General features: G+C 40.9%; 1 pseudogene; it reads right to left on the bottom strand.

The window, feature by feature from the left end:
* Positions 1–19,367: 19,367 nt before the first annotated feature.
* On the bottom strand, positions 19,368–71,651 carry LOC147419676 (uncharacterized; annotated as a pseudogene).
* Between the last annotated feature and the right edge of the window lie 438 nt (positions 71,652–72,089).

Below are 72,089 nucleotides of genomic sequence, written 5' to 3'. Positions count from 1 at the left end.
ATTCCCTGGATGTGGACATACAAAGCAGTACCAGATTGGGATACAAATCAGCTAAAGCTATCACCTAAAGGCGGGCAACTCATTGTTCCAATTGCACCAAGCAAGAAGGAATGTAAAGGAAGCAATTAGAAAATCAAACCATGAAGTAATCAATCTTCTCCATCCCCTTGACAAGCAAATGCTACATGTAGCATGCAAGGACTCAAGAAAATTTGGGCACCAAAAGCACAGCTTAAGGATAAGCCGATTCAAATCTGGGTGTTTAAGACTTCACTGACAAAACAAAAGAAGGTTCCAAGGGTAAAAACACAAAGACAAGCATCTCCAAGCAAGGAACCTAAATTGAAATTGGTTTGGAAGAAAAAGAAGCACTTATCTTCTCCACAAACCATAAAACCAATCAAGCAATGGCGAGTTAAGTCTCAAAAGACTCCACCACACCATTCAGCAACAAGCAGACCAAGGTACTAATGGCGAAAAAAAGATTGACAACAGTCAAGTGTGCTACCAACAACTCCAGCAATCAGCATGCTAAAGCATCCCGATGGTACAATCAAACAGACAGCACACAAGCTACAAGATTTTCTCTTTGGAAGACAACCTGGACATCAGAAACCCTTGAGTTAATTACTCAAGACCCAGCTCTTGCACAGCATAAAGATTTAAATTGCATTGATCTTCAAAGCATGGTAGAGCCAACCATGGCTATGCATATACATGATTGTTCAACCCATGTACACAATCGTCCCGAAGTACGTCATCTAGGAGGGGTGAAAGGGCACTAAGTACTAAGTAATTAAGGGCAATGTTTGAAGATGGAGGAAAACGTTCGATGCTAACGTGTGATCTTTTGCAAAATTACGTAATAATTCCCTTACAATTCATCATTAAGGAAAAATTCACTGATAACATCTTCTCGATGACTGTAAATAGTGTATAGTATATCAGAAAATCATCAAAAAATAGTCCTTTTGGGATATTTTTCATTATTTTTATTGATAATGAGACTTAAAAATGAAATCCAACAAAAAACAATAAAGCTATGTTTTTCAATGGGTTTTCTTAATTATTGGATTTTCACTTTACTTTTTTAGAGCATTTTGTTATTTTCCTCGATTTTTTCAATAAACAGGTCAAAAATTAATAATAAATAGCAAGGAAGCTCATATGGAAAAACGAAAGACATGAAAGTGATAAAAAAGACAAGGCGGACAAGCACAAAAATTTTCCACAAGCATACCTTGCACAAAGAGTCGAAGAAGTATATAAAAAAAGAAGATGGAAGCGGGAAGCCTAAATTAGGCGGCCAGACCTACTTTTGCAAAATTCTTGCAGAATGAGCTACAGGAATCCGATCAAGGAAATTTTTGGTTCTAACATAGATTTCACAGCCTAGTAGGACTAACAAAGGAATCTGGGGAAAATTGGTTCGGGAAGGCCGGGTATAGATATCCAAGATAGGCTAAAACCACCTCATTTCCACTTGTGGCCTTTGCAAAGAGAGCTTTTCGACCTCTTTCACGCATCTTTTTTGGAGTCTACAGTTGCCCATTTTTAGCGTTGTCTCACACGAGACATGAGGGGTAAGAAGTCTTTGCAAACCAAATTGAAAACATTTCTTGATCCAAGTCACCTCATATCACACACACAAGGTTTATACAATGCCTAGAGCCAATTTGTACCAAAAAATGTTGATTTTGGTAGAAAAGTTATTAATCACGATTATTTACTTTCTAGCCAAAATGGGAAAATTTTGTTATTTTGCCATCATACATCCAAAGTACATGATGTGTTAAACTCACCAGCCAAGTTTGAACCAATTTGGAGCTCAAAAATCTCCAATTTCTATTATATCTACTGTTTTAGAGACCTAAAGCCAAAATCTGGTACCATTTTTACCATATGCATCCAAATGAGCCTATATTTCACTCTGAGTATGTATTTGGTATATACTTCAAGCGTGTGATGCCAAGTTTGCAAAATGATGAAAAAAATACTCAGCTGTAAATAATCACGATTATTAACTTTGGTTGCAAATTTTTTTTTGGACTTTACAATTTTGTTCCTTGCATGTTTTTATGCATCTATGCTTGTTCAAAAATTGATTTGAAGCAAATTGGACCAACATTGTCAGCATTTCAGACTAAAGGGCATTTCAGAGAAAAATCCGACAAATTTGCTTTGACACTCTATTCACTGAACAGGATCCATGCAAGCAGCAGAGAGGGCCAAGAAGAAGCTCAACCGGAAAGAAAAGTTGCAGGAGCTGCCCCCAAACCAACATGGACAGATTCAGTCAAAGCCGCCAGGGCAGCATATCTTTCAAAAGAATAACTAGAAGAGCATCACACCACAGTGTTCATCGGTAGATTCAAGAGTGAGGAGGGACATCAGGTAGAGTTGAAACTCCTACCGAAAGAAGTATATGATGTTGCCATGAAGCCTGAGACCAAAGAAGCCAACCACCGCAAGCTAGGACTCAGAGACTTTTATGAACAGGAGCCGTGTGGGGTGTATTTCCAAAAATCTTACGAGCTTTTATCCATGATTAAAGAAGATGGAACTACCCAAATTTTTGACCCGCAGGGGAATAAAGTCGAAGTGGTAATAACCAAAGAAATAGTGGAAGAAGCACTCAAACTGCCCATAGAAGGAATGACGATGAGGGCAAAGGACAGGAAAATGGCAGGTACTTTCACCAAAGAAACCACCACAGCCAACTTTGTAGATCTAATTCACAAGCAGGTGGAAGAGCAAGCCAGGTTATACCACCAACATTTCCACTTCTTGGCTAAAAGGCCACCAAGGTATACCACGCCCAAATCATGCGATTGCCACCACTTTTACACAAGTCCTCAAGTCAACAACTAGGCAACTGGTGGACCAGGTGCAATATGTCTTGACCACTCTGAAAGGTACAAAGAAAGAAGGAAAGATCACTTACCTGGGTGCACAAGAGGTATTGACAAGGATTACATACCATGCCATCGGCATGGCCGACAACCTACCACCTGCCCCAAACCAAAACACTTGGATACTGTCAGCACAACCATCTCCTTGAGCTACAAGATCAGCCAAAAGATCTTACAAATCTACTGAAGAGTCGGTTGAAAGCTCGCCAGAAAGGAACAACAGTGAGAGCTCAGATAATGAGGAAAAGAGAGCACGAAGAGAGGAGATGAAGAGAAAGCCTTGGCCGCACACCAAGAAGAGCCCGTGCAAAAGCAAACCTGTTTTGAAAGAGAAAAACACACCTACCAACGCAGTCGACAAGCACAAGGAAAGGACCCAAAAAAATGGGTGCCTAGTGGACTTAAGGGACCAAGGACAAAGCATCACACCAGGAAAGAGGCTGAAAAATTAATAGGATCTTTGGAAAAAATGTATCAAGAAGCAGAAGCCTTGAAGTTGAAAGAAGATCAAGAAGAGGCAAGGAAAGCAAAAGAGGCAGCAGACCAGAGACAAGCCAAGGAAACGACAAGGAAAGCGGCACAACACGACCAAGGTCACGAGTCTCCTCGACCCACTTCACCACCTACGGAACAGCAAGAAAACCCTATTCCAAGGCCACCACCATCACCAGCAAAGAAATTCACAGAGGCTGAGCTCAGCAAAGAGACATAATTTGAATCAAAAGAAGCAGAAGAATCTGAACAAGAGGCTACTGCTACACAAGAGCAACAAAAAGAGAAAGAAGCTGCTCTTGAACAAGAGAAAGCAGCCAAAGCTACACAAGAGCCTGAACAACAAAAGGCAGGCGAATCTGCACAACAGAAAACAAGTACTACACAAGAGGACACAACAAAATCCAAGCCAACACCTTCTACCTCAACACAGCATGAAACGGCCGAGGCACAACCCTCTACCTCCACGGAAAAAGAACAACCATAGCCTCAAGGGCAAGAACAACCGGTTGCCACAACGCAACCGTGAGAGACACAAGAAATTGCCGAGACATCTAGGCAATTATCAAGATAGGAAGACTGGCAATTGAATGACGAATTAATCATGCAAGTCAACAAATATGCAAGGCAAATGCAAGATACAACGGAAAGACTCCGATCAACAGCACTTAGCCACAGCACAAAGGCGAAAGAACTAGAGATGGTGATTGACGCACTCCAAGGAGAGTTAGAAGACAGATTGAACGTCATCACCGATTTTCAACAGCACTTAGCCACAGCACAAAGGCGAAAGAACTAGAGATGGTGATTGATGCTCTCCAAGGAGAGTTAGAAGACAGATTGAATGTCATCACCGATATTTAGAGAGAAGTGTAAGAAATGAAAGCTGAAGCTAAAAAATATCAGCTAGCAAGAGATAGACAGCAGAAGGAGATGGAAGAGTTAGGTGACCTACTTACAAAATTGTCAGATGCTTGCAAAGCAAAAGATGAACTGACAAAAGTTACAAACAAACTTCTAACGACAACCCTGTCAGCTCAGAAGATTCAAGTGCAGTTGGATGTCGCGAATGCTTCTTTACAATATTCAGAACAAAGAATAAATGATCAGGCAATTTTCTTGCGACAAATACGAGAGAATCCAGTCGTAGCCTCAATCAAAGGGACATATGAAGTCTACACAGCATTGGAGAAAAAGAACAAGGACCTCGAGTTGGAACTAAAGTTAGAGCAATCTCAACACAGGGACTTGGCTTTGATGCGGGTCCAAAGAGAAGAAGAGTTGTTAAAGGAAATAGCTGAGCTTAAAAGAGTTAACCAGCTGTTGAGAGAAGGAAAGTCAAAAATGCAAGAAGAGGCAGGTACTTCGGAGCAGTCGCAAATAGAAATACCCTCAATGTCGTTTGCTCAACTGGAGACACAGTCCACAGTAGAGCTGAGTGGTAAAGAAGAGTTTCAGGTAAAAATTACAGATGAAGACACAGTGCCCATGGTCCAGCTCTCAAAGGTTGAAGTAGATGCACTGAAATAAAAGATTACACAAGAGGTGGATGAGTAGTGGAAGGCAGCAATGGATTGGGAGGTGAGAGTTATTCACTTCGTCAATGTTACACAACTCACTCCCAATCAAATCAATGCACAATGGCACCAACAGTCCTTTCCATATCCTCTGATAAAAGTGGAGTTACTCCGAGTCAAGAGCGGCTCTACAAAGACATGCAAGTAGAAAGTGCAGATCAAGACCACCCCAAGTGGAGGCTGAGCTCGTTGAACAAGAATCCAAGGTATTTGATTCTGTTCACAAGAGCACATGCAGTGCTACAAAAAGATCCCACTTTCTGTCCTGTACCAAGAGTAAGGACTTGGCAAGCGCATGAGGCACTAACGAAGAAGTGGCCAACTTGGTTGAACTACCCAAGATTGCCAGCTTTAGAAAAGGGACAGGCCACAGAGGAGTCATGTCATTCTAACGGGCGCCATGTCATTCTTCAAGAGTCTACTTGATCTATCCTATGCAATGTTATATAAAATCTGCACAATGTTGCTCACTTGCGTCAAAGTATTTCACGAGCCAGAGCAAGCAGGTGCCCCTTGGATGTCATTCCTCAAGGGTAATAAAGGTTTGTGCTATGCTCTGAGTGGTCAACCTTTCGAAGAAGTCCTCTATGGATTTTACTCTAGATGCATGTTTCTACCTTCACACAATATGCTGACATTTGAGGAAGCATTCTACACGGGATTATTTACTTGGCGAACAAAGATATTTTCACCAGTGATTAGCAAACTAACCTCAAGGTTTGTAGGCTACCTAGCAGTGGAGCTGAAGAACAGAGTAACAATGCAGTTTCTGCAAGTGCCAGATAAAGAAAGGAAAATCAGATACGAAAAGGCACTGTATGCACTTAAAGGTCACCTTGCCAACTACCAGCCCAAAGACTACTTCTGCCCATAAAGCTGTGTCAAGGGACGACACAGGCGAGGAGGGGGGGAATGTTAGCAGCAAGCTAACATGGATACTATTTTTTAGAGTTCTCATTGTAAAATAGTTATTATTTTGATAAATCGAGAATACTGTAGCTCCTATTTTCTTGGATAAACTATGTAATTAATGAACCGGGGCTACAAGCTTCCAGATTGTATCAGCCTGTCATTACCCATCTTGGTGAAACTCCTAGATTATTAGTTTTGACCACCAAAAACCTTGGCTAAGGTATAAAAGCCAATTTTTGTAAGCTATTATCAAGTTTTGGATAATGAAATACACATCATGAGCTAATGGCGCTCACTCCTCTCCTTATCGTGCTTCCTACTCCCTCCCCGGTTGTCACATTGTAGCCGCATTTGTTGCATTACAACCGCAGGTAAGAGCTCTACGCATTGATGTAATTCGTAGCTTTTGGCATCGCGGACCCACGGCCTAATTTCATCATAACTAGGAATTTACGCTTTCAAATAAAAAACTAAGCATATGTAGGGTATTGGGGCATCATTGCTAAGCATTTAGATGCATTCAGGGTCGAAAACGACTAGGTCAAAAATCCACTCCTGTTAATAATCGCGATTTTGGAACTTGACCTAAAGTGGGGTTTGAGACTATAAGCGTGTGTGCTTAGGTCTTATAAACATGTCCTAGAAGTTTCAATACATTTGGATGTCATTTGATGCTGTAACGGATGTGATTTGTTTGCTGATGAGCGATTGGCTTTTGGTGATTTCAGTCACTTGAATGTAGCTTGAGTTAGATGCAAGTTGTTAGTTGTTTTCCAAGAGATTGACAACCTCTTGTAGCCTCTATGCACTAGTTGAGTCAGCGTCGTCCCATGGATTCACAATTTAATCGTGGTTCTCGCTAATACTGCAATAAGATAGGATGGTGAGGTTAGACATGTGTCCCACAAGGACCGGCATATCCATACATCACAATCTTTTGCGATGTTAAGTCATTACTCCTTGGTTTCCAGTAGTGGATTGCTTCCTTGATTGGAACATCCTCAAGAAAGTGCATTGTAGTTTGAGGTATGAAGTCACCACCAAAGACGTCTTGCTCGCTTACATGCGAGATGGTCACATAGACTACTTTGTGCTCCACTTGTACCATGTGGTGGGGCTAGATCAGTTCTTGGGTCTATGCATCTTTTCATACTTCCATAATAAAAAAATTGTTCTAGACATTGCTTTGTTGTATGTATAACTCTATCTATGTTTGGATCAACATATCGCCATGAGGGAGACAGAATTTGTGATTGTGTGACTACATTGCCCCTTTTTTTCATGATTTAAATGTTTCTGTCACCATATACATGTGGTAGTGATGTGTGTGAACACACTAGGACCGTTGGGGCATTTTTTCCCTCTTTAAAAGGTTTTTTCCCCTGAGCATTGTATATACACCCATCACTCTAGGGCTATCTATCTTTCTATAGCATACTAAGTAACACACTCTCTATTGTGTCCTTGAGATTCCTTCGTCTTCTCCAAGCTGCGTGAATTTCTCTGCAACCCTAATTCCAACAATTGGTATCAGAGCAGGTTACATCCTCTCGGGCTTAGTCACCAGCTGCTCCAGCAAACACCTGCTCACTTTCTCTGATTACAGTGAGGTTTGGTGAGCGTTCGCAGGTCAACAAATATTCCGAGAAAGCTCATAGAGCTTGGTCTGCTCAAATTTTTTATTTGGGCTCATTTTGGCCTCCGTTTCCACTACAGGCAGGTCTGTACAGGCAATCTCATCATTTTGTGCAAAATTTCTATCAGTGTTTTCTGCATAACAGGTGCCTTATAGTCTTCCACGGTTTGTGCTATATAGCACGTATTGTTCCCGCTCCGTTTCTCCTATTTTCGGGCAATTTTCACATCAGGTCCAACATTTACCATGGCTGACAACAACAACAACACAGATGTGTTCAAGATGTTTTTTGCTGAGGAAAGGTTGGATGGGGACAATTACCCTATGTGGACTTATATGATGCAACACGTTCTTGTGTCGAAGGGCGTTTGGAATATTGTGCAAGGCATTGATGTATGTCCTGGTTCTGAGGATGTAGGCGATGTTGAGGATGTTGCAGGTCTTGCTGCAAGGATTGCTGATGTTAGAGTTGTTTTGCCTACGGCGGAACAAGCTCGTTGGGATGTAAAGGATGCGCAGGCTCATGCATTGATTGTGTTGTCTGTGAAGCGCACCATTGTTCCTCACATTGGTTCAGCAAAATCTACAACACAGGCTTGGGATATTTTGGCTGGTCTTTATGCAAGTCGCAATGAGGCTAAAATTGCTTTGCTGCGTAAAGAGCTAGAGTTGAAGATTATGCATGAGGAAGATAATATGGACAATTTCCTTGCTAGTGTCAAGGATATCAATGAGCAACTTATTTCTGCAAGTGAAGTCATTTCAGAAAGTTCCCTTGTGCAGACTGTTCTTGATGCCTTACTAGATTCTTACCAGACTTTTGCTAGTACTTGGAGACTTATGACCCAAGGAAGTCCAGAAGTTGTCAAGTTTGATGCATTATGCACATTCCTGTTGTAGGAGTCCCTTTCCAGAAAAAACAGGACTAGACAGTGTGCAGTTGAACATGCTTTTATTGCTTCTCAAAGAAAGGGTGGTAACAGCAATGCAACCACTTCTTATGGTTCTACTGCGAGTGGCAAAAATATTGTTCCTAATGCTTCTGCTGGTAGAAATTCGTTTGGAAACTCTGGTGATAAGGGCAAAAAGAAGATGTGTTGCCATTATTGTAAAGCAAATGATCACTTGATCAAGCAGTGTCCTAAGTTGAAGGCCAAAGAGGCTAAGAAGAAAGAGGGTGGTTCCACTGCAAATGCTGGTTCCACTACAAATGCAGCCATTGTTGAGTCTTCTATGAAAGGAGACTGTGATGCTGATGTCGATGCAGAATGGGATTTTAGCGCAGAGTGCACTTACAATCCTGTTGTTTATGATGCATACTTGTCAGTTTTGCAGATTCACATGTGTGGTATTTCGACAGTGGTGCTACAAAGCACATTACCTCACATCATGAATTGTTTACCTCTCTCGGGTCTGTCCCTCATGGGAATTCATTCATTTGTGCCAACAATGCCTCTTATCCGGTTCAGGGAGTTGGAAAGATTGTGCTTACTGCTGCAAATGGCAGTTCCTTCACACTTGTTGATGCACTTTATGTACCTGGGATCAAGAAGAATCTTTTGTCTGTATCCGCACTTGCTAGACTTGGAATTGTAGTACAGATGACAGTTCATGATGTACAGATGTACAATTCATGATCTCAGTTTTGGTGATGAAATTGTTGCATCTGGCCTTTTGTGCCGTGGGCTGTATAAGCTCACTTTGTATGAAAAGTGTGGAAATTTTTTTGCAAATGCTGTTGTAGATTCAAGGGCTATTTCAGATGCAAAACTTTGGCATGCACGTTTTGGTTTGCCAATTTGCTGCATTTGCAAAAATCTGATATGGTCGCTTCTTTGCCGCCTCTTGAAGCACCTGTCAAACATGTTTGTGAAGACTGTATTTTGGGTAAGATGCAACGTTTTAACTTTCCAAAGGATAGTTCAGTTCAGGCCACATGCAGGTTGCAGCTTGTTCATAGTGATGTTTGTGGGCCCATGCAAACTCCGTCCTTGGGCAATTACCTTTACTTCGTGACTTTCATTGATGATCACTCCAAGGATGCATGGGTATTTCCGCTTAAAGCAAAGTCCGAAGTTTGTCTCTGCTTCAAACAATTTTTGGATATGGCTGAAAATTTCTCGAAATGTACTATGGGCACCCTCCGTTCCGATCGAGGGGGGGAGTATATGTCTCACGAATTTAATGCTTTTCTGGCTAGTCGTGGGATAAAACACCAATGTACAGTGCCTTATACACCTCAACAAAATGGTGTTGCTGAGAGAAAAAGCAGGTCACTGATGAAAATGGCACGATGTATGGTCAAAGTTCAAGCTTTGCCGCATTCTTGCTGGCTTGAGGTCATCATGTGTGCCACTTATGTACTTAACAGGTGTCCTACAAAAGCTTTGTAGTCTATTACTCCATATGAAGCATGGCATGATAGAAACCCTTCTATTGAGCACATGCGTGTTTTTGGCTGTTTGGCATATGCTTCGGTGCCACAAACACAACGCAAAAAATTGAATGATAATGCTGTCAAATGTATTTTTGTTGGTTATAGTGCTGAAAGAAAAGGTTACAAGTTATATCATCCGCAAACAAAGCGTATTTTGGTTTCACGGGATGTAGTGTTTGTGGAAGATTCTGTTCAATCCTTGCTGTCATGTACTAGAGAGAGTAATGTAAGCTCACAGGACATTTATGACACTTTGTTGCCTCTTTTCAGTGGTGGAAATACAAATGTAAGGTCCAATGAGGCAAATGTACAGCCTATGGGGGTTTCTGAAAATGTTACAAATCAGCCTATTACTGATGCAGATGTACATGATGTACTTGATGAGGAAAGGGCTGAAAATGAGCAGGCTAGAGGTATGCCAAAATGGTTGGTGCACACTTTGCGTGACAGTAAATTGGATGCACCTTTGTCTAGTCGTACTCGTTCAGGCTCTCGCCATGCATCTTATGCATCAGATTGTTATGCTTTGGCTGTGTCTAGCTTACATAATGTTGAGGAGCCTCTGTCTTTTGATGAAGCACAGAATTCAAAAAATTGGATGGCTGCCATGCAATCAGAATATGATGCACTTATAGAAAATGACACATGGACTTTATGTGATTTGCCTCCTGGCAAAAAGGCCATTTGTACGAAGTGGGTTTACAATATGAAACGCAAGCCGGATGGTGAGATCGATCTCCATAAGGCTCGACTTGTTGCAAAAGGTTATGCACAGCAAAAAGGCATAGAGTATGAAGAGACTTTTGCTCCCACTTGTCATATGACTACTGTGCGTTTTCTATGTGCATTGGCAACTCATTTTGGTTGGGATGTACATCAATCAGACATTGTTACTACTTTCTTGAATGGTGACATATTTGAGGAAGTTTATGTAATGCAGCCTTGCGGTTTTGTCATAAAAGGACAAGAGGACAAAGTGTGCAGATGTAAGAAGGATTTGTATGGGTTGAACCAATCTCCTCGTGCTTGGTATGAGAAAGCTGACACTCATTTGGTTAAACGAGGCTTTCGTAACAGTCCAACAGAAAGCACATTGTATGTAAAGCGTGAGGGTGATGTACTTATCATTGTGGTTCTTTATGTCGATGATTTGCTGATCACTAGACTAAATGAGAGACATATTGCTGAATTTAAGACTGATTTGAATGCTACTTTCAAGATGAAATATTTGGGGCTGTTGCATCATTACTTGTGTATACAGTTTAAGCAGTGTGATGGTGGTATTTCCTTGTGTCAGAAAAGTTACATAGAGACATTGCTATGTAAGTTTGGACTTGAGGATTGCAAACCTATTGCCACTCCCATGGAAACAGGTTTGAAGCTGAGTCTACATGATACTGGCGCTCCTGCTGATGTTGCTCTTTACCAAATTGTTGTTGGCTGCCTCATTTATGTATGCAACACGAGACCAGATATTCAGTTTACAGTCTCACGGGTCAACAGATTTATGCATAGCCCAGGGTCTAAGCATTGGTAGGCTGTCAAGAGGATTTTCCGCTACCTTAGTGGCACTTTACATCTTGGCTTGTTTTATCCCAAGGGGGGATCATTGCCGCCAAACTTACATGCTTTTTCGGACTTAGATTGGGCTGGTTGTTCTAACACGCGAGTGTCCACAAGCGGTTTTTATTTCATGCTTGGAAGTTTATGTATATCATGGTTGAGCAAGAAGCGACCTACTGTGGCCACTTTGAGTTGTGAGGCTGAGTACAGGGCAGTCTTCACAGCTATGGTTGAGTGTGTATGGCTCAGACGCCTTATGGCTGATTTGGGTGTTGGACAGGACACTGCCAACACTATCTACACTGACAGTCAGAGCGCATTGATAGTTGTAAGGAACCCAGTTTTTCATGCTGGCACAAAGCACATTGAGGTGCATTACCACTATGTAAGGGAGATTCTCTCAGCAAAAGAGATCAGCTTGGCTTATGTGCCAACACAGGACAACCTTACAGATCTTTTCACAAAGGCATTGTCTTGTGAGAAGCTTGAAGCTTTCCGCAAAGCTTTGGGCTTACTCCCCTTTGTGGATTGATCATGTCCTCAGGGCATGGCACTTCCCTTTACTCATGTGCCAGCTCTCGTTCATCGCATCACTCCAGGGGGGATTTGTTACCATATACATGTGGTAGTGATGTGTGTGAACACATCACTACCACATGTATATGTGTGAATACACTAGGACCGCTGGGGCATTTTTTCCCTCTTTAGGAGGTTTTTTCCCCCGACCATTGTATATACACCCATCACTCTAGGGCTATCTATCTTTCTATAGCATACTAAGTAACACACTCTCTATTGTGTGCCTTGAGCTTCCTTCATCTTCTCCAAGCTGTGTGCGTTTCTCTGTAACCCTAATTCCAACAGATTCATTTAGTGCCCCCATATTTGTACACTTTGCACCTTTATCTTTGGGGGGCGGGGGGGGGGGGGGGGGGGGGGGGGAGAGAGAGAGAGAGAGAGAGAGAGAGAGAGAGAGAGAGAGAGAGAGAGAGAGAGAGAGAGAGAGAGAGAGAGAGAGAGAGAGAGAGAGAGAGAGAGAGCATGCTCATTTTCTCAGTAACACCGTGCCAATCAAATGTTTAGGATCAACATATCAACATAGCATAGAATTTGTAGATGTTAAATAATTTCCCCTTCATTTTAAGTAGTGGAATGCTTCATTCAGTAGAGCACGAATGCTCATTTTCTTACTAACACCGAGCCAATCAAATGTTAAGGATCAGCATATCAACACACCACAATCTTTTTCAATGTTAAATCATTGCCGCTTGATTTCCAGTACTGGAATGCTTCATTAGGTGCCCCCAATGTCCTCAAAAGAGAGAGAGAGAGAGAGAGAGAGAGAGAGAGAGAGAGAGAGAGAGAGAGAGAGAGAGAGAGAGAGAGAGAGAGAGAGAGAGAGAGCATGCATGTATGCTCATTTTCTTACTAATACCTTGCCATTAAAATGAGTGTAATGATTCATTTAGTATCTTGCCCCTTTATTTTCGTGAGTGAAATGATTCATTTAGTGCCTCGATTTGTCACCTTTGCACATTTCTTTGGGAGAGAGAAACCCTAAATAGAGAGAGAGAGAGAGAGAGAGAGAGAGAGAGAGAGAGAGAGAGAGAGAGAGAGAGAGAGAGAGAGAGAGAGAGAGAGAGCATTCTCATTTTCTCACTAACATAGTGCCAATCAAATGTTTAGGATCAATATAGTAACATAGCACAGACTTTGTAGAGGTTAAATAATTTCCCCTTCATTTTAAGTAGTGGAATGCTTCATTAAGTAGAGTGAGCATGCTCTTTTTCTTACTAACACCAATCCAATCAAGTTTTAAGGACCAACATATCAATACATCACAATATTTTTCGATGTTAAATCATTGCCCCTTGGTTTCCAATAGTGGAATTCTTCCTTGATTGGAACATCGTCAAGAAAGGGCATTGTAGTTTGAGGTATGAAGTCACCACCAGAGACGTCTTGCACCACCAAAGACGTCTTGCTCACTTACATGTGAGATGGTCACATAGACTAGTGCTCCACTTGTATCTTGTGGTGGGGCTAGATCAATTCTTCGGTCTATGCATCTTCTCATACTTCCATAATCAAAAAATTGTTCTGGACATTGCTTTGTTATATATACAACTCTATCTATGTTTGGACCAACATGAGGGAGAGAGAATTTGTGCTTGTGTAACTGGATTGCCCCTTTTTTCATGAGTTAAATGATTCATTTAGTGCCCCCATATCTGTACACTTTGCTCATTTTCTCACTAAAACCGTGCCAATCAAATGTTTAGGATCAACATATCAACATAGCACAGACTTTGTAGATGTTAAATAATTTCCCCTTCATTTTAAGTAGTGGAAAGATTCATTCAATAGAGCAAGCATGCTCATTTTCTTACTAACACTGAGCCAATCAAATGTTAAGGATCAGCATATCAACACACCACAATCTTTTTCAATGTTAAATAATTGCCCCTTGATTTCCAGTAGTGGAATTCTTCATTAGGTGCCCCCCAATGTCCTCAGAGAGAGAGAGAGAGAGAGAGAGAGAGAGAGAGAGAGAGAGAGAGAGAGAGAGAGAGAGAGAGAGAGAGAGAGAGAGAGAGAGAGAGAGAGATAGATAGATTTTATTATCTTCCTCGGAGGTCAAATATGACCTATGGGACCAAAGTTACATGTGATGTAGTATGTGTATGGCTGATGAGTGACTCTCGATGCTCCAAAATTGTAGTGATGAGAGTCGCAATGGAGAGCCCACACTTTGGCTGGGAGAGGAAAGTGTGTAGGTCTAAGTTATGGCTGAAAATGTGAGAGAAGCAAGTTCGGATGTGATCAAAAGCTGAGCACTCTAGTAGTGTGTGGTACTCAGACTCTCGAACTTGCAGTGAGCATAATGTGCACAATCGATTTGACTCTTCTCCATTGCCCCAACGCCCTATCTTGCATCGAAGGAAATGGGAGCTAAGCCAAATTGCTGCGATAGTGCGTATCGCGGACAAGGGAATAGGCTCAAGCATGTAAGTGTGAGTACGGTTTCCTCTCTCAGCGAAGAACATGGTTTTGTAGTTGGGGGCAATATAGGTGGTGTAATGTATGAAGCGTGACCCACCGGATTTCTCCCAAGCCGTAATACATTGGTGTTGTAGAAAAGCTTCATTCACTTAAGAGTTAATTGAAGCATCATGTAGCAAGTGTAATGCATCCCATCTCCCAAACCACTTCTTTATGTCTTGCATCCATCCCGTGCTCAAGATCTTGCTTTTATGCGTCTTTTGAACTTTTTTGCTTGCTTCCCATGCAATTGTAGGAAGTCGATGTGAGGGGTTTTGACGCATCTTTATCATGTAATCCACAACCCTTTCCATGCCCATAACCTCAATTGGAAGAGATCCCGACTCAAGAAGTAGGAGCATATATGGTGTTTGTGTCTTAACTTGGAGAAAGTTTGTAAGAAAACGCTTTTGGACATTCTCAAACTCTTTCCAAGTAGACTTTGAGATGCTCCCGCCCCACACTTCAACTCCATAAAGAAGAACCGGTGTCACCAATGCATCAAAAAGATACTTCTTGAGAACCCAACACTTGATGTTTCCCATTACACATGTTCTCAAATGCATAATATGCTCTCTTTACCGCTTCCAAACGACGCATAGCACATTCATGCCACTTGTGATTGGATGGAACCTCAAGGCCAAGGTACTTAAAGCTCTCAACAACTTCAAGTGTCTCGTTGTTGTACACAATGCATGGCTTCTCCTTATGGTTGGTTTTCAAAAGCATAACCTTTGTTTTGGATTCATTTACAATTAGCCCACTATGCAAGCAAAAGTTCTCAAGGACAACCATAAGCTTTTTTGCATCTTCTAAAGTGTGTGCTAGAAGCACTACATCATCCGCATACAACAAAAGCATGATTACCGCATTGCAAATAGTGACCTCTTCAATGCCTTCTTCTTGCATAAAGTCAAGTACCATTTGTTCCAATTGATCGATGCATAGACCAAAGAGAGTTGGTGACAATGGACATCCTTGTTTAACCCCAATAGTGCTTACAAAAATTTCTGAAATTTCTCTTTCCATGCGCAATTGACAAATCACCTTCTCATAGATTCGAGAAATCGCAAGCATAAACTCACTTGGCACTTGGATTTCTTCCATCCTTCTCCACAAATTGTTACGTGGAATCATATCAAAGGTTTTCTTAAAGTCCACAAAACAACAATACAATCGCTTGCCTTTCAACCAACTTTCCTCCATGAGAACACGAAGAGTGACAAGATGATCAATGGTGCTATGGCATCGACGAAAACCCGCTTGTCCCTTTGCACGCTTGTCATTCTCTTCAGCCCAATCACTCAATTTCATCTCCATTATGCACCCAAACAACTTTTCCATAAGAGACCCAATCATTATAGTCCGGTAGTTGCTTACATTCTTTACATCCCCTCCTTTATGCAAAGGCTTAACCCAATTAGTACTCCAATCATAAAGCATACCATGTTGAAGTGCAAGGTTGAACATATCACACATCCACTCATGGGTAAAATCTCCTGTCCATTTGATCATCTCCGGCTTGATAGCTTGAAGATCTCCCGCTTTGCGAGTGGCCAACTTTTCAAGCCCACCGCATACATCCTCAATAGTAAAAAAAGACGGCATACATGGGAGTGAACCATAAAATGGCATTTTTTCAGTATTTGCTTGCTCATATAATTGCCTACAATGTGTGTACATATCCACTAGACTCAAGTTACCAAAATTCTCAACCCGCTTGCCTCTCAAGTTTCTCCAAAATCTTCCACATCCATGTGCCTTTTCTTGGACTTGAAATTCTTGTTGCTTTACTTCCCATCTTCTTCTCTTCTTTTGAATCGATGCCTTGTATGTATGCAAATGATTTTGATAGTTGTCTTTGTCCATAGTTGCATCAAGCTTTATCAAGGACTTTCGAGCATCTTGACATTCTTGATCAAACCACCTTTTGCGTGATCTATCTTTGTTGATACCATGGAGATGCTTTATGGCAAAGCATTCTTCCGCACAAGAACAAATAGCTTTCTTGAAAGCTTCCCATTTAGTTTCCAATGGTGCACCACATTGAAGCTTTGTCATCCATAATTTTTGCTCAACCATTTCAATGTACATTGGTGCCCGTTTGAAATCCATACATAGTGATAACTTCTCTTTACTTTGGCTGAGATTATCATGCTTAGTTGCTTCTCCACATGAAAGGTCAATACATAAGGTGCGATGGTCGAATCCCAGGGTCCATTGACCAAACATAAAACTCTTTATGCGATACATGATGGCTTCAGAGAGTAGCATATAGTCAATCAAACTATCCCCATTATGTCTCCTACATGTAAATCCGTTGGTTCCACTCCACAAAGATACACCATTGGCAATGAGCATACCCGTGCTATTACACATGTGTAAAAGTAACTTTCCATAGTGATCCGGCTCTTTCTCATCCATTGAAGTACGATCATACAAGTGAACTTCCTCCAACTCCCTTGAAATGTATGGCATATCAGATTGTTGAGTATCATGTTGCAATGTTTTTGTGCGAGCATTCATATCCCCAAATACAATAACATCACCTTCACCTTTGAAATAAGAAATGTCCTCTTCCAAATCAGAAAATGGTTGATCTCTATCCATGCAAGCATAAAAGGGAGAATCATGATGAGGAATGTAGCAACCGGCTACAAAAATGGGTGCTCTTTTTGGTGTCATAATTTTCAGCCATACATAATGTTTGTACTTGTCATCTTTCACAATTGATACAAAATCTTCCAATCCTTTCTTAACCATACATGCTAACCCTCCTTGTCCTCTTCGTTGCTTGAGATTCTTTGACCACATCAATGAATGTACATTGTAATCCTCCAAGCCGTTAATCCTTTGTGTATCATGCTCCCAAGTTTCAACAAGAAGTACAACATCGGCTTTGCTTGTTAGTTCATCAATGCCAACCCCCGCATTCCATGGGTATCCATTACAATTCCAAAAGCATATTTTCAATTGTAACTCGGTCTCATAGGTCACGCATCCCTATTTACTTGAGAGACTTGCCTCCTCCTTGGGCACATTTTCTTCATGAGAGATCTCCTTGTTTTTATTATTCTTTTCCTCATATGCCTTGCGACGCATATTTTGTTGCTTAATAGTGCGATCTTCACATACAAAACATTTTGTATCTCTCAAATAGATCCAACTATTATCAAGGATAATCTTTCGCTTGGTCTCATCCGGCATGGTGCATACAATTGGCCGTTCTCCCGAGCGAGGAGCTCCTTGCTTCCCCACTCTATGTGCTCCATAGACCATAACTCCGGACATGCCAAAGTGGGTTTTGAAGAAATCTTCAATAACAATGGCAAGAGAAGGAGGTGTCTCTAACTTCTCTTCGAGAATTCCACGAATAACAATGTTCTTGGAACGTCGCTCCTGTTCCTTCAACTCCTCCACATCCACATTCTCAACATTCTTTGTTTGAACCATAGCTTGCATGAGTGAGGAATTAGAAACCACATTGCTACCACATACATCAGCCCAAGACTTGTTTGTGCATACATTTTTCATGTCGCATACATCCCGGCTCATAGTGTCAAATTTCTCCTCTTTCAATACATGGTCATGCTCTACTTTGCTCATCTGCTCCTTCAAAGCATTCAAGTCCACAAGAGAGCGTTTACATTCCTTGACTTCCTCTTCAAGTTGCATCAAACGTGTTGTTTGCATCTCAAGTGTCCTCTTGAGATTCTCATTCTCAACCACAAGTACCCTTAGTGTGCCATTCTCCATTGCAAGTGCTCGTAAGTCTTCGCCTTGTTTGTTTACGGTCTCTTGCAATGATACCAAGTACGCCATGATCATGGTTTCCGATGTCGTTGGTTGGGTGGTTGTGTTGCTATCTCCACACTTAGGAGATTTTGGATCATTTTCCACAATGGTTTTGGACCTTGTTGAAGAAGAAGAACCCTTGCGAGTGCCGGAAGACATTGTATGTAAAATAGGAGATGAGAATCAATTTTGTTGAACCTGTTCACTTCGAAAATGCTGCTACAGAAATGTCTTAGATAACTCTGAAAATTTCTATCTTTACATCAATGCGTAGAGGACATTGTGCTCTTCGATTGAGGCTATAGATCACCCAAATCGGAGTTCGGATGAAGAAGTTATGATCAAAAGAGTGGACTGCTGTCTACTAGGTCAAAAAACGACTGCGTTTTTTGAGAGAGAGAGAGAGAGAGAGCATGCATCCATGCTCATTTTCTTCTAATACCTCGCCATTAAAATGAGTGAAATGATTCATTTGGTACCTTGCCCCTTTATTTTCGTGAGTGAAATGATTCATTTAGAGCCTCGATTGTCACCTTTGCACATTTCTTTGGGAGAGAGAAACCCTAAATAGAGAGAGAGAGAGAGAGAGAGAGAGAGAGAGAGAGAGAGAGAGAGAGAGAGCACACAAGGTCTACAACTAGTGGGAGAGAGAGAGCAAGCAAGTGCTTCATTTTGTGCACCCATAGTCCCTTGGCACGCACAAAATTGTTGGCAACTTACAAATTCAGTCGGCATAATGATTCAAAAACACACTATTAGGAATTTAAAGAACTCAACCACTTCTCATGAGGAGTAAATTAATAAAAAACTAGAACCTTGTATGTACAATTTAGAGTGGTGCAAAAGTAAACAACACATCCACCATCATGCAATACCAAAGAAGTTGGTTATTAACAACTATGCAATGCAAGCAATGATAAATAAGAAAACACCAAGGCATGCAACCCACAACTACTACTCTCTCCGTATTGCCAGGGAGGCAATGGAGTTGGCCAAACGATTCAAAGAGATGCATATTTCATTTGCACTATCACGAGTGGCTTCATTTCACGCCTGATTTCCAGCAATCTCTTTCCCCTAGCATCTTCCCGTGCATCCTTTTGGTCCTCTGAACGTTGCAATACCATCGCCAAATTCTTCATCCAGTTCAAGAGCTCTATGATGTTGCTTCTATTCACCCGCGAATGCCGCTTTTGCTTGATTTCTCCCAACTTCCTTCTATTGATGCATCAATGGGTCCACCACCATGGTTTGCAGCATGAGGTGTGTTTGCTACTCGCATGTGTTGTCACCGCTGACAAGCATGGTGTTGTTGTCTTCTTTGTCACTTGCACGTGAAGAAGTTAAGAAATTAGGGTGAAGACAACACTGCAACATAAAATAGCAACCAGAAAAAAAACAAGGACTAAAGAAACAATTTTGATTGGAACATGCATACCTATAGGTGTCATGTGGGGATTTAACACTAGAATGGTAAAAGGACACTTTTATGTCCTAGGACACTTTTGTGTCCTGTTAAGTGACCATTTTGCTTGAATTATTTGAAGAGTATGAAAATGAATTTCTAGGTGCTATATATCCACAAAGTTGCCTTATGAGCTGAAAAAAACTTAGTTTTTTTTTTGGAGTATCGATCTCACCATTAACCTTACTCTTGCACAACATTTTTGAACCTAAACTGTGTGAAAAAACGGGTCCTATTTTTGGCTTTTTTTTCAATTTTTGGCAACTATGCCACTCTAAACTTCATGTCTGTGAGGTTTATATGGCTAGAGGTTAGGCCTTCATAGTTCTCAACATGTTTTGATGCTTGTAGGGAGAGCTAAGTGTTAAAATTGAAAGTTATGACCAATTTACAAGAATTGCATAATCCTGTTTTTTGGCCAAAATTAGCACTTTTATGATTTTTTTGGTGGCTTTCTTGATATCCAAATTCAATTTTGATTGTGTAAGTGTAATGTATAATATAAACCTAATCTTCCTTGAGTTTTGGGGGACCTAATATGCTATATAGCATAGGATATGATGATGGTTAAGTTTTTTGATTACTGAAGAATACGATGCATTTTAGAGTAGCAAGTATAACTTTCTCAAGATTGCTAGTTTCTTAGGCCAATTGTGTGTATTTTGTAGGCAGCAACCATATCTAATCATAGACTACACACTTGGCTAGATATTGAGTAGTTTCTATGGGTTTCTAGAGGTCATAATGCTAAACCCAGTTTTTTCATGTTTGCTGTATTTAGCACTTTATCATTGCCCCCAAGGTTCCAATTGAAAGAGATCCATTATCCTTTTGAAATGCTCCATGGATCCTTTTGAATCCAAAGGCCCAAAGGGAACTAAGAAAACATGTATATAGTATCTTTATTGAGTGTGACTATAGAAACTTTGATGATAGGTCAGCAGAATGGAAAAAATGCAACTTTTTTGTACCTATTTTTTTTGCTCAAAAACAAATTAGTGAGGTAAAAGCAACCATATGTTTTGGTCACCAACCCATTGAGGTTAACGGGGAATTTTATCTCATGTCCTATAAAAATCCCCACTCTTATTTATATGCAATCAACCATAAGAAATTGTTGTTTTGGGCAAAATGCACTGGTCCATCAACTTTGGAGGCTTGTAGTGACCAAGGGATGAGAAAAATTACAAGTTTCTCATTTTTTCCATATGTAGTAGTTATTGAACTATAAGCTCATGAAAGGATTTTTCAAAATGAGTGGATCTACTATGGTTTTGGAATTTTTTCCCAAAACCCTGAAAGGACACTTTTATGTCCTGTTAGGTTACCATTCTAGTGTTAACATTTGCGAGTTTTTCATTTCAAGTTTTTTTGACAATTTTAGCAATCTTTAGAGTTTTTGAAACCGAATATGTGTCATAGCATAAAGTATCTATTTAATGTAATTTTCAATCGTCATAAGACTCCATATATGTGTGGTTGACGGAGAGAGAAAGTATAAATTCTAGAGAGATAGTATTTATGCGAGTTACCATTGGAAGAAGGATCATAAATCCTTGAAAGAGAGAGTGACTTCTCTTCTAGAGAGAGAAAGTAAAATCATAGAATTGTATATCACTACGCAGAGAAAGAGAGAGAGAGAGAGAGAGAGAGAGAGAGAGAGAGAGAGAGAGAGAGAGAGAGAGAGAGAGAGAGAGAGAGAGTAACATTCAATGGCCAAATAACTTATGTGTAGCGGAAATTAGCATGAACATAGTGGGCATTTCATTAGAATAGATTCCTAATGAGAACTACAAGAGTGCTTGGGTGGAGAGAGCAACAAAAAGCATAACACCTAGTTAGATAGCATCGACAATACTTTCAAAAGAGAGAGCAATTAAGCTATTGACAACAGTTGAGGACCGGATTTTCATGGAGCCGGTCCCCCCTCCAAAAGGCTTTGTATTATGGTTTCTCCCATCAAGAGAGACATTGTACAATACAATTCTTTGTGTTCCTTCAAGACTAGCTAGTGCAATGAAGATGGAAACTTCATGCAGTAAGCAAAACACTTAACAAACACAACTTGAATTATCCTCGTTCTCAGACCCAAGACCTCACACACCTTCGAAGATGGTGAGAGCTAGCAGGGTATGAGAGTAGAGTGAGAGGAAGAAGGAGTATCTTACGAGAAAGATGTACATCTCCTCACATAATCAATCATATGTAGCATAGCTTAGCTTAGTAATTAGCTTGGTAGAGGAGATGAGCATGCATTGAAGCTTGGCTCTTGGTTGGATTTGCATCCACATGCCAAGAGAGTGTTGATGTAGGCTTCTATCTCACAAGCTTGGAGTAGGTGATGAGTTCTCCATTAAAGCTTGGGAAGATATAGTCTTCTCTTTCTTCACACATGAGCTTGTGTGAGTGTGTGTGTGATAATGCCTTGCAAAAATCATCCCCCTCTCTCTCTTGGGCGAGCCCTCTTGCTAAATGCTCTTCCTGAAGCCTCATTGGCCCTCCCCAAGTCAAGCCAATTACAATTAAGCAGCATAAGTGATAGCCTTCTGACATGTGTCCCCCTTTCCCCTTTTGTGAGAGCTTTAGGTAATTAAATAATTAAACTAAACTCTCATTGGACCCATTTGCCTCCTGGCCAATAGGAATCAGGCAAGCCATGGGGCTCCTGAATGCTCATTGGACCCCTTGGGAGACTACCCAATAGTCTTCTAGGAGAGTTAATTCTCATTGGTTTCTTTTATTAAATGTTTTTAAATTAATTAAACTAGATTTACTCTAGCTTAATTTTCATTGGTCCACTTCAAGGGTCATCCAATAGAAATTGGGAACACCTTGTGGGCATCTGGCCTAGGGAGCTGACATGTGTCCCTCATTCCCTTTGTGTAAAGGGAGCCTGTGTGTGTGTGTGTGGCTTTCTCTCTCATCCCCTACCTTTAGAGATCGCCCCCTCCCATGTAGGGATGTGCAAAGACTTTTAGGGCACACACAAAGCATCCAATTTTCCCTAGGGTTGACCTTTGGACACAATCTTTGAATTTTGGAACCTTAGCATTTTGGAAGTCTTAATGGGCTGAACCTTAGGGTCTTTTTAGCCCATTGTTGCACATGGCTCTTTTGCAGATGGCCCCCCCCTTTGGATCCCTATTTTCCCTCCTTTGGATCCCTACTGTGGACGGTCTGCTAGCTTAACCAATATTCTAGCTTTTTCTCCCCTGGACTTCCCCACATTAAATGATCAGTTTAATATGAGAAAATCATTGAGGAGAATTAGATATTGATTATTATGACATTACCTCTCTCTTGAAATCATAGTCGTCCTCGACTATGGTGTAGAGAAGATAAAGCATGTTCATGAGTCCTGTTCTTAGCGGGTAGAGGATCCCTATGTTACCCTACGACATCATTCCACAATGGATGACTAGTCCATTTGGCGCTTGAGAGCCTGAGGCTGCCGCAAGCATGTCTGCACATTAGTCCTATCAGTCTTCCATAGTAGAGTGACAAGCTCTACTTGGTGTTTGGGAGATGTCGTCTCCGCAAACTTGATCTAAGCATGCATACTACTTCATTTTTGTGCACAAATAAAGAAAAAGAGAGTCTTATAAGACAAAAATTTTGTTCATTTTTAACATTTTGTACATTTGCTTACTCTTGGGAAGCATTGTAAGCATTGACAAGGTTTAGGTTATCCTTTAATTGTATGCCTTGCATCCATATAGCATCTTCAAAAGGATAATTCTTAAACTTAATAAGATATCGTTGGATAGTCTTATCGCCTCTTAGTACCTTGTCTTCATGTTGGAGAATGGACTCGGGCTGTAGCACCTCTTCTTGGTCCTCGATCTCCGGTGGGTCTTCAATAGTTGGTTCTTGAGGTGGCTCTCCTTTGTAAGGCTTTAATAGGCTCACATGAAAAGCATTGTGTATGAGCCAATGATTGGGAAACTTGAGTTGATAGGATATCTCATTGATTGGCCTAAGAATCTGAAAGGGACCATAGTACCTTTTTGCTAGTTTAGCATAGTACTTTTGGTGACCCGTAGGATTCTTGCCCATTGTGTGCCTTAATCGAGCCTTGGGAAACTTTAACAAGACCCAATCGTTTTCTTTAAAGGCTTGGGCTCTTCTGTGCTTGTCAGCAGCAGCCTTTTGCCTTTGCTGTGAGATAGAGATAGCATCCTTAATCTTTTGGAAAGATTCTTGTAGGTCTCGGCTATACTCATCTGCAGCGAAGATCTTCCCATGTACCTTAAGTAGCAAGGGACTTTTTGATCTTCCCTCAATTACCTCGAAAGGTGCTTTTCTTGTGGAAGTGTGTACAGTGTTATTGTAAGCATACTCCACTAAGGGTAAGTACTTCTCCCATTGGGATCTTTGATCTACTTCTGTTACATAGGCTTTTAGTAGATCGAGAATGGTTAGGTTAGCTATTTCACTTTGGCCATCAGTTTGTGGATGATAGGCCGAAGAGAAGTTTAGCCTTGTTCCTAAATTCTCAAAGAGACCCTTCCAGAAATTACTGGTCATTCTAGGATCTCTATCCGACACTATGGACATGGGCAAGCCATGGTACTTGAAAATTTGTGAAATAAAGAGGGTTGCCATTTGATGGGCTTTGATAGTCTTTTTGACAGGTATAAAATGAACTTGTTTACTAAACCTGTCTACTATCGTCCATATTCTCGTATTCCCATGGATAGACTTAGGCAATCCAAAGATAAAATCCATGGATATGCTCTCCCATGGTGAATTAGGGATTGGCAAGGGTTAAAGCAATCCAAGTTGCTTCCCTCTATCAAATTTTGTCTTTTGGCATACCACACATTTGGAAACATACTCTTGTATGCTCACTTTCATGGTAGGCCAATAGAAATATGTTTCAATTCCCTTTAAGGTAGACTGAATCCCTCTATGCCCCACATAAGGTGGAGCATGAGATTCATACATTACTTTCTCACGTAGTGAGTTAGTAACGCATAGTCTATTGCCATAGAGAATATAACCATCTTGTAAAGTAAATGGTTCTTCTTTCTTCCCTAATGCAAGGGCTGAAATCACATCTCTAAAATTGGGATCAATAGCATACTCATCTATCATTGAAGATAGATCATTGTGAGTTGCTATGGAAACCGCATTCACTCTCTTAACTATTGTCAGCCATTCTAACAACTTTTAGGTGTAAACATTTTAGGTGTACTTTGGCACTTTAAGCCCTAGTTGCTACCCCTCTTTACCCCTTTAGAAAAAGCACTCAAGCTACTGTACCCGCGGCTCGAATACCATTAATTGCAAGGAATAGAAGAGAGGGTCTTTCGACACCAAAACAACACCGGCTCCTGTCAAGCTTCTAATAGCTCAATAGTGGTTAAGCCGCAGGCAAGCCCCATAGGACTCCACTATTAAGACCATATCTCTCGACGATGATGCCCCGTTAACTGCACGAAGGCAGGCGCACTGCAAGGCTGAAAAATCCCTATTCTACTTACTCACAGGCAATTAATAATACCAACAATTTGTAGCTAGCTTGAGGACCTCCCTACTTGAGCAAGAAAAGAGAAACCTTGAGCTCTGATACCAATGTAACATTTAATGGCCTAATAACTTATGTGTAGCGGAAATTAGCATGAACATAGTGGGCATTTCATTAGAATAGATTCCTAATGAGAATTACAAGAGTGCTTGGGTGGAGAGAGCAACAAAAAGCATAACACCTAGTTAGATAGCATCGACAATACTTTCAAAAGAGAGAGAAATTAAGCTATTGACAACAGTTGAGGACCGGATTTTCATAGAGCCGGTCCCCCCTCCAAAAGGCTTTGTATTATGGTTTCTCCCATCAAGAGAGACATTGTACAATACAATTCTTTGTGTTCCTTCAAGACTAGCTAGTGCAATGAAGATGGAAACTTTATGCACTAAGCAAAACACTTAACAAACACAACTTGAATTATCCCCGTTCTCAGACCCAAGACCTCACACACCTTTGAAGATGGTGAGAGCTAGCAGGGTATGAGAGTAGAGTGAGAGGAAGAAGGAGTATCTTACAAGAAAGATGTACATCTCCTCACATAATCACTCATATGTAGCATAGCTTAGCTTAGTAATTAGCTTGGTAGAGGAGATGAGCATGCATTGAAGCTTGGCTCTTGGTTGGATTTCCATCCACATGCCAAGAGAGTGTTGATGTAGGCTTCTATCTCACAAGCTTGGAGTAGGTGATGAGTTCTCCATTAAAGCTTGGGAAGAGATAGTCTTCTCTTTCTTCACACATGAGCTTGTGTGAGTGTGTGTGTGATAATTCCTTGCAAAAATCAGCCCCCTCTCTCTCTTGGGCGAGCCCTCTTGCTAAATGCTCTTCCTGAAGCCTCATTGGCCCTCCCCAAGTCAAGCCAATTACAATTAAGCAGCATAAGTGATAGCCTTCTGACATGTGTCCCCCTTTCCCCTTTTGTGAGAGCTTTAGGTAATTAAATAATTAAACTAAACTCTCATTGGACCCCTTTGCCTCCTGGCCAATAGGAATCAGGCAAGCCATGGGGCTCCTGAATGCTCATTGGACCCCTTGGGAGACTGCCCAATAGTCTTCTAGGAGACTTAATTCTCATTGGTTTCTTTTATTAAATGTTTTTAAATTAATTAAACTAGATTTACTCTAGCTTAATTTTCATTGGTCCACTTCAAGGGTCATCCAATTGAAATTGGGCACACCTTGTGGGCATCTGGCCTAGGGAGCTGACATGTGTCCCTCATTCCCTTTGTGTAAAGGGAGCCTGTGTGTGTGTGTGTTTGTGTGGCTTTCTCTCTCATCCCCTACCTTTAGGGCTCGCCCCCTCCCATGTAGGGATGTGCAAAGACTTTTAGGGCACACACAAAGCATCCAATTTTCCCTAGGGTTGGCCTTTGGACACAACCTTTGAATTTTGGAACCTTAGCATTTTGGAAGTCTTAATGGGCTGAACCTTAGGGTCTTTTTAGCCCATTGTTTCACATGGCTCTTTTGTAGATGCCCCCCCCTTTGGATCCCTATTTTCCCTCCTTTGGATCCCTACTGTGACCGGTCTGCTAGCTTAACCAATATTCTAGCTTTTTCTCCCCTGGCCTTCCCCACATTAAATGATCAGTTTAATATGAGAAAGTTATTTAGGAGAATTAGATATTGATTATTGTGACAGAGAGAGAGACCGAGAGGACATAATGACGTGAAAATGTAAACAAATAAAATCACCATTTCACAACTCATGCCATTAGAGTCAAATATGCTCGCAACGCATGTGATTAGAGTCAAATAATCCACAGCATATAATCATGTGATAAAGTAAAAAAACCATGCAAAATAGAGACAACACTATTTTCAGAGTTAAATAATCCACATCATATATAAATGTGATGAAGTCAAAAATCATGCCAGATAGACGATACTATTTTTCCCAAGCTTGAGCTTTTTGAAACAACGTAAGTTTGAGGCAAGAGGCAGCAGAGCAATATTTAACTGGCATATTCGAGGATTCTAACCTCTGTGCCATCCATGCAAAGCGTGTAGCCATTATGCCCAAGGATATGCAGCTTGCTCGCCATTTGCGCCATGAGGAGTAGCTTGTAATTAGGCATCAACCTTTTTGTATTTACGGAACTCCAAGTTTGAATACAAGAGTCTTTTGATTCTATATCCCACTCTGTGCATTGTATTGGGAAGAATTTGAATATAAGCGTCTTTTAGTGTATAACCGAGTGCACATTGTATTGTTTTAATTCTGCACCATGCAATGTAGTAGTGGTTTAAGTTTTGTCTACCTTCTATTGTATGTATGTAGCCATTAGCTTGTTATTGTGAAAAATTGTCTACGTTTAGCACCTTGGCTAAGTGGGGCATGCACTTCCTGATGTATCCATGCTATGTGACTCACTATTGCATGGCAAAAACATCTACAAAGTGTTCAAAATGGCTTGGAATGCCCCCAAGTTGGCTACCACAAGGGCGCGCATTTGGGGCTTTTAGAGGCCTATGGATGGACATAATGCGCGCCCTTGTGGCAGCCTCTCCTAGTGCTTTGCTGGCACTCTCCAGTGGTTTCCAGACAATTTTGACAAGCAATAAGTATGTTTTTTTTGCTTCAATGCTTCAATTAGCATAGATGGTGCTGGAATTCATCCCCCCTTAGTCCATGTCAGTCCTAAACTCTAGAAAGGGCTTAGATATTGCCACAAAGTTTACTCTTGTGGTTTGTTAATACAACTTTAGGTATCTGGGGCAAGATGGGCTTAAGGTTACCTGGGTATCCATGTCTTCCTGTTTTGCAGCTGGGTATTATTGTCTTCTCACTCTGTTTTGTAACTGGATATGCTTCTATTCTCCAAGAAGGGTTTAGATATTGCCACAGTTTTGTGGTTTGTTAATACATCTTTAGGTATCTGGGGCAAGATGGGCTTAAGGTTACCTGGGTATCCATGTGTTTCTCTTTTGCAACTCGGTATTAATGCCTTGAAACTCTGTTTTGTACTTGGGTATGCTCTTAGATGTGTCCAATTTCATCTGCCACAAGGGCGCGCATTTGCACACTTCATCTGCTGATGGAAATCCCTAATGCGCGCCCTTGTGGCAGCATTGTTTAGGGACTTCCAAGCCCTTTACTAGGCACATACATAACTTTGGAAGCCTAGAAATAACAAAGTATGCATTTTTTAAATTTTAATGCCTGCCAAACCCTTTAGTAGTCATAGCAAAAATTATGGTGCTTCTCATACACAATGGAAGCCCAACATATAAGAAATTCAAAACCTTGCAAGAAAGAGAGTCAGACAACAAAAAGTAGTTTCATTAAAGAAATCAATGCTTTACATGATATCCGGCTTTTGCTTTAGGATCTTTCTAATTACAATTTTCTGGCGCTTGGCCTTTTGGGGTGGCTCCCTGTTAAGTAAAGTGGTTGTGATTTCTTGGGTGTCATTAACCCCTACAGCTTGGTTCATGCCGACATGGGCAATAAGGCGCCCGCGAAAGTTTACACCGAAAGTGGATATTGCAAAATCTTTCTTTACAAGCACTACAAGGTTGGCCGTTTGGGCAAGTGTTGTTAAACACAACGCCTTGGAGAGTGAACGGAGAGCAAAAATGTTGTAGCGACCATTGGGAGAGTAGTCGGCATGGACAAACACCACGACACCAGTGGGAAGTGTGCCGAGGTAGTGAGCAAGTGCCGCTTGAGGTCCGAACGGCGTCCTCCTCCCCCCTGACCGTTGCGCCCAGGCGTCAACCTCCAGAACATCCTGCAGAACATAGGTTTTCTGAGATATGGCACAGAATTATGATATAACATTAACAAAATCATTTGTAACAATCAAATGTAAGTGAGCATCTATACCTCTTGTCTACTATCCTCCTCATCGGCATTCGGGTGCAAGTAAAGATCCACGCTTGACTTCCCCTTTGGATCAAGCAAAACAGGTGTTGCAGCAGGTGGTGGTGAATCCACTCTTGCGCGTTTAGCCAAACACATGGCTTGCACGGCCACAAACTCCTCCTCAGAGACCTTGGCCTGCTCGGTCGCTGCCACCTCGGCTTGTGCGATCGCCACTGTGTCCGCCAAAGTATTCCCCATGGGCAGTAGGAGATCATCGTCATGGGAGGTGGTGGTATCAAGCTCAAACTTTCCATGGGCATCGAGGATGGCGAAACACTCATCCATGCGAATCTCAAAGGATTTCTCCAGATCGTGCATAAACACAAACTCCTCCCCACCCACCACAATGGAGGAGAAGCGGGTAATCTCTACCTTAGGGATGGCATCCCGAGTGGTGGTTCCTTCTAACGGTCCCGAGGATGAACTGACTGATGGAGAGGCCTCCAAGAGGCCTTGAATCCCTACAGGGTAGGTCAAGGCAAGCGTCCTCTCCTCTGCGGATGAGTCAATGGCCGCGGGCTTGGGGTCCTTCACATCAGCCAATACCCCGCCGATCTGCAAGTGAGGTAGCACTACGTCAGGGCCTGCTGGGCACTCGTGAAGGAGGAAGATCATTATGGCCTGAACAGAGAAAAAAGTGTTTCCGATCCTTCCCTTATGCATTGCTCGCACATCATCAGCTTCAAGCCGCACATATTGTCCGGCGGGTTGTGCTATGGTGGCAAAGCGTGCAAGCCGCTAATGAAATGGCTTGTCCCCTTGGTATATGTGGTGGAGAAGGCCTTCAGGGACCCATTGCCCTTGTCGGTTTGGTAACTCAACAATGAATCTCCCCATGCACGTGGAAATGTATGAAGTAATGTGCTCAAGATATTGAGAGTGGAGGGTCAAGGTGGTTTCCAAATCGGGTTGGGTTGTGAAAAATGCTTGAAGCTTAGGGCGATTTGCATGCCCAACCTCAGTAAGGAATGCATCTAAAGCACTAGTAGCAGCCATGTCTTCTCTTTGCGTGATTGGGTATGCTAGGTCTCTCTACAATGCTGGGATGAAAATGGTGAAATGAGAAGGTGGTCCTCCTTATATAGACATATTCTATCTCGAAAAAAATAAAAAATATGGATTTAAAAAATAAATTTACACCACCTTAAAACTCAAGTAAAAAATCAAGTACATCACCTTAAAACTTTTCAAAAACATTAATAAAATATCCAATATATAAACAATTAAAGTTACAAGCCAATTCACTTAGACAAGATGATTTCGTCTGTAGCCCAATCTTTGTAAACAAGCATAGTGGCCTCCATCCGCCTTCCAATCTATACAACCAAAAATGGGCAATCAAAATACAAAAACCCACAGAAAATAAGAAAAGGTAGCTAAGGAAGCACAAAGCAGACCTTGCGTTGTTCTAGTTTGAAACTTGCATTACCGACATCCTCGAATCCCATTATGACAAAGTGTTCCCGAAGATTGGCAAGAGTCCAATGCGGATTCACTGCAACCACCTCCACCTCGTTATTGGGCATGCGGACACGAATTTCAAAGGATTGAATCTCTTCGGCTGTCAGCTGCAAGGGTATCCATTTGCCACGTTTGTGCATCCACCTCTCATAGCTAAACCGTGCATACAAGGTGCACCTTGCTTTCAAATACCGAAGGCAAACCTGTGTGGGGGACACATTGCACTTATAACGGTCACCATCATGCAAACCGTCAACATATCCCCAATTGACACCTAGAATGGTGTCCATTGCATCTATGTCAACTTCTTTGCAAACAAACATTGTTGGTGTTTCTACAATCGGTAGAAAGCGGAATGCATGCACGAAAAAAATGAATGGGACAATGAGACCCACCGATCTGGTTGCCTTACCAAACTTTAGGGACCCTTGGAAATCTTGCAGCACCTTGCGCTTGAAAGAAAGCAAAGCCCAATGGTCTGGAGTTGGCCATTCTGCACTGTGCAATGAGGGTGTCTCCACGGCTTCTAATCTACCACAGCTTTGGCTTGACTTCGGCACCACGTACTTGTGGGAGTACATGAATATTCACTGCTCGGTAAGTTTTTTCGATGAAACATTAGGAAACATAAGCTTCCCAATGTGAGCATGCACAACCATGAACGTGCCTGAGAGGCACTCAAGCGACTGTTCCTTAACTAAGCTGGATGGAAAAACATCTTTACAAATGTCCTTAGTTAAACATAATGATTACATAAACGTAAACATGACATATGCATGGGATAGCTAAACCATGAAAACTTACAATGAGGTGCAAATTGAGTAGAAGCTCTCTTGAGGTGGAGCTCAGCTGCACTGTAGACGTGTTGCATGATGGCCACCATTCCGAACTTTGTTTCTTTGAATGTCAATAGCCGGCCCTTCCAATGACGTTCCAATACGCCTCGACACCGTACGCGATGAGGTCCAGCACGTGACGGTTGCATGTAGATCCATGCACCCTTCTTGAACACTTGTGGGATCCATACCCCCTCTGAGTCTTTTTTGTTGTGCAACACAATCTCCTCTATCTCTGGTTTGGGCCGTCTATGCGTGGACATGCTTGGGAAGTTGGGCTTAGGAAGGGATTTAAAAGAGTTGAGTACTGTGGAGAGAGAATGAGGAGCTGAGGGGAGGGTGAGGTGAGCTGCCTATGGTGGCTATGGTGGCTTTGATAGTGGAGATAGAGAAAGAGAGGAGTGAGAGGTAAAGAGGTAGAGAGGATAGTGGAGCTGTGGGCTATGGAGTGTGGGACTGTAGAGGGTTGATGGAGGTGTGAGAGAAGGGGGGGCTATGGAGAGAGAGGAAGAGAGTGGTGGAAAGCTTTTGGCTATGGCTGCCTTGACTGCAGAGAGAGAATGGCAGGAGGGAGAAGAGGGAGAGTGTGGGAGAGAAAAGTAATGAGGGAGAGAGAGAAAAGTGGATTTTGGGGGGAAATTTTGACTTTTTAAAGTTAGTTTATGTTTTGGGGGAGTTTTGAAGGCAAATAGGTCAACTTTGGAACTTTTAAAAAAATTTCAATTTTTTGAGTTTTTAAGCATGCGCGTTTTTTTTTGGGGGGTCCCTTCCTCTTTTATGACACCTCTCTCCTCCTATTTAACCCCCCCCCCCCCCCGGCCTACCTCCCACCTCTCTCTAAGAGCCAAGCATTGAAGAGGGAGACAATTAGGCTGCACCCCTACCATTCCTCCCCCTCTACGTGATATCCCAAGAGCCTTCTCATTGGTTCTCCCTTAAGCCTTCACTAATCAAAAAGGTCCAAGGAGAGTCCATATTTTTCCTAATGCAAGGTGAATTGGTGGCTCACATCGTGTCTGAAGCAACAACAATTGTTGCTAAACCTCCCGATCATCCAACAGTATTTGGAAAGGATGTTCATGGTCGAATATTGGAGGAGATTGTAGAGGGTTTTATTGTAAAGAGAGGTGGGGAACCTCCTCTCATTCCTCTCTGCAGATTGATGGAAAATGAAGCCATTAAAGCGGTGGGTCTAGGTACCTAGGGCTTGGTGAAAAGGTTTGAGATGTCTGGATACAGTGTGCTTGGAGCTCCATTTCTTGTGTCATTTAAGAAGCCAGGCCATGATCAACATTATGTTTTCGACTTAGAAAAAGATGAATGGGGACCTATTTGGCGAGAAATAAGCGATGATTTTGATAATTCCCTTCCCCTTGAGTGGGAAGACTGAAGAGGAAAAAAAAATTATCGTTTGGGATGGTAATCACCGTTGGAAAATTTGGATGCGCTTAATAAAAACACGTAAGTGATTTCTTTTTTGTTTAATGTAAAGTTGACTTGGATTACTCTATGCTTTCTAATTTTATTTTTTGTTGTTGAAGAATTTTCAATGATAAAGTGGAGACATTGTTCTGTGAAGTGTCAATTTGTTTATGTTGATAGAAGTGCAGAGGGGAGAGCTTATGCTAGCTTTGCGCTCTCAAAATGAGTAGGCACATTTATTGTTTTGAAAGTTATTGCTATTACTTTATCGATGTCATTCTATTGCCATTTAATTTAAGATATTGTGTTTTAGGATTGGTAGAACCACTGTGAGCACAAATTTTGGGCAGGAGATCTTCTTGTTCCAAAAACTGGCTATGGCAAGCAAAGATTCTTTAATGAAAGACTTTTCCCAAGATTGGATTCGATGGATAGAGGTAGAGCTTGCTTGTGAGAAGAAGGCATCTAAAGGGAGTTGGTACAACGCTCCTGCTCTTTTATTAGCAATGCTCATATGGAAGGTATATTTTTTTCCCTTAAAGTACTCTTTTTATGTAATTTCTAAAACTTGACATTATTTTGTAAAATCTTACTTTTTTTTTCATTTTCTCTACAAAAGGAAGACTTTGACTTGTCTCTTATCAAAGAGATGCAAGAGATCAATGATCCCTCGATTTCACTGCCAGAAAAGGAAATGGTTGCTCGAGGAAGAGTAGAAAAAATATTCAAAGAAAGAGCTTATAAGGTAAACACTTTCTCTTCTCACCGTTTATGTTTGAATTTCTATAAAATTGTAAGTTGACATGTCATTTGAATTTGATTTATGTGATTGAAAATTTGATTTGATTTGATCTCGTGCTAATGCAACATAGATGTTGGCCATTGCCAACCCCGACAATGGCCAGGGGTTCTTCTCTTTATTATTTAACTTCAATTGGATAAGAGAAAAGGATCAAGTGGGCCTTACAAGAGACAAGGTCCACTCTTTGGCAACTTCTAAAATATCACCATAGAGGTAATAATTTTTGGATAAAAAATACACATCAAATCATCAAATGAATCAATGCATTTATGGTTTGTTTATTGTTTGCTCTATAGGAAAAAGTAAATATTGCACTCTTTGATGCATTGCCGTGTAGATGATGTTACTTATGAGCGTTATATTAGTGCAATGAAATTTAGAATGTACTTGCGTAAAGAGTGGTATTGGGGAAGCATCTTGAAGCAATGCTTGAGGATCAAAGGGAAAATGATTGAAGAAATGCCGGAGGGCTTTGAAGCATGGTTTCATCACCAATTGAGGGACCACATTGATAAAGCTTTTGTGGAGCATTGGAGTAAGCTCAACACAAAAGAGTCGGATGAAAAAAATCCAGAGCTTATGGAATCTTTGAGGAGAGTATTATTCAAGTAATACAATTGATATCTTTATGGTTGTTATTCTATTTTTTACTTAGAGTTTGTATAATAAATAAGTCACTTAGGAAAGGAGCTCAAATAAAGTTAACTACATTTTATGTAGATGGCTAATTCAACTTTACGATCAAACTTTGTTGGAGAAGTTGCCAATTACTGTTGAAAGTTGGAGGGACCTCTCTTGTGAGGAGTGTATGTATCCACTATGGATGAGAGATTATGGTTTGATTGCTTGGGATATTGAGTATTGCCCTTGGTGGCTAGATTACACTCGAGGCACCTACCTAGGTGATGAAGGGAACTTATATAAAGGTTATTCTTGGCATTTATAAAAACTACAAAATTGTTAAAGTGCTCATACTATTTAGATTATGTTTGTGAAAATATATTTTTGTTTGCTTTAGAGCACGTTCTTGAAAGAAATGAAAATGGTATTGAGTAGATTGGCTCAGCTTCCAAGAAAGCCACCTCTTCGAAAAGAGTAAATAATAGTAGAATCTCCTCTATAAAGAAATGATTGGATTTTGTTAGATCCAAGAAGCCCAAGAACTCTCCCAAAAAGGTGCTCAAGGCTCCACAGGTAAACTTGCTTGTTTAGATATCTAGCTGTCACTTTCTTTGTACTCAACAATTCTTGATGAAATATTTTATTTTCTGATTATGCAGTTCCTTCCATAGATTGTGATGTGACCGTTATTGGCAACATGCTAGATGTTTACAAAATTTCTCTCGATGATGGGAAACGGTAAAAACATGTGAAAAGAAAGACTAACTATGTGTGGTGTGTGTTGTGAATGTTTGAAATACATGTATTTGATCGTATGCAGGATCTTGGATTTTCTTCATTTAGTCCATGTTGATGGGGAAAAGAGCAATGAAGTGGCCTCTCTTTTGTTTGCGGATTTCCCAACAAACTTTAAAGTTGAAAATTTTTCAGAGAACGAGGTATGCATCTTTCAAAATCAGAAGGGACAGTCTATGATAGTTTTGTAACTTTAATTAAATTAACAATGCGTATTATGCAGGTCCCTCCATGGAATCAATTCTCTCGAAAATTAAGTAAGAAAGTGGTTGTAATAGCTTCAATGTATGTGGCAGACAATGGGTGGTACATCACCCTAAGCTCCACTGATCACTTTGGCATTGTGTCTAGCCATGCCATCGAGATGGGATTCAAAATGATGCACACCATCCTTATTTTGATCCCCGATGGTTATGTGCTAAAGACCATTGAGATTGAGAGAGTAAGTAAATTTATTTGTTGATTGAAAAGCATGCTCGTAGTTTTCTTCAATTAGATCACATTCTAATTGTAATTTGTAGGTGGAAACACTATTGCTAGGATTGTTTTATCATAAGGGTCAACGTCCTATCTACGATCGACGAGATGGAGAGAGCGTGTACAATAACTCTTTCGATGCCAAGTTCGAAATACTGGTGGAGCGCGCCGACGGAGAGTACATTGGAGGACACGCTCTTAGAGGTGCCGTCATGCGTAGCCTTGACTTCTTTCGGTAAGAATATATGCTTCCTACTATGCGTTATTGGACTATGTTACATAAAGTAAAAAGGCGCATATTTTTTGCTTTTTTTAGCTGGCTTGTGCGGACATTTACTGCGGAGCATACCTACATTGTTGATATGTTTTCTGGATGTGGTGGCTTGAGCAATGTTTGCGTTGAGTTGTCTAGACACTGTCTCTGCATAGATAGTGATACAGAGGTCTTCCATCAACATCTTTCACGCTTCAAGGCTCCATGTGCACGTGCTATTTCAGCAGTTGATGCAGATAGCGATGAGGAGACTGATTGGAAACAATATGAGCCCGGATCACATTGCCCTTGATTGACATCAACATTCGTATTATCTATCGTTTTTTCTAGTTTGTGATTTTTATGGAACGACGTGTGACCATGGTGTTTGGGTGCCACTTTTTTGGTATTACTGAAGACATGTTGTTGGTGTTGATCGTCATTATCAATTCAGCCATGATTTCATAGTTATTATGCTAGATAGAAGTTAGTTGAGAGCTTTGGATTTACCAAAGTAATATACCAACACATGCTTTTTTGCGTATGTAATTTCTTCTTCCCGTGAGCATTCGCTGCTGTACGGAAGCAAGTATGGAATGGGAATTTTTTTAGTTTGAATTTTCATGCCGTTATGCTGCCAAAATTTTGATTGCTTGTCAATATAATCATGCTTTTTGTTCATGTTTGAAAACATAATCATGGTTTCATGTATACAGAAAAGTTAGTCAAGCTTCACGGAAGCAAGTATGGAATGGGAAATTTTTTTGTTTGTATTTTCACGCCGTTATGCTGCTGAAATTTTGATTGCTTGTGAATATAATCATGCTTTTTGTTCATGTTTAGAAACATAATCATGGTTTCATGTATACACAAAAGTTAGGCAAGCTTCACGGAAGCAAGTATAGAATAGGAAAGCTTAACGAATGCTAGGCAAGCTTTCACAGAAGCAAGTATGGAATGGTTTTTTTTTTATTTTTCACGTTGTTATGCTGTCAAAATTTCATTTGCTTGTCAGTATTTCTTTACAATATCGGTCTAAGAATATATATAGTTTTATATATAATATTTAGATTATATATGCATATATATATAATATCTTTTTATTTATTTATTTATATGTGTGTGTTTATGTACGTAAGCAGTTCTTCAATTGGTAAAGTGTTTTTAAGTACTTGTTTATACAATATATATAGTTATTTATATGTGTGTGTTTATGTACGTGTGCAGTTCTTCAACTCAGTAAAGTGTTCTTAATTACTATTTTATATGCAAGAGTCTATGCGTGTATCATTACTTTGAGGTCTTTGCCCAAACAAGTACAACCATCAATATTTTTTAGATTCCTAGTTTCCAATTGGCTTATTAGGTATTCATCCTTGTTTGCAACAACACCTACATGGATAGGAAACAACATTCTACTAAAAGTAGGGTAAATACTAAAGACATGCTCATCTTTTTCTTGCATTATATAAAAAATTCACATCGATTTTCTTTACATTTGTCTTTCAAACTTCTTGTAGTTTCATTTGGCGGTTCAGTTTAGCTATAAGATATCAACAATACCCTAAATTATGACAGATCTTGAAGATGTGTTAGTAGACCAGGCCGATTAAAAGTATCACAGCTAATTCAATAATAATAAGTCAGACAGAGACATATGAATTATTCTCGCCAAGGCACTGAAGAGTGGAACACCATCATATAGTTAAAATAAGCATCATATAATTAAAATAAGTTGTTTACATGATTAGGTAGGGAATCAAACCTGCATACACACACACATAGTACAACTTGCATCACACTAGTACAATTTATCATGTGCTAGTGCATATTTATTTAACTATATATATTTAGTGCATAATTATTTAAATCTTGCCTCAATATTCTACCACATTAGAGCCAGAGATGTCGACCAGGTTGATTGTGCGTTTGCAGACAAGCAAATGGTCAATCTCCGCTTGTAAAGCGGCCCTTCGAGAGTTGTCTATGTACCCCCATGTCTCCCACTTGCCCAGAGCTTCTCGCATTGTCTCAAAGCCATCACTGAGTTCCTGGTCTCTAATGTTGCGAGTGTGATTAAGGTGGTTGAACATCCGGATCGCCTTGTTTGTGTCACGCTCTCTCTGTGTAAACGTCTTCTTTTCTTCAAGGGGTGCGTTGGGGGGGAGTTTGTGAAGCTCTTCATGGATTTTTGCAACTACCTCATTACTAGTAGTTGCATATCCTATATACATTGTATAAGTACAGGGAAAATGAAAAAATCTCTCTTGATTAACACCTCCGATTCATTTGTGCAGCATATGCTGCTTGCCTTGTAACATTTATATAGGCTAAAGCAGCATGCTCTCAAAAAGCATTGATAGTGATGGAAGAGTGGCATGTGTTAGTGACATGAGGGGTCCCACGCAGCATATGCTAACTGCTAAATTGGAGCGTGCAATAATATATGCATGATTTGTCAATATGAATATTATAATCATCCACTACTCCACCACTAACTTTTAAAGTGGGGCGTGCAATAAAATATGCATGATTTGTCACTACGATTATTATTCCCCTATAAGATTTATAAGCATCTAATAGTGCAATGAGTAGACACCACTAACTGCCTCTCTAAGGGCTCGGGAAACACTATGATTATTATTCCCCTATGAATACTATACGCATATAATAGTGCAATGAGTAACCACCACTAATTGCCTCTCTAAGGGCTCTGAAAACATTATTTGTGGACCCGGCTTTGGAACCTTTTCACATGCATATGAACAGGCAAACTCTCTCTCTCTCTCTCTCTCTCTCTCTCTCTCTCTCTCTCTCTCTCACACACACACACACACACACACACACACACACACACACATGTTAGTAGAAAACGTGCACACAATCTCCTTCTTCACAACAAAACTCCACTTTTACTTAACTCCACTTTCATCTCAATTAAAATGTGGGATATTTATAAAATATATACATTAAACCAACACATAAACAATTCTATACCAAGTTACTAAATGAAATAATTTGAACCGGCTTGAGAACCTTCTTGCCCAAACTTGAGCCGGACTTTTTTCATTTTGAATCTATCTTTCCTCTCTCCCCCTCATCTCCCACTCTCAGGCTCTCTCTCTCTCTCTCTCTCTCTCTCTCTCTCTCTCTCTCTCTCTCTCTCTCTCTCTCTTTGTCGGTACTCTCACGCCCCGATCCTATCTCTATTTCACAAGTATGTTTTTCTCTCTCCGTCTAATCCTTCTTCTCTCTCCTTCCCTTGGTACTTATTTAACATACCACAACGCCACCTTAGAGAGCATACATATGAGTGAAATCCATGCTTGTATAAACTCGAAAAAGCATCACCTGTAGCAAAAAAGCACGAATTGATTAACTCGTGTCATGTCACCTCCATAGAGTCAACCAACAATCTGCCGAAGTCGGCATTGCAGTCCCTGCCAAAAAGCATCTGCATTTATTGTAGAGTTTGAATGGAAAGTCTTCTACAAGCAATCCTTTTGTGGGACGCTTAACCCGTGTCATGTCACCTCCATAGAGTCAACCAACAATCTGCCGAAGTCGGCATTGCAGTCCCTGCCAAAAAGCATCTGCATTTATTGTAGAGTTTGAATGGAAATTCTTCTACAAGCAATCCTTTTGTGGGACGCTCACTTTGATTCGTCTACCAAGTAACTAGACCACCTTGAGGGAATCTTCTTCTTGTAGTCTTGAGCCTATTGAAGAGGGTTTTTACTTTCTTCCACTTTGTTTTGCATTGGGCCTTATTAAGCATGCTGTATTGTGCTTGGCAGATCTCAACAACCACTTGCCAATGGTTGTGATGAGTGCGTTCATAAATCCCTCCTTCACTTTGGCGTGTCTATACTTCTTTTTTTGCCTCGGCTAAAGTGATGATATCTTGCAACCATCAATAAGTTTGTGCAACTGTTTGTGGAGGTGGGGTCAATGATGGGACCGTGCTCCCTCAACTGAGGTGTTTCTATCACCAGGGATATTGATAGGAGCCAGCCTGGTACCTGGGGGTAGGCCCTCATGGAAGGCTTGCTTGATTAATGTTGGTAGAGCAGTTGCGGGACGTGCAAACAATCGTAGCAATATTGTGGAAGGCAATGGATGCAGTATTGAAAGAAAGGATGACCTTATCGAAAATCGCCGCACCTGAGGCAAGAGGATGGTTGTGTAAGGGCGACTTCTAGTGTCTGCGAAGGCCGATCGAGAATGTTAAGTATGGAGCCTGATTTACCCTTGTAATCTTCTGTGGTAAAAGTGCACATTTGTAAGGCCCCCATTATGAGGAGAATCCATCGTGCGTGAAGGAAAATCACTCACCGGAAACCAAAATTTTCACGGACAAGAATCAGGGGCAACTTTAAAGGCCTCGGGGGCGGAGGCCCCCGAGACTTTTTTTTCGCCGGAATATTATGGCCGGACGGCGGCCGGAAAGTGGTCGGAAAACAACCGGTCGATTGGCCGGTGGCCGGTAGTCAATGGCCGATGGCCGGTGGTCGGAAGTCAATGGCCGGTGGCCGGTGGTCGGAAGTCAATGGCCGGTGGCCGGTGGCCGAATTCAATGGTCGGTGGCCGAATTCAAAAGCGGACTTGTCTTCTCAAGGGCGGCCACACATGGGCGGATTGGAGGGTCCGATTTGGACTTATTCGCACAAGGGCGGCTACACATGGCTGTCTCTCATAAGAGAGGGCAGCTCTTTTGGCCTATAAAAGGAGGCCATTTCTACACACATTTCATAGTGTGAAGTTGATGCAACAAGGTGAGTGTGAGGTGGTGAGAGTGAAGCAAGGCGGGAGCTCCATTAAGGGTATAATCCCTTTGTAAACTACTTCTTGTTTTGAAGTACTAAAGCCATTGAGTGGCTGCTTTCCCGTGGACGTAGCCCACATTGGGTGAACCATGTATATCGTGTGTACTCTCTCTCTCTCTCTCTACTCTATAATCTTGTGTATATAAATCTGTCTCTCTCCATTAAGTAATCTACTCATTTATCTATTTAGCTACGTCTTATTTCCTAACAGAGAAGGTGTTGTTGTAGGCTCCCTACAATATGTGCCACATCACCCTTCAATTGGCAATCCTCCTTGTAATTGCTACAAGCTATATCTCATCTTGGTGGAGTTTGCTTGAGGTGATCTTGTTTGTGGCTCCATTCGACAGATTGCCACCACCATCTCTTCGATTGTAGGCATCACTTCATTGAGGAGGGATTCCATTGGTGGGATGGAAGAAGAAACCTCCTCACCATCGTGGCCCCATTTGTTGTTGATCCATGTGAGTATTCTTTGGAGAGGACATGGCTAAAGAAAAACAAAAAGGATCACTACTGATAGTAGTATGCAGGTAGCCAAACAGCCTTTCAAACTTAAGACCCTTGCACCACACAAAAAGAGTGTACACACTCATGTAATCAAAGCACATAAGTAAATTAGTTTAATAGTTTTATCAAAATAAGAGAAATGAATTTATCACTCAACATAGTTGTAAGGACATGGGTTCTACGGGCAAGGCCACCGGCACGACCGGATAGTGTGTACACTAGGGGGAGGCTATAAGATAGCATGATTGGGTGGAAACTAGCACACGCATTACCATCGCCCTTTCACTGGTATCAGAGCTATTTTTGGGAAGGGGAAAAGCGCGTCGCATAAGGAGAAAAGCGGGTTGCATGTGCATGCAACGTGTTGCTTCTCTCCCACGTTCCGTAGACAGTGACATCTCCACTTTGCAGCAAAAAGAAGTCAGGCACAATTTCTTGTATGTAGATAGACAATAATATCCGACCGCGGTGCCCCACCTACGCCCTCCATAGTGGGCGACCGAGCCAAACTCGACCGACAACTCAATGGCACTGAGGCTCCAAAGGCTTCCATGTAGATAGACAGCGACAACCAACCACAGTCGCCCCACCTACACCCTCCACAGTGAGAGACCAAGGCAAACTCGACCGGCAACTTGACCACATCAAGGCTCCGAAGGATTTTGTTGGTGTCGTTGGCTGTGCGCGTAGGAAGGACCGCTTAACCCTTTCAGGAAGGAGGGTTGAACCCACCCCATGAAGTTAAGAGGCCAACACTTTACCATCAAGCTATTGACCCTCATTGTGTATAACAAGGAAAGATAGCATACTTATGTTGAAAAGAAAGCTAATAGGAAAGGGAAAGTTTCAAACTTCAAAGAAGTAGTTTCACCCTTTCCTTTCACTTCTTCACTTCTTCACTTCTTGGAGGAAGGCAAATTTTCCTCCAAAAATTCTTTTTTCCTCAAGGAGGTAGCTTCAAAGTGAACAAAAGCCTTTCCAAATTTGTTTTCTCTCTTTACATTAGTGTGTGTTTACCATGGCCAGTGAGGATATCCCACCTACACACACTTTTGATTTTGAGCATGTAGATCAAAATCAGGGCACCATGGATGCTGGTGACATTAATATACACAACGATGATGATCTAGGAGATCATGGCCTTGTAGATATGGTCGCTTTCAAGACTTTGGAAAATTGCCAAAGCGTACTTGAACGCAATCTCTTTGCACTCAATGCAAATGTTACCAATCTTACAGAGTTACTTGTGAAATCTATGAATTCATAGGTGGCTCAAGGAGCCACAAGTGACACGGTTCAAGGGAACCAAGTTTGCACGACTCAAGGAGTCCAAGAGACAAGTGCTTCAAAAGATGTAGAAGGTAGCAATGCATTACTTAACAATATCACCATTCTTGAGTTTCACGGGGAAGAGCGTGATCGCAACAAGGATGTGGTCAATATGTTCTTACGCAAATGGAGTGATATTCATAGATTAAGACACACCCCGGATATAAAGACGGTTTTGGAAACAAGTCTATCTCTTAAAGGCAAGGCCTATAAGAGCTAGATGACATTTTCAATAGATGTTTGTCCTCCATCTTGGGCTGCATTTCAAGCTTCTTTCTCCAAAGAGTTTTTGGACTCCAATGAAGAAGATAAGAATTGGTTAGCATGGGATGCATGCTGCATGTTTGGCCTCTCTCTCTCTCACACAGTATCTTTCGAAATATCGAGAAATAATATTAAAACTAGAAGGTCTAGATAAATTCCAAAAAGTACGGGGTTTTTATAGGGGTCTTGACAAAGACTAATGTCTTCATGTCAAGACCCATCATCCAAAAACTTTGAAAGAAGCCATCAGTCATGCCCAAATATATGATGATGACCAAGAGAGGAATGGAAATGTTCCCTACTATAAGAATAATTTTGCTAAGAGCAATGTGGCTGAGAGACAATGGCGAGGTAGATCTCCCACACGTTCTAAGAGGAATAAGAGACAATATACCTCCCCACGTCCACAAGAGGCTAAGAAGCCTAAGCAATACGAGATACTCCACGTGGGTCTCTCAGTACTGCTGATTTTGAGAGTGCAAAGAAACATAATTTGTGTTTTGAATGTCTTTTGGACAACCATAACAAGAAAGATTGCCCTCTTTTGCAAGGCAAAGAAAAGGCCATGCACATGGTGCAATGCCTCACATTAGATTCATCTCCTAAATGTTATGCTATAGAGGTTCTTCATATGGAAGAAATCACAAGTGTTGTGTGCCTGCTTTAATGTGGTATCCCACGTTTGGTCCCCATGATTTGATTCGCATGCGTGGCACTATTAATGGACAACGTGTTCATATTTTAGTGGATGATGGTGCAACTCATAACTTCCTGAACTATAAGCTAGTCAAGGAATTGAAGCTTACACAAACTCCCTGCTCTCACAAGTACGTGGTGGAGCAGATGTCTGGCAATGATAAAGAAGTATGGGACACGGTAGTTCAAGGGGTTGAGCTTATTGTTCAAGTTCATACGATGACCCTTGAGTTTCAAGTTCTGAACATGGACCGTGTTCATGTAGTTTTAGGACGGGAGTGGCTACATGGTTTGAAAACACATTGCACACTAGTTATGAACACAATTCCTTATCCTTTTATGGCCAATGGTAAACATGTGCTTTTGTTTGGTGAGAAAAATATACCATTTGCACCTCTTATATGTACATCCAAGCTTTTTATTTTGTAGAAAGCAGATTTAATAGATGAAGTGTTTTTGTGCTATTGCTTATCTTCAAGTCTTGTGAATTCTCAAGAGCAAAGTGCGGTGAATTCTAATGATTAACAAAGTGTTAACAAATCTAACGAGCAAAGCGCTTTCAATTTTAATTCTATGGAGCAACGTGCAACTATTGTAAAAAAAACATTACAAGATTCTCCATCCCTGCATAATTCTAGTTTACTTTCTCTTTTTGCACGGCAAAAGCTGACTCACTTACTCACGGAGTATAGTGATGTATTCTCAATTGATTTACCGCCGGGTTTACCCCCTACATGTGATGTGTAGCATGGCATAGATATCTTTCCAGGCACTAAACCGGTGAGTAAACCACCTTATCGTATGAGTGCTAAAGAAGCCAAGGAGGTTGAGAGTTCAGTTGACTTAGCACTTCTCCTTGGACATCACCAATTCTATTGGTAATAAAGAAAGATGGTACTATGCGCATGTGTGTAGATTATCGTGGATTAAACTCCATAACCATCAAGGACAAGTATCCTCTGCCAAGAGTGGATGAGTTGTTTGATCAACTCCATGGGGCAAGATACTATACAAAGACAGATCTTCGTTAAGGATGCCACCAGGTGCGTATCCTTTTGCAAGATATCTCCAAAATCGTCTATAGAACACGGTTTGGGCATTTTGAGTTTTTGGTTATGCCTTTTGGTTTAACCAATGCTCCAGCTACATTATGACACTCATGGATAGGGTCTTGCATCCCTATCTTGGAAAATTTGTTGTAGTTTTCCTTGATGACATTCTCATTTATAATAAGATTAAAGATGATCACATAGAACACTTACAATTAATGTTCGAACAGTACGAGCTCACGTGTTGTTTGATAAGCAAAGAAAGTGAAATTTCTTTAAAATAGAGATACATTACCTCAGTCATGTGATCTCTTATTCTGGCATCAAAATGGACACTGACAAGGTCGCTATCATTCTTCGATGGCCACATCCCAACATGATTGAGGAGCTTCAAATATTCCTAGGCATGGCTAGATTTTATCGGCAGTATATCCGTGATTATGCCAAAATTGTTGTTCCTATGAGGGATCAACTTAAAGCAAAAGGTAGGACCTTTTCTTGGGAAGAAGCCCAAAAACGCAGTTTTGAACAACTCAAGGTAGCTATAGCCACTGCTCCCATCCTAGCAATCGTTGACCCACTTAAGCCATTTGTGGTAGAGACTGATGCTAGTGATAAAGCAATTGGTGTGGTACTTCTCTAGGAGGGAAGACCTACAACATTTGAAAGTAAAAATTTAGATAGAGCTCAACAAAATTGTTATGTCTATGAGAGAGCTCTCTACACCATGATTCACGCTTTACAAAAGTGACGACACTATTTATATGGTGCAAAGTTTGAAGTAGTTTTTTACCATAAGAGTATCAAATGGTTTACTACTCAAATAGACTTGAAGGGCCGTAAATCTAGACTGGCAGAAATCCTTCAAGATTATGATTGTAAGCTACGATATCGCAAGGGGTGATATAATGTAGTAGCGGATACACTAAGTCAGATGCCATAGATTAATTCACTTGCTTTCACGGAAATAAAGAGTGGATATTTGGAGCCATTACGTGGAAAGTGTGCACAAGATCAATCATATGCTAAAGTGTGGAGTGCAGTTTTAAAAAGAGATCCCTCACACTCACATGTCTCTGTACAGCCAGATCACCATGTCTCTGCACGTGCAGATAAAAAATCCAACACACAGAGCTCCACCCCTACTCAGGAAGAGATTAAGCAATGGAAGAATGTTTCCATTAATAATGGAAACTTACTCCACAAGGGTAGAGTATGTGTGCCAAAGGACTCAGACACTAGGGGCCAAATCTTATTTGAGTGTCACGATAGTCCAAGTGCTGGTCATCCAGGTATTCGTAAGACGTATACCTTATTTCTACGGCAATTTTATTGGCCGATCTTACATCATGATGTTCAAGAGTACATACTAAACTACCAATACTGCCAAGTTAATAAGGCACAGCGCCTCAAGGTAGGTGGCCTTTTACATCCTTTAGAGATTCCACAAGGTAAGTGGAAGAGTATCTCTATGGATTTTGTAGTAGGACTACCTACTACAATCGTGTCCATGGTGCCATATGGGTAATTGTAAACCTCTCACAAACATGGGTCAATTCATTCCCACTAAGACTACGGTTAAGACACCAAAATTAGCACGGCTATTTGTAGAGCATATATATAAATTCTACGATCTTCCAGCTAGTATCATTAGTGACAGAGATTGAAAGTTTGATAATCGCTTCTGGAGAGCTGTGTTCCAAAAGTTGGAAACTAAACTTAATCTAAGTACGGTTGATCATCTAGAAATGGATGGTCAAACTATAAAGAGTCAATTAAGTGCTAGAGGATATGCTACGAGTGTACGTTAGCAAGAAGAAAACCAATTGGGAAGACTACTTACCTATATTGGAATTTTCTTATAACATTTCAAAGCATGTGCCTACAAGGTTTAGTCCATTTATGCTTTTATATGGATTTCAACCTAGATCACCCGTTCCGGTGGGGTTGGCTAAGGAGAAGATACAACAAGCAAAGGATTTTCTCCAAGACCATTTTGACATGATTCGAGTTGCTTGATAGAATGTTAAGAAAGGTCAAGATGGATATAAGAAGTACGCAAATGAGCATCGTCGTCTTGCTACTTTCGAAGAAGGAGACAAGGTTTTCCTTATAGTTCTGGAGCATTCAAATAGTCTGTAGACGGGAAAAGTTGCTAAACTTTCACCATGCTATTTACATTTCATCTTCTTGCTATCAGTGTCATGTCATTTCACCACGCTACTCACCTAAAACAACTACTCTCAATAGCGAGAAGATGAAATGATTTTCCACGCTATTGAGAGTAGTCGTTGTAAGTTAAGTTGTACATATTTGGCCATGGTCAGAGGTACTAGTATCATTTGTCATTCTTTCTTCTATTTATTGTGCTTCACATGCAGCTTGGGATGTAGTGATTTCGAGCAGTGCTATCCTTTTTTCTTGAACTACCTACTTTGGAGACAACACTTTGTCTACCATTTGTTCTGGGAGATCTAAGGCTTCTTCTCTTCTTTCTGTTTCAGCCTCTTAAGGTAGCATTTCGTTTGTTGGTGATTCAAAATTCTATTCTTATTGGTCAAGGGTGTCCTGGTCACCTATCTCTTCTTGGTTTTTTGCTTTCTCCCCTGTCCTGGTGGATTTGTCAGATGATTTGAGATCATTGACGCGTGGCCGTTTTTCATCCTCTCCTTTTCTTTGTTCCATTTTGCACTTAAGATCATTCTAAATTTGTTACCGCATTTTGTTGAAAATGTTCAAATTTTCCTCTGCTTCCTTTCTTTTGCGTTGTTTTATCCTTTCTAGAGCTTCTGGATTTTTGTGCTATAGAGACACATCCTCTTCTTCTTCTCTTTCATCATCAGCTTGGCCTCTTTTTCAGTCTTATGTGTCTAAGTGAAAAGACACTTCCACATTCCTCATCTGAAGACTGATATTTGGAAGGAGTTTCTCTTTCTCTTGACTTAGCTTCTTCGTTGTTTGGTGCATCTGATTTTGTCTTCTTGCTATCAGTGTCATGTCTTCTTGAGGTCTGCCTCGTTTGCTTGATTTCCGGTTGTGTCCTCGTTGATGGTCCTGCTATCGGCTTTATTGCTCTTTTAGATTTGTGGATCAAATCTAGTTGTGTGTCCATAGGTGGTAGCTCATCAATCATTCCTAACGCTTGGTAAGAAATTCTAGTCAGCATTGGTCTAGCATTAATGTAAGTCTTTCTCTTTTGGATACCCTTGATATTTGCTTCCACTATGTTGTCAAGTAGGTAGTTGCCAAAGTCACAGTTGGCTACTCTTCTTTTTGCTAACCTCATTGCCATCACCACTACCATGTGCAAAAGTGGTTCAATGTATCATGGCGGCTTTTGTACCTTGAAATATTGTGCAATGAGGCACAACGGCAGTTTTGTCTCTGAGTAGATAAAGTCTTGATAGGTCAATTTGTGTCTTCTTTGCTTTAGAAATTCTTTGTCATTATCTATTGCTTTGGTCTTTTGCAATAGATTGTGTGTTCCCTACTGTAGGTGGAGAACTTCGTTTATGATCTCCGCATTGATTTTAACCTTGATCGTAGATCCGTCTTTGTCTATAAGGGTGGATTCTCCATTGTACTATATAGAGTTGATGTGTTCATGTGCTCTTCTGAAATCTATTCCCCATGGCGGTAGTCGCAAGAAATTTTCTAGTTATAGAAACATGGCTCCTGCTAGCACTTCAGACCTCTGGTGTAATGCCCACAATTACCTTGGAAAAGGGGTGGCCTTTACTATCTCTCCGTCTGTTGCTTGAAACTTTTTGATGAATACGTTTGCGGGTAATTTTTCTAGCACTTTTTTTGTGATATGAGCTTTCTCATTTGAGGATATGTCCGTGATCTTGTATGGAGCCACTTTCCACTCCCTTTATGCTTTTTTCGGGGCATCTTGAGGCCAATTTTAGATTGAAAATAGGGTTTAGCAAATGATCAAAAACTCTCAAAAAGTTGAAGAAAACGGAAACTTGACCATAAAATGAAAAATGAGCATAACTTTGTCAAAACTATCCCAAATTTGACCAAATTTCACGAGTGCATCTAGGGTTACTATAGTCACAAGGGCATGCATGAGGTCACATATGAAATTTGGCACTAAGGTACATGAATCACGATCCATGTTGGGACACATTTTGAAGATCTGGTGATACCACCTGCTGGTAGGGATCATCAAGGTGGTGCCTTGGTCCAAAAATATGGGATTTTGGTTTGGTACTTAGGTCAATTCTTGGTAATTATCCTCAGACTTAGAGAAATTTGGCATTTTGATATCGATTTTGGAATCCAAATGAATTGATACTTCATGGCTAGACCTTTTGAAGATCTGGTGATACCACCTGCTGATAGGGATCATCAAGGTGGTGCCTTGGTCCAAAAATATGGGATTTTGGTCTGGTACTTAGGTCAATTCTTGGTAATTATCCTTAGACTTAGAGAAATTTGGCATTTTGATGTGGATTTTGGAATCCAAATGAATTGATACTTCATGGCTAGACCTTGTTTAGTGTTTTGAGCCAGATGATGTAAATTTTTATATGGAAAGGTACATGGATCACGATCCATCTTGGGAAGGATATTGGGGTAGCCTTTTGCAGATATGTTCCTATAGGTCTTACTAGCACACTGGTGAAATTTTTTTGAATTTGGAGTTTTTTTTAAAAAAAAACTCAACTTCACAATTTATGGTCATGTTTTCCTCATCTTGACCATATTGGTTTTTTGGAACCACTTTTGGGCACTTCCTTTGACTAATATTTGATAATGCCTTGACTCTGGATGATTTGTGCTTGAAATTCACAGTTTTTCCTATTTCTCGACCAACTTCCATCAGTTTCTGAATTCATATGAAGGGGGAAATCGATCCAGGTAATTTGCATGACTTTGTAGGTACTGTTTTTCTTTGCTTTGCCCCTAATTAGACCTTTAGTGTCACATCTCCCTGATGCTTGTGTTTCACTTTCTTTCGGACTCCCTCTTGTTTTAGGTTGCTTTGGAATAAAGCCTCAAGATGTTTCAATTGTTGTTTTGGCTAGTGGGGTAGCTTCATGTTCTTCTCCTAACCCTATTTCATAATGTTTTTGCTGATACTAACCAGTTTACCCTTGATTACTTCCAAATGACCATTTATAAACCAAAGGTAACAAATCATAAGGTTTTAATGATTTTAAGACCCCTTTTGTGACTATTTTTGCATGGTCAGTTATACTTTTGCATCCTCCAGCTAGTGATCAACTTCTGCCCTAATTTTGTCATCAAGGTACATGGATCGCGATCCTAGTTGGGGGAAGGATTTTGTATTCCAATTAGTGGAAGTTGTTCCTGGGCTTATGGGGAACTCACTATGCAAGTTTCTTTGATTTTAGGGTTTGGGGAACATGGATCGCGATCCATGTTCCAACCCCTTTTGCAACAATTGTTTTTGCATGCAGTGATTCTACTAGTTATAAGGAGTCTACTGAAGAAAAGGTTTTTGTTTTGGGAAAGTTTTAAACTCCCCCATTGGCTTTGAAAACTTCCAAAAATTATGACTTTGATCTCCTGTTTTGCTAATGCTAGTGCAGTGTGGAGCATAAACAAGTGTTCTTGTAGGGTTAATGATCATATATACCTGTCAAATTTGGTGGAGTAAGAACTACCGAGGTGGTCGCAGCAGGCAAAAATAAAGTGGGAAACTATATTCTCTCTTGGCTCTCTCTCTCTCTCTCTCTCTCTCTCTCTCTCTCTCTCTCTCTCTCTCTCTCTCCATGTGTGTGTGTGTGTGTGTGTGTGTGTGTGTGTGTGTGTGTGTGTGTGTGTGTGAATGCAGATGAGCTTATTTTGCCCCATTTGACTATATGTTCCCTATCTACCCGAAATGCCCCATTCATACTCACCTCCATTGATCATATCTTGTTGTTCATATCACCTGCAGTTCGATCCATTCTGCATTCTGATATTCGGTCATCAAATGGCCTTTAATTTACAGTTTTGATCCTTAGAAGTTGGCTCAAAATTCATCATGTGCCAAAACTTTTCATATTTGCCATGTTTAAAGCCCTTGCTTTGAAGTTTTGATGTTTTCTTTCAAAAGTCAATTCCAACTTTCTTTGCCCAACTTATTAATTTTTGTTGATTATTTATCCTTTTTAGCTTTTTAGTGATAAAATTAAAGGAGAATTATCCACAATTACTAGTAATTGACCAAAATTTTGCCAAAATTATTGTAATCACTCATACATACATATTCTTAACCCGGCATTTAAATGGTGTCAATATGGCTCATGATTATGCCTCCTAAGAGTTAAAAAGCTCTGAAAATTTGTTGAAGAACATAATAATAATATATACAAAATGATGAGTATCTTGTTGCGTTTCCCCTCTTTCTAAGTAAGGTATCCCAGACGAACATGTGTCAAAGTGCATGGGTACAAAGTAAGTGTCTATGCATAGCCATATATTGTGGCTCTATGATGCGAATTGAAGATATGCATGGAATAACAAAGTGATGTGCAAGATATGGGTTCTCAACAATAAGTTCACGGGCTTTTGATGATGAGGTTAGGTTGAAGCTGCGTGGTCCGAACAAAAGTAGTTGTAGAAGACGTGCTCATTCTTTGACTGTGGCATCTAGAAGTTGTGACACTGCATTGTCTTTTGATTGAAGCCACTATTTTGGACGCCACTGAAATTGCTTTGATGTTGACTTCAGGTTCAAGTCATCCAATGATCAAGTCAGTATATGTTTCCATATTTAAATGATTGCTTTTGGTTGTCGATGTTGTGATTGGATAGACCGGGTTTGCTTGCCAAAAGCCTTGGGTGCTTTGTTGAGGGTTGGGTTTGGTTGATGCTACGTGGGTGGACTTGTAGTACCATTTTGTTTGGATATTCGTAATTTCTTCGGATGGGGTTGCATAATGGACATTTTTACCCAGATTTTCATGACCATTGTTTGAGACCATAGCTAAATAGGAGCAGGTGTTGATTGGAGAGATTTCCACACGTAGTCTGATTGTACAAATGGTGTGGCAAAAGATTTGTCATCTAGTGTTAGTGGATCACCACGACAGACATCTCTAGCATAGCGATCTTGCACTAACATAATGTCAATACTCAGCGAAGTGACTCGGATGGGGCACGGAGACTCTTTGATATCGTCAATCTCAAGAAGTGAACCTTAACAAGAAAACACAATAGCTCTACAAGAAAACCAACACTCAATGATCAGGAAAATATGCCTATGTCCTTTTTCACAACTCTAGGTCATCATGCCATTTTGGCACTCGAACGGATTTAGAATGCAACAAAACTTTAGGAGGAGGTCTAGGACACCTAGGAGCACTATTCTACCAAGTCTAGTCACAATCCGACAAGGTGACAAAATCATGATGCATCATGAAAAAGGTCTTGAAAACTACAACAAATCAGTCCAAAAAGGTCGCCCTATGATCTAAGAACACTCTCCTATGGTCAAAAAGTCATAACTTAGTGATTTAAGCACTCAAATTAGATGATTATGCTCACTAGTGCGTAGTCGTGAACCTCAACAAAACTGACAATGCTTACACTTGAATGAAAGAGCAAAGAGAGAGGAACACAATGCACATTTTGGAATTGAAAATGGATTATCCAATCATTAGTTGTGATGATTACAAGTTGGATCTACTTCTTATAGCTTGACCGTACGTACAACAGAGCTCTTTCCTCTCCAAAGATAATACTCCTTTCACATTAAGGTTATTGACCTTTATACATAGGGCATTCTAAATGGCCAGTGGCCGGTTCACATGTACCTTTACAATTGTCATGACAGAATTACAACTCAGGGAATTGATTGTTACTCTGGAATTAGGATTTATTGAAAGTATCAATACACTAGCTCGGCAAAATAATAAACTACAAATGTGGTTTCTGGCTATGTGTTCGCTAGTTGGGTGCCCATTCGATATGTCCTCAAACATTTCCCCCTTCCTAAATTGTGTCGTCCCTTGATACGACTTTGTGTAGTCTTGTCATAGGGTTGCCTTCGGCTTTGTCTTCAAGGTTGTTCTTCATCTTGGAAAGTGGGTTGCCATTTATGACACTCCATCCTTCCTTGAGTGATTCATATATGCCATGTTGTTGATACGTGATTTATCTTTGATTTTTGAGGCAACTTTTCTTCTTGTTGTGCATTTTTCTCTTTGTTGCCAATTGGCCACCATGAAGATGGATTTTGATGTGTCTCAGTTTGTAGAATTTATCCCTTTTGAGGCATGGACATTATGATGGATTTGCTTTCAAGGTCCACTGTAATTTGAGTTTTCTACAATAGGTAGCCAACATTGAAGCACTATGTGAGCTATGTATGGTTGTTGTGGATAGCTCGCTTGCTGATTTTTTTATTTCCTGTGGTTGTAGGCCATTCTTTAACTTGCCATTTTTTGATGGAGCTTTGTTGTCGCCCTTGAAGGTAAAAGATTCTCTTGATAAGCATATGGAGACCTGCGGCTTTTTCTCCAAATCATTGGCGATTGATTTGGGTAGCCACTTTCTTATGCTGATATAGAAGAAATATATACAAGAGTGTGGTGATGGGTGTCTCTAGACTAGGGCTTGAAAACTTGAATGACCAAAGGTAAATACCCCGTGGGAAAAAAGTACCTTTGATATACGCTCTTATTGGAGTTGAGCATTTGGACGTGAAGTACTTGTCATGCAGGGTCAGTGCTTGGGAGAAACAAAGGAAGAGTGCCTAATGAAAGTTCCAATTATGGGACACTATATATGCATATAAAAATTTGTCAAACAAAAGCATGCAGCGTAAGAGATGGAGAGGATGGGTGCTTCAAGGAGAAAATGTAGCACGTGTGACATCAACCGACGTCTCAATAGCTTCCACGTTGTAATGTGTTTTGGCAAAATGGTACAGGCCACCCCAAAGAATTTGAGAATTGTTTTTTAAATGATTTTGTGACCCTCGGATGTACATAAAGCATGCTTGTACAAAGTGTACAAAGGTGGTGTGTGCCAACTGTCTCTACGCATGCGGGCCAGTTGTGCGGGGTATATAGTTTTGTTGTTTTTGTACATAAACGTGTCGAGACTTTAAAGTGTGAGTAAGTGATTTAAAAATATGAAGAAAAAATAAAATTTTATCAACTTGGGTTCGTGAGTGAAGAGGGATATTCAGCTGTGAAGAAGAAACTATGTGTTGCTGCAGCCTGCGTGAAGGGTGGGGATTTTGATGTAGAGGTGCCCCTCTTTCCTTGCAAGAGCCTAGTGTGGTGAGTTGAGAGTGTGTATCTCCTCATTGAGCTGATTAAACTAGGTGCTTAGCTCTACATATTGACCTCCCTTCATCTTGGTTTGAGGTATGGCAGCCATGTTGTGTGCACTTCCTTGTGGTGCAGGTAGTAGAGGGTAGACTATGCGCTGCAATTCCTTGCTTGTACATATGCAAAAGGGCAAGGTTTTCCCCAAGTTTTCCATAATTTTTTTTTATTTTTTTTGCTAAAATTTGTGGGTTTTCAAATTTGGCTTGATTTGGATGGGTTTTGGTCAAGCTATGTGTGCATATGGGAGCGCCTATGGAGTCTCTACTAGCACATGGAAGGGCGTTTGAAAAGAAGTGAAGCTCTTGGTTTTATGAGGAAAAGTGCAAAGGTTTCTATTTTTTTCTTTGGTTTTCTTGATTTTTAATGCATCCAAGTATAGTGGGAGTTGTAGCGGTGTAGAGGGAAGCTAGTCGAGGGTAGTTGAGGTTGAGTGTGAGCGAGATTGTCAAAATTTGTGAGAGAAGATCAACCCATATTATCTTGAGAGAGCTATACTCTTCATCCTCTTTTCTTAGTGTTGGCTTGAGGTGTTGTAGAGGCCAGCCTTCTGATCCTTCACAATGTTTCCAAGAAGGATTTTTGATGTAGAAGCTTGTCCACTCATACCTCACTGTGTTGCGTGCGTGAGTGCCTTTTGGACTTCCTCCTTCACTTCACCACTATACTACAACAACTTTGACTCTTATGCTCACCTATACCAGCATGAGCAACACAACATAATTATGCTCAACTCTTCCAGCTTGAGCAATACCTAGAATAACTACGACGCTTAGACCACAGAGAATATTACATGAATTTTTGGGACTAATGCCTCGTTCATTTAGTGGTTTAGCTGTCCGACTGTGAATTTTATGACGTGTATTTTCAATGGTGACTTGGACTTACGTATTCAAGGCCAGAAACCCAATTCCATAAGTTTTGGAAATTTAGGCCTCTTCCATTGTTTTGGTCATTGGATTCCACCATTTTGTCGAGTAGGTTGGCATATTTTGGCTCCTCTTGACTTGCTTGTTGTATGTTCACACTGCTTTGTGAAACAAGTCCTTTAGCTCTTGTAGGGACTGCTGTAGCCTTTTCTTTATACTGCACGAGAAGTAGTTGTTGATGTGTTTGGGTTCTTTGTGATTGAGTTTCCGCTATCGATTTTGGAACCCATCTTGTTTCTGGTCCTTGTGTGACTGTCTTTTGCATTTAGTGTGACTGGCTTTGGTAAATTGTTTCCTTTGTAGAAGCCCTAATTTTGTAGTTGATGACAAGTATCCATTTGTAGATTGATGAAGCCTTGGTGGTGGTTGGTTGTTAGCTATGCCTATTGATTGTGTGCCTTTGGGTGGAGCCTTGTGATTTTTTATTTCTCTTGGTTGTTCCAAATTGAGCTACAACTTTTGATAACCATATTTGAGTGTTACCTTCATAAAATCCTTATGCTTTAAGTAGCTTGATTGGAATCATCCGCTCCTTCACTTGTCTTTCTTGGGTAATTTGACTAGAGATTGACTTTGGTACCCAAACTTGTCGCATTGTTTGCTTCTTTGATATTTTATTTTGATGTCTTTTGATGTTGTTCTTTATCTTGCTTGAGTTGTTTGCCTTGTGTTCATAGTGCGTCTTGTTCTTTGTAGAACTTGCTGGTTGAGGTGGGTAGATCCAGGCTATTACTTTAGGCTTTTTGGACCAAACATTAGCGTTTCCTTCGAAGTAGTCCTGAGCAATGATTGACTCATTTGATGCTACCCACCCTGTCACTTTATGTTGTTGAGGTTGAGCTTGTGCTTCATGTATCCAAACTGGGTCTTTGACTTGGATGTGCTCTTTGGATACTAGCACATTGTCGGAGTGCGCATCTCTCCAGGGTCAACCGACGGGAAACCGCTAGGCTTCTAGCTGTAGACGGAGATGCAGTCTAGAAGAAAACCAAGGGAAACTTAGTGTGGTTAGGGTCAATTTAGTGTTAATAAGAGGATATAGAGGCGTTTAGAGAGAATTTCAAGAGATTAATACAGATCAAAACAGAGTTAATTGGGTAAAATCTAACTTAGAATAGATAATAACACTTAATTAAGCTGGCAAATAGAAGATGATTCCATCAAACAGATATCTGGAACCCTTGATACAAATCAGTTGCATACGCCAATGTCGATATGCCTGCTAGTTGTAAATCCCCTATTCAGATAACCCCAAACCCGAAGGAAGCAATCCTCATCATGCTAGAAAACTTTACCGTGCTTAGCCCTTCTTGTACTTACTTGTCTTCAATATCCATCTGCTTTGCAAGCTCGAGAGACCTTCCAAAAACTCCCTTCTTCTTCAACCTGTTTTCTCCCCTTCAATGCATCAAGCTCTTGAGAAAGAGATGGAGCAAGAGAGAGAGAGAGAGAGAGAGAGTGTTGGTCTCCTCCTGCCTCAAAACAAACCCCTACCTTTTTCTCTTTGTCCCCCTCCCGAAGAACTCCCACCCCTCCTTCTACCTTTCTTCCAAAAGGAACGGCCTTCTCCTTCTTCAATAGCTATCCTCCCAAAAATTGTCTGAAAAATGCAAAAAAAAACCGCCCTAAAACTGACAAAAATGGGGTCCCTCTCAGGCGTGTGAGAGCCTCGGGGCGGTCACTTATCAAAAGCTTCCTATATCACGTGCGTTCAAGAGGTTATTAATAATACAATATACATACTATATTTACACTACGTACCTATTTAAAAAACCCCCACCCCCCTCTGTATGTATACATTTTGATCTTTTAATAATCCTCTCCGGTTAACTCACATGATAGCATACACATTCTAAAAAGTGACCGCCCCAGGGTGAGAGCCTCCTATTCTTGTCCTCTTGGCTCCCTATTTTCAGCCTCCTTCATTGCATGTGAAATCCCACTTACTTTGGGTTGCCTTGCCCTCCAAACTTAGCATGAACCACCCACTACAAGCGGGTCACCAACGATGCCACTAGTGCTGTCGGAGCTTGCTGTCAAAAGAGTTTTGCCCACATGGGTGCGGGAACGACACCCAATTGTCTTGACACATCACCATTTGACCGCTAGCAGCTACTACCAGTGCCACCAACTGGCCACCCACCGCAAGGATAAAACCGCCCTCGATCTCCTTACTTGGTCGCAAGCAGCACCACAGGAGTCACCCAGAAGCACGCCGTAGCCCAGGAGCTCCCCACAGAGCTTCCTCTATTGGGATGCCCATATGGGGGGTGCAATGCACCTTAAGTACCCCATAATTTGGCCCTTGCTTGCGCATGTGGGGTAGAACGCACCACCACATGGTTTCCCTAGAAGAAAGCATCCCTCCAAGCTTCCCCAAAGCCTCACAAAAACCTTCTTTAAGCAAAAATTTCCCCTTCCTCTTCAATTGCTTGCCAGTTTCCACTCAGAGCTCTGACTCTCAAACCGCAAAGTGCCATTGAAGCATCGCATTTCATATTTCATCTTATGCAAACTCCAACACATTTGGAATTTTCCAGGTCCTTGAATGACACGCTTAGAAACTGGGAAAGACCATCTGCTGCGATGTGACCGACAACTGCCATCATTTTCAAACTTTATTATCCGATCGACCCGATATCTGATTGACTCATCTTCACTTTCTCTAGCCTTCATATGTCGTATACTTTGCATTAAAAACTTGACAAACCTCCAAAATCCTCAAAATGCACACCCGGCTCAAACTTGACCCCCGACAAAACTCTAAATAGCCGTATCTTGGCATCCAGGACTTCGATCAACGATCTGAAAAGACCAACATGATCTATAAATCAAGCACTACAAACCCATAGATCCCAATTGACTCAGACTACTTGGCATCACTTGGCCCATCTGTTTTGGATCTGCAATCACTTCCAACTTCCAACTCAAATATCTTGCCATCTACAGGTCCAATTTACGAGTTGTCTGGACCTCTTCCTTCAGCACTTCAAGATCTACTATCTAGACCAAAAACTAGCACCTCAGACATTCTTCACCTGCCACCTTGTCTGGCCTTATCTAAGCCCATCTTGGCCTAGAAACCTACATAAATCATACATCTCCGACGCTTGCTAACACACACACACACACACACACACACAAAATAATTGATTTTGGTTTATAGCTCTTGAAGCTTGCGTTATCAACTCAGTTTTGTCGTAAATCACACACACACACACACACACAAACACCCCATTCTACAAGGCAAGTGGACGATAATAATTAACTACATCATCATTGGCGGAAAGCAAGCAAGGGACGTTTGTTTCGGACTCTATACAACACTCTACTTCAGAATTTTGCAAAAGGGTACTCAAATTCAATATGGCATCGTCATCCAGCAATCAGGTTGGCTTCTACATTAGCTATATTATCCATGTGAATAGCTACATTAGGAAGAGAATGGGGTCTAGGAGGGCCTCTTTATTTGGCAGTTTAAGGAGGTCAAACCTTTAGTACTAAGAAAGTAATCAGAAGACAGCTTTTGAGTTCAAAGAGGCAAAACAACTAGTTTATTTGAATTCAAAGTTTTCCCCCAAAATGGAATTTAAAATCTAGCGGGTAAAACCATATCATGTAGCATATCTAAGGAAAGCGCTCGATGCGTAGATTGCAGATTTATGATTGTCGCTCAAATTGGAGATCATATGTGGGAGTTATAGAAGGTAAAAAATCATAGAACTTTCCACCTCTTTTTGGGGGGAAAAGTGCATCCTTTGGCCACTCTTACACACCCACCATTCTTGCACACATGGTGTACACCTATTTGTCAAAATATTAATCACCTCCATAAGCTCATGGAAAATAAAGAGGCCCTGCTACACCCCATTCTCTTCCTAATGTTTGTTTGAGACATTCAGTTTAAGCTTTGTCTTGAGTTTTTACAAAAAAAGTGTTATAAATGGTGCTATACTAAGTATTAAACATGGGTTTTTCAAAAAGGATACTTTCAACTTCAACTTTGATGAAGGATAATTTAAAAGTTTCATGCTAGTGTGTAAACTCATAAGGTGGTGTGCTAATTATCCATCAAACTTGCAGGTTTTTTAAGAGATGTTTTAGCAAATTGTAGCATGACACTATGATGGATAGCATGAATAGCACCACTTGCACACTACAATACCATCACATAGTGGTGATGGTAATTTTTTATATTTTTTTGTAATACCCATTTTTTCAAACTTATTGAGAAAACATTTAAGCATGGTGTAATATTAGGAGACTATGATTGTGATAATGAGATGTTTTTTAATACCCATGCAAAATGGGATACATTTAATACCCACATAAGATTTAACTCTTTTCCCACATTTTTTCCAGAATGCATATGTTAGTGTTTGTAGTAACACAACCCAAGAAGGTTTTGTATTCCATCTCTTATTTCACTTAGGGAAGATATTAACATACCTCATAAACACTAGGAACAACTAGTACCCACATAAAAAACTACTTTTTTTCATACTTGTGTATTCTCTTATTATATTCTAAAGCACATTATAAGCGCTAGGACACAATACAAATTTCTTTCTAAAATTTCTTGTTCATGTACTGATTTGCCTCAAGATTTCTAGAAACATATTAATACCCACAAAAAAGTAAAATTTACCCAAAAAATATTATTATCCTTCAAGAAGAGCACGTAAAAGCAACACAAAAATAGGTAAACAAAACAAGTCATCGTCAACTCGAAGGAGGAAAGCCGCTTCAAGTACCTATCCTCAAGGAAACTCCACCCATTTGTTATACACAATTTTTATGAAGACTGTCAAACTACACAAAAACCTACCATAATCATTGCTAAAAGAGTAATACCCCTGGGAGTGTAGGGCTATGTGACAGTGATAACAAACAAAATAGGCTGTTTGGATACTTGTCTTCCCATCAGAGGTAACCCAGGTTCTAATTGGATATCTTTGTTGGATGGTGGCAGGTATAGGTCTATTTTATCATGGTCTAGGAGCTCGTCTAGTCTCCTACAAGATCAATTGTACCAATTGGATGAATAAAGTCTATTTTTTTGCATTGCCTATTGTTATAGCATTGCCATTTTGTGTTATTGTCATTATTAATACTCAATCTATGGTTCTATTTTGAAGGGATATCAAACATAACCACACCCCTTGTGAATTGAGTTATGGAGGCCCACGGGATATAGATTCTAATTTTCATGTGGATCTCAAGTATTACAAATATTACCTCTCTCTAGTTATTTGTACGATTGATAGATAGCCTTTATATAAGCTTCTAATAATTTCATATGTCTACAAATAACACTATGTATGTCATAGTCTAGTCTATATGTCAATTGTAATATCTCTGCCAATTTTAATGATTACTTTTTATCTAATGTAGACATAGATGTTGGTTATTATATACACATTTTTTGGTTTGTAGTCCCATTGTGTGGTTCAATAGTTTGTGAAATCAAACTATTGTTAGATAATTGTTCTTAAACACACACACTCACACATGAAGTCTCTATTTTGGTTTGCAAAAGAAGTGATTTTTGTGGATGGGCTTACCGCAAATGACATTGGATGCTCACCCTAATCGGGAAGCCTATCTTCTCAAATTATAACACACACACACACACACACACACATGCATAGAAAATGTTTAAAACAATGAGAAATATAAAATCATACCTCTTCCATTTACTTGTAGCACTACAAGAGGTACTTCACATTAGCGACGCTTGCAGTGCAATGCTTAAAAGTGAAAATTCACGGCGTTGCTATGGGCGTCGCTAGTTTATTTGTAATATAGCAACACTCATAGCAATGCCCATAGCAACGTCGATAGGGGTAAAAAACAAACCGAGAGCGCCCGAAAACTCAGATCTCAGATCTCAGATCTGTGTTTTCTACGCTCAAGCAAGCAAAGAGGTAACCCACGCTCTCCCTCTCTCTCTCTTTCTTCTCCACACACACACACACAACACATACATGAGGAGAGGAAGGAGAGCCAGTTATGCTCCTTCCCTCTCCTCTCTCTCTCTCTCATGTTCCCTTCCCCTCTTTCTCTCTGTCTCCCTTTGTCACATACACACACACACACACATTGTGTTTTTGAGAGAGAGAGAGAGAGAGAGAGAGAGAGAGCACATGCATAAACAAAACACACACACACACATGCATAAACAAAGAATGCATACACACACATTGAGAGAGGAAAAGAGAGAGAGAGAGAGAGAGAGAGAGAGAGAGAGAGAGAGAGAAAAGAGAGAGAAGAAGAAGAAGAAGAGAGTTTTAACGTCGTAGGAAACTATCCCAAGAGACCTTAAAGATCTAGCCGACGAGGAGTTGAACTCAAGACCTGTTATTCAAGAGGGAAATGGCATAACCAATCTACCACACTTGGGTGATAGAAAGGTTATACCATTTTCCTCTTTTTATTGGCACACACACACACCCATATACACACATACTTGAGAAGAAGAGAGTTTTAATGTCGTAGGAAACTATCCCAAGAGACCTTAAAGATCTAGCCGACGAGGAGTTGAACTCAAGACCTATTATTCAAGAGGGAAATGGCATAACCAATCTACCACACTGGGGTGATAGAACGGCTATACCATTTTCCTCTTTTTATTGGCACACACACACACACACACACACACACACACCCAAGAAGAAGAGAGTTTTAAGGTCGTAGGAAACTATCACAAGAGACCTTAAAGATCTAGCCGACGAGGAGTTCAACTCAAGACCTGTTATTCAAGAGGGAAATGGCGTAACCAATCTACCACACTTGGATGATAGAAAGGTTATACCATTTTCCTCTTTTTATTGGCGCACTCACACACCCACACACACACACACACACACACACACACACCCCGAGAAGAAGAGAGTTTTAACATCATAGGAAATTATCTCAAGAGACCTTAAAGATCTAGCCGACAAGGAGTTGAATTCAAGACCTGTTGAACAAAGAGAAAGAGAGAGAGAATAAAAAACCAAAGAGAGAGAGAGAGGGGGGGAGAAGAAGAAACAGAGAGGTAAGGAGAGAAAACAGAGAGAGAAAGAGATTATGTTCAAATTTAAATTAGATTAGGTTAGATTACATTTAGATTTATGTTTATGTTGCGTTTAAATTAGGCTAGATTTAAATTTATGTTAGATTAGATTTAGGTTTATTTATGTTAGATTTAGATTTACGTTAGATTAGATTAGATTTACATATATTTTGAGTTTAAGATTACATTAGATCTAGATTTACGTTCAATGGACTAGCTTTTTTAAGATTTAGGTTAGATTTTAGTGCATGTCAATGAAGGTGCGCTCATGATGTTAAGCATTGTATGAAAAACACTTCTCATACGAAAAACACTGAAAAAGACTCCGTTTATCTACATGAGAAATTTCCTGCGCTCACAGCCTCGACAGTCCATGCAGACCATCAATTCCACCTGCATGTTTGACTGCTACTGCCATACAATAAGCCGTCATTATCAGTCAATGGAAGAGCAAATTAAGCCTACATAGAAATTAGTGATGCAAGATGACGATTCCAAGGGTCACACACACACAGACACGCACACACACACACACACACTACCGTCAAATCTAGAGTAATATTTAAGTGCTTTGAGCAAGCATCAGCTACAAGATGCAAGATGACGATTCCAAGGGTCACACACACACAGACACACACATACACACACACACACACATACACTACATAGCCCGTCAAATCTAGAGTAAGATTTAAGTGCTTTGAGCAGGCATCAGCTACATTGCAAGAATGGCATACCTGCATGCTAGAGACAAAGATATACTGTGAAAAGATGTTAAGATGCTGTGAAATGCTACAACTAGAGAAGAGGCAAAGGGATTTTGTCCACTACATGCACTATCATGTAGACGTGGGTATGTAGATTTCTTGTACCCACAAATATAGGCATTGACCAATGAAGACGAGATTATAACTTGGTGGTTTTGATCTCCGTGCACCTCTAGTAGTTGAACTATCATCCCAGTGAAGTACTAGCCAGAGACAAAGCCAGAGCCAGTCATTAAAGCAGACCACCTCAAACTATACCTAGTTATATCCAGATCTGTATCCATATGTCAGTTGGATTCTATGCCAATTTTTAGTAGAGCATCAAAAGTAGAACATGTGTGTATTTATAGGTTTACACATACTTTATGGTACTACCCCCCAGAGCTTAGTTGTAGTAAAAAAAAAGGGACTAAGCCAGATAACCAAGGCCCAAAAAGCGAACCAGTAATCCACAACAGCCAGGCTGTAGGTAAATCAAAGAAAACATGCACCCCCACCTCAGTAGAGAGAGATAACAAAAGACAGTCATGGTATTATCTACAAAATGTATGTATCATAACCAGATTAGAACTTGCAATTTCCAAACTTAGATTTCAGCAACAAATCATTTCCTATGGTTTTGTAAAACAAAACATGTAATCCAAAATCATTTCTCAAGAGAATCCCCATGTAACTCTCCGAAGGAGTATGAACCACCACATAACCTTCCAAAATACAAACCAGTGTCCAGCATGTCACCCACCACAGTAGACATATTAAGCCAGATAAAAATAGATAATTATGGTATTATCTGTGAGATGTATGTATGTATTTCCAGTAAAACCACAACTCCTTAGAACTAGATTACCAAGTGAATAGGAGCAGGAGAAAAAATCAGAGTTTATCTATGAAGAGGCAAATCACCCCCGAGGTAAGAAAGTTTTCCAAACATTCAAACCCAGTAACCACCCTAGCAACAAATCACTTTCTTATAGTATTGTAACTCAAAACTTGAAATCATTTCTCAAAAAAAAAAACATCCAATCTTCCAATACAGAGCAAGAGATTATTTGTGCGCTCCTTGCCGCACTGTCGAAGCAAGGGACTTGCCAATACACCGTGTGCGAGCCGCAGACGGCTCCAAGCACACAACAAGCCTAAACTAGCAAGCTCAAGAGAGCAAAGGGTGTGTCACTCACCGCTCTACGCTCGCCTTCGTGGTGGATTCCTCACCGCGATGAAGAAGAAGCTGCAGTCGTGCCGCGCTCAACCGCCTCGCCGCCGTCGTGCCTTCGTAATGCTCGATCGCACACACACTCTCCCTCTCTCTCTCTCTCTCACACACACACACACACAAGGAGGTGAAGAAGAAGAAGATGGAGATGGAGCAAGAGCACTCTTCTATTGCACAAATGAGAGAATGAGTAAAAATTAGGTTTAGTTGGCTTTTATAGGAGCTCACCCCATTCACACTTGGGCGCCCATGCTTAGCCAACTAATCCCTTGAATGTCCTAGTTAGAGTGTGCCTCTCATCGGCGATCACTCTTACCCTTTTCCTATTGGTCCGACAAGCCTGGTACCTGACTCTAAATAATACAACGTTTATAGATCATAGGGTGTCCCTGTGCCGTGAGGGTTAACATGCTCCCCTTCCTGATGTAGATTCCGTCCTCGGAAGCTATTGAGTTGAAGCTGGTTCGTCGAGGTGGAAGAGCATTTGAGATGAATGTCCTTAGCCTTCTTCAGTCACTGCAAAATCAAACAACATTGGCACAGTAATTGCATTCTCTTAAAAAGCATATGCAGTTTTAGGTAGACAAATTGATTGGTAAAAGAATTTCAAACAATTTGTTAGCAATGAACATTAAATTGCAATGTAATCAAATGCATAAACAGATGTAAAGGTAAAAAATTAAACAAGTCTGGGGTCGCTAATTTGACGGTCAAAAAGCACTAGAGATCGAATATTAATACCATGGGTAAGCTTCTTAATTTTCAGTGGTCAATTAAGTTGTTTAATCGCGAGAGCCAAGTATTCATGTTCGAGGGCTGACTAGAGGCTATATCTAGAAGACCTTGTAGTTAAGCTACCATAAAAGGAATTTCTCATGAAATCATCGCCTGACTGATTACTTTTTCTTTGACCCCCCAAAGTCTTTTCACATTGATTCAATTATGATGTGTGTGCTTATTTTGTATGCCTTGGGTTTTTTGCTTTTCAAGGAAAAGCGCCCACACTGGGAACCTCTAGGGCTCTAGTACCATAGGCAATACATGTGAGTGAAGTACCAAATCAAGATGAGATTTCTCTTCCAGCGTAAGATTTTACATTGTGGCACTTTGATTTTTTGTTTGTTCATTTTCAGCATTTAAATTTTGTAACTTTGGGGAGTCATATAACACTGTTACCCTCCCCAGGCTCATCACATTAGTAAACTCCCTTTATAATACTTAAGCTAAAGGTCACTAGGGTTAAGCCCACTAGAAAGCCCTAGTACATTTCATACAATGCTTCCTAAATCGGATTAAGAACCTAAGTAACCATTGCTTATTAGGAAGGCATTCCCCATGGTATTAAGAGAATATTTCTAATACCTAGCTTGGTCAAACTAGCTTAGTCGGACTGCTTGAGTTTTAAACCTAGACAACTCATTATGACAAAACATTACATTGAATTAAATGTTTGATAGTAAGCAAATGCAGTGAATATTATGCTACCAATCACAATCAAAGCAGACAAACATGGATACAAAAAGATAAGGGCAATGCTAATGGACAAGAAACACCTGTTTGTGTCGATGGTCGCGCTTGATTTGAAGTGTGAACGAGAGAAAGGTTCCATGAAGGTCCAAATCCTATCAATAGCAACACACTGCTGTACACACTAGGAAACAAAAGGAATACCTCCAGGAGGCACATTAGTGGGAAAAGAGAACTTCGCTAATCTCTCAACTCTAAAACAGAAACACTCCTATCGTACTAATCTTACCTACCCTCCATCACTCAAGTGATGAGGATCAAAGGTGTGTTATGGCATAGGTTTCTGTTTCACTGTACCAGATGTGAATGTGTAGGTCTGAGTCAATGTTTTGACTTTTATTGTGCATACTCGTTTGCGAATTGCTCTTGCTCTTTATTTTTTTGTTTTTTGTGAGTATAAAGCTTTATATGTACATTCCCTAAGATTGGTGATTGAGAGGTCAGGGAAAAAGGTTGAGAGGGGAACAAATGAATGATGACTGTCCACAAACACTCCCCCCTTCCTTGGGTAGATCATACCGTTTGAAATGAGCTTGCCACCCTTTGAAACCAATTGTTCCAGTTGGTAATAGGTGAGGATTTTTGCCAGTAGTTTTCTATTACCCTAGGTGCCTCGTCAAGCTGCAAGGGTGGTAAGGTACTCTCCCAGGATCGAACTTGAAGTGGTTCATCAGGTGATTCTTGAACACTGGGAGGTGTGGATTCTTTTGTAGCTTCATGGAGGTCCACTACTATAGATGGAGGATGTGTAGAGGCTTTTACCTCTATGGATGTATTACATGAGGAGCTAGAAGCTTCATGGGACTCCCCCCTTCCTGAGCTAGGTGGAACAAATCCTTCTTTCTTTGGTACCCAAACTAGCTCGGGAGCGGGTGTGTAGCATTCTGTGATTTTTTTCATTCCACGATCATTGATTCGTTTTGGAGCTACGGGATTGGGCTCACTTGGGTCAGGTGATAGGTAAGAGCACAATCTACGTTTTGGCACCCAGATTTGATCATTTCCTTGATAGTAGCCTTGGGCTTCCAATAGTCGTTTAGGGATCCATCGCAACATTTTCTTACTTTTCTTGGAGCGAGTGGTACGTTTCTTACAAGGCTTCTGTTTTTTAGCACTAGCTATGGTCACTAAAGAAGCTTTAGGGACCCACTTGTATGTTTTCTTCGTTACATTAGGATGAGTCTTGTGTGTCTCAAGCTTTCTTTCAACTACATCAGTTGAAGCTCTAGAGAGTTGGGCTATGGGGACGTATGGTTCAACCTCCTGGACATGCAATGTCTTGGGTTTTATTTCCTTAGGCAATATCTCAGGGACTATGGCTTGAGTGGTAGGGCTAAGAGTTGGCTTTTGCGTTGTAACACCCCCAGTCCCCCAATCAATAGTGCATTTGGTGGCTATCATCCACGTGCGGCCTAGGTTTATATTACCCTCCATAGTTCCAGTAGGCATGACCAAAAAGTCTTGAGCTACAATTCCATTGTCATAATTGACAGAAGTGTGCCAGATTCCAAAAACCGTAGTTTTTTTCTTGTTGACACCCTTGACTTGGATAATACTCTCAGATAGAGGTGGCTTCCCTAACTGACTGACACCACACCCCATAGGATAGCAGATTATATTTAGCACCCGTTTCCAATAAGGCATTATATAGCACTTTTCCATAGGCACTATTTAACTCAATAGGTTATCGTAGAGGTGTGTTAGATTCCAACCCATCCTCTTCGGTTTCCATGTGTGCATAAGGGGCTAGAGGCACATACGATCGAGGCCCCATATTAGGTACTACGACACTAGGTAGTGGCACTGCGCTAACCGTAGATGTCATCGGTACATTCTCTGTCAGGCTTATCCCTGGAGTGAGCATTGTGTTTTCCTTAATAGAGGGTTGAGCCAAGTTAGGAAAGCTAAAGTTGTCGCTCGGAGGCTCAGATTGCATAGAGACACCAGGTGAAATGACATAAGATGGGTCCATGGGACTCATTAGAGGAGTCTCCATTTGTGATAGAGTAGGCTGTTGAGCCTTGCTCGTATCCAGAAATCTCATGGGGCCAGTTGAGAGTATATTTACCCCTCGGTTTTGCCTTTCTGATTGAATAATGCCATGGATAACATTACAGATCATTTTCTGTTGATCTTCGATGCTCGTGGCACTAGAGGTGGATTGTACAATCTCTATCCATCCTACATGGTAGGTGTGGCCAGAGTGTAGATCCGTCAACACCTCAGTGTGGAGGTCGTATGTCCAATGATCATTAATGAACAATCCTTCTAGAGTCGACGTGTTAACGGTTTCTTGTGAGGTAGAAGCAATGTTGCTCCCCGTGGTTTTACTTGTCACCAATGGTACTCTAGAGGGAACTTCTGAAGGAGGCAGCTCAACAGGGCCTTCTTGGTAAGAAGTTGGCAGGATATCCACATGGACACTCTTTGGGGGTGTGGGGTCCACGTGTGATGTGAAAGGAGATTCCACTTCCCCACCCCCTTCGTGTGCTTCATTTGCATCAGGTTCCGAGCGAGTAGCTCTACCTAATGTTTCCATGAAACGGCTAAACATACTAGTACTAGGCTGTGGAGCTTCGGGAGGTGCATGGCCTTCTCTCTCAGTGTTTTGGGTAGGGTATGCTTCCATGATTTCTGAGTCGGAGGAGGAATCACTAGCGGCTATTTTAGGGTCTTGGGTGGTGCTACCTTGTGTCCCCGCTGAGGGTCTAGAGCTTGTCGTGGATGGGTAATGGGTGTCCGTATGAACAGAGGCACCCTCAATATGCTCGTGTTCTAGCACCCGCCCAGAGCGTAAGTTCATATGACTTGATCCCCTAGAAGTGTCAATGAGTGCCCGTGAAGGCTGCTCACCTAGTATTTTTGGGTGTTTTGCAACCCAAGTCTTTCCTTAATTTGACTTTTTGGTCCTTTTTTTCTGACCCGGCTATAGAATAGAGCGTATGATAGCTCAAAACGAGCGTCTCGGTCAGAGGGTCGTGCCGTGCTTTACAGCCCTCCGTTTGGTCACTCTATGCCCTCGGAATCCCTAAAACTGTCAATTTCCAGTAGGGAACTAGGCCCAAACTAGAAAGTCTAAGGGTGCAAGTGGGAAGAGAAAGGAGGAGAGTGGAGGACTTGTCCCACATGCTCTCATTCTCTCTTGAGGGAGTAGGGTATATATATAAGAGTGAGTCTAGTATATATCATAAGATTGAGGACTGAGGCTTGGGCTTGGGCTTGGGCTTGGGGAAATGATCCCGATCTATCTTTTATACAAACCAATGGGCTTGGGGAAATGATCCCGATCCCGATCTATCTTTTATACAAACCAACCCGTCCGTTTTAAGAGTCACGTTTTTTATTTTCGAAAAATTTCACCGCCCGCTCACTCGCGTTTTTATTTTCCATTTTCTTTTTTAATGCAGAACTGCAAAAAACACAGAAATTGAAAAAACGCAAGAATTGCAGAAATTTGAAAAAGCACAGAAAAACGCAAGAATTGCAGATATTGAAAAAACGCAAGAAATTGCAGAAAATTGGAACTTGACAGAAAATTAAACGCAGAAATTGCAGAAAATTGAAACTTGACAGAACCAGAAAATGCAGAAAATGCAAAAACGCAAGAAATGCTAACTGTGCAGTGCAAACCAGAAAACATAGAAAACGCAAAAAACAGAAATCTCCACACAACTACACACACTCATTCCCTGCCTTTCCTATGATAGAAATTGCACCACAAGAAAGCGTAAAGTGCTAACCGAGCTTGGTGTAGGGCATATCCCCGGCAACGGCGCCAAAAATGTGCGCTCCTTGCCGCACTGTCGAAGCAAGGGACTTGCCAATACACCGTGTGCGAGCCGCAGACGGCTCCAAGCACACAACAAGCCTAAACTAGCAAGCTCAAGAGAGCAAAGGGTGTGTCACTCACCGCTCTACGCTCGCCTTCGTGGTGGATTCCTTGCCGCGATGAAGAAGAAGCTGCAGTCGTGCCGCGCTCAACCGCCTCGCCGTCGTCGTGCCTTCGTAATGCTCGATCGCACACACACTCTCCCTCTCTCTCTCTCTCTCACACACACACACACACAAGGAGGTGAAGAAGAAGAAGATGGAGATGGAGCAAGAGCACTCTTCTATTGCACAAATGAGAGAATGAGTAAAAATTAGGTTTAGTTGGCTTTTATAGGAGCTCACCCCATTCACACTTGGGCGCCCATGCTTAGCCAACTAATCCCTTGAATGTCCCAGTTAGAGTGCGCCTCTCATCGGCGATCACTCTTACCCTTTTCCTATTGGTCCGACAAGCCCGGTACCTGACTCTAAATAATACAACGTTTATAGATCATAGGGTGTCCGTGTGCCGTGAGGGTTAACATTATCTAAAACGGAGATTTTGAGTTAAATGTAGAACCTGTGAGCAAAAGTAATCCCAAATCAATCTCCAAAGTTGTAGGGGAAATCCAAGCACAATTCCAACGTCTTCATATTCTTTCTTTCCCCCTTTTTCTACCCAGTATAACCAAATCGACCATTTTTAATGTAGCAAGGGATAGTATATCAAAAACCCAATGCCCTAAACCAAAATCATAACTGCTTTTCTGTTATGCTAAAAGGAAAAAGACAAATAAAAACCCAAGTCTAAGTGAAGGGAGGAGAGCCCTTCACCTTAATATAGGGGCAGTGGATGGGTATGTGTCAGCAGAGAAGTATGTCAGCAGTCATCACCCAAAAATAAGTCATGCATGGCCACATCATGCCCATTGCGAGAAATCCCATCAAGATTGTGGAGTTCTACCAAACATTGAGCAAACTTATCCGAGCAAGCTCAAAATCGAGCAAAGTTACCAAGTGAGTTTCTCATGTAAAAAGAGATATCACAAAGAGAGAGAGAGAGAGAGAGAGAGAGAGAGAGAGAGAGAGCTTTCTCTAAACCCAAACAATAAATGTCAGCACCATTGCTCCCTAGTCATGAATATGCAAACCTAGTTGACCTTATACATGTCACCGTTGCTAGCAAAATTATGTTTTTTTGGAAACTTAAATATAGATCAATCTAGTCCTCCTTATGCATGTCACCATTGCCAGGTCAAATATGTTTTTTCACTTCATCTTGCGCATTCTCCCACTTAAGTTTTAGTCATAATGAAAACCAAGCCAGCATGTGAGCACAACCAAACTACCTTGTAGGATCATCCCTCTCTCTCTCTCTCTCTCTCTCTCTCTCTCTCTCTCTCTCTCTCTCTCTCTCTCTCTCTCTCTCTCTCTCTCTCTCTCTCTCTCTCTCTCTCTCTCTCTCTCACTCACACACACACACACACACACACACACACACACACGTAGAACTCTCTAAAAAAGTTTGCGTCTCTTTCTATGTTTAGATTTCAAGTCCGCTAAAATATAGTGGTAAGAACCATTTGAAAACTCAAAACAACCAATTGAAGGGAGGGAAAGAAGGATAGAATCCGCTTTGAAAATTCAAGAAAATAGAGTTTAATTGTAAAAAATTCCGTTATTTTGAGAAAGTTCCTCTATGGATGTTTGTGAAATTGATTTTTTCCGAACACTGTCTGAAGCATGTGAATTGGCTCTCTCTCTCTCTCTCTCTCTCTCTCTCTCTCTCTCTCTCTCTCTCTCTCTCTCTCTCTCTCTCTCTCTCTCTCTCTCTCTCTCTCTCTCTCTCTCTCTCTCTCTTTGACACGCTAAGCATACACTCATTAGAAATATAACAAGCTGACATTTTTCCAAAAATGATTTGCGAGAAAAACCCAGTAGCACTACCACAGAGTAAAACTTACTTTAGCAACGCTACATTCCAGAGAGGCACCTACCTAAGATTAATTAAGCTAATTCTCTGGAATCTCAACATCCCCATTGTCAATCTCTGTTTGCAAATCCTTGGGATCCTTCTTATCCACAGAGCAACCCGAAACGTAGTACCAAGAATTTCCTTTATTGTGCAAGGAAGCTCCTTTGCCATTGAATGGAGACGCATCACACGGGCAATCTCATTCACATCATCGACAGAAATGTTGCCATTGTGCTTGATGTTCTTAAATGTATAAGGAGAAGGAAGAGGAATCTGTAGGTCGGAAACCAACTAAGAGCTGATGCGGCACTCTAGCATGGAGCAAAACCCTATCGCCAATGCTAGGACTGAGAGGCAAGCATAAGAAGAAACTTGAAAAAGGCAATCGAGTGCTACAGTGGCTTGCATGGCCAGATTAATAGGAGGAATTTTGACAATGCAATTATGAGAGTAGCCAACAATCATAAGGAGCACCTGCAATGTCATCAATGCAGATGATGGCATCTCTGTTGCCTCTATCAGTTGGCTTTATCATTGTGGTATTAATTATCATTAAAATGGGCAGGAATTTGACTATCAAAGCTCGCCCTCTTTGAGATTAGTAAGGGAGATAATTTCTGCACGAAACACAGAGTGAATTCACAAGGCCCTTTATAGCACTAATCATGAGCAGCTCTAGTTGCCTTCAGAGGCTATGTTAACACCAGAGCACATGCGCCCACCACATCAGTACTCATTCTTGAGAAAGGATTATAGCACGTTTAGCTACTATTTTAGTCCCGCGAGGAACAACATCTGTAGCAAAACATTCATCTTCTTCTTATCGCGCTCTTGCTCCTCGAGGGCTTTGATCACAAGGGCAACGGTGCTAATTGCTCCCTTGCTCTAGTTCAGTGTCACCATTGAGGTAGCCACCCGGAAACTCCACTAGATGGTAGACAT

The sequence above is a fragment of the Adiantum capillus-veneris genome, chromosome 29 (genome assembly GCF_014529385.1).
Source record: "Adiantum capillus-veneris isolate H3 chromosome 29, ASM1452938v2, whole genome shotgun sequence".
Taxonomy (NCBI): Eukaryota; Viridiplantae; Streptophyta; class Polypodiopsida; order Polypodiales; family Pteridaceae; genus Adiantum; species Adiantum capillus-veneris.
Note: the sequence above shows the minus strand (reverse complement) of the source record. Positions and strands in the feature narration are given on the sequence as shown.